Source organism: Cervus canadensis, chromosome 13 (genome assembly GCF_019320065.1).
Source record: "Cervus canadensis isolate Bull #8, Minnesota chromosome 13, ASM1932006v1, whole genome shotgun sequence".
NCBI lineage: Eukaryota > Metazoa > Chordata > Mammalia > Artiodactyla > Cervidae > Cervus > Cervus canadensis.
In genome coordinates this window covers 5,053,481-5,125,569 of record NC_057398.1, presented here as the reverse complement: position 1 = coordinate 5,125,569, position 72,089 = coordinate 5,053,481, and the positions used below count along the sequence as shown (strand labels likewise).

General features: G+C 41.8%; 2 protein-coding genes and 1 pseudogene across 10 annotated transcripts in view; 2 read left to right on the top strand and 1 right to left on the bottom strand.

The window, feature by feature from the left end:
* LOC122451950 overlaps nt 1-12,938 on the top strand; it is a 14,238-nt gene extending 1,300 nt beyond the window's left edge. Inside the window, exons 2-5 of the mRNA XM_043485140.1 lie at nt 8,563-8,714; nt 9,066-9,215; nt 9,493-9,730; nt 11,181-12,938. Of these exons, the coding sequence (XP_043341075.1) occupies nt 8,654-8,714; nt 9,066-9,215; nt 9,493-9,730; nt 11,181-11,241 (510 nt within the window). The 5' untranslated portion in view covers nt 8,563-8,653 and the 3' untranslated portion in view covers nt 11,242-12,938. The remainder of the gene's footprint in view (nt 1-8,562; nt 8,715-9,065; nt 9,216-9,492; nt 9,731-11,180) is intronic.
* A 3,971-nt stretch (nt 12,939-16,909) lies between these two features.
* Nucleotides 16,910-55,009, bottom strand: CD46 (CD46 molecule). Of its 9 annotated transcripts, none has more exons than XM_043484876.1 (14): nt 54,722-55,009; nt 51,339-51,527; nt 50,893-50,995; nt 43,162-43,247; nt 42,078-42,275; nt 33,326-33,508; nt 32,870-32,935; nt 32,706-32,750; nt 29,827-29,874; nt 28,895-28,945; nt 27,362-27,397; nt 26,495-26,558; nt 25,886-25,929; nt 16,910-19,485 (listed from the first exon to the last, which is right to left on the bottom strand). In XM_043484876.1, the coding sequence occupies exons 1-13, from the start codon at nt 54,840-54,842 to the stop codon at nt 25,920-25,922; spliced, it is 1,200 nt and encodes a 399-aa protein (XP_043340811.1). In that variant the 5' UTR covers nt 54,843-55,009; the 3' UTR covers nt 16,910-19,485; nt 25,886-25,919. The 9 variants fall into 9 exon arrangements, with proteins under 9 accessions (XP_043340811.1, XP_043340810.1, XP_043340808.1 ...); XM_043484875.1 differs by having other exon boundaries at nt 16,910-19,442; XM_043484877.1 differs by lacking the exon at nt 16,910-19,485 and adding an exon at nt 23,795-24,150.
* On the top strand, nt 46,165-46,644 carry LOC122451881 (annotated as a pseudogene).
* Nucleotides 55,010-72,089: the final 17,080 nt, after the last annotated feature.

Here is a 72,089-nt window from a genome sequence, read left to right as displayed (position 1 = left end):
GGAGATGAAGCGGGAGCCGGCCAAGTCCCTCAAGATGTGCCGGCTAGAGTCTGGCCAGCGCTGGCTGCCGGGCTGGATCCAGATGGAGACGCTGGCCGTGCTGGGGAGCCGTGGCTCCCTGTGCTCAGCGCCTACCCCGGCCTGGCTCCGGGTGCCCGCTGCCCGCGTTCACAGCCCTGCCCCTGGCTCATCGTCAGGGGGTCACCAGGGTGCAGAGGCGAGTGTTGCTCCCTGAGACCCCATTGTCTCTGGGGCCTCTGGTATTCCCCCGGATTGGGGCTTGGTGCTCCCCTGCCGACTCGCCCAGCTTTCTCCCTCATCTCGTGCGTTCCTTGCTTCCTGCTCCCCAGCTTGGCTGCTCCAGAGGTGACGTGGAACGTTGTGTCAGAAGCCGGGCTGGCAGAGCATTTGGCATCCCCCCCCCCACCCCGAGAGGGGGGCCAGGCAGAGCCGGCGCTTCTCTGTTGACCTTTGAGTCCCCGCGGTCTGGGAGCTGGGAGGCGGTGCAGGGGCCTCTCTCCAGCTGGGGTCCAGCCGAGGTTAACAGGGCTGCTGGCCCTGGAGCCGCGCTGGTGCGGCTTGGCCGGGAGGCGTGCGGAAGGGGCCCTGCCAGGGGACCTGGTTGGTCAGCACCTTCCTCTCCATCGGCTCCTGGTCTGCTCAGGACCGCGAACTGTTTCATGCACAGCTTGACTTTGTCCCCAGGCATGACTGCCCCCTGGGGCTGCAGCGGGGCTTAAGTGAGCATCTGTACTGCGTGCTGGTCACTTTGTTGGGCATTTTGTTGCTGCGCTCTTCCCCCCCCCCCCACCTCCGAAATATGTGAGAGTGCCTTTTCCACTCGCCGGCTGTCTGTGGGAGGCCCTCCTCATCTTGCGTTTCTTTTCTGGGACTTGGAGTGTCTGTCAGGAAAGTGTAGACGCGGTTTGGTTCCTTGCTAGCTCCCTCCAAAGGAGCTGCTCGTGGGCAGATGAGGCCAGAGAACGCCTCCAGCCCCCCTGGGCAGGTGCAGCCGCGTGGAGCCCCGGGCAGGGGCGGAGCAGGGGGGCGGGGATGGAGAGCCAGGCGGGGCCGGGGGTGGGGGTGGGGGAAGAGTTGTGCAGCATCTGACTGCAGGATCAAGGCTGGGGCTGGTGGGAGGAGGCTGCCTGTGGCAGCCTGAGCAGACACGTGTGCGTGGCGCCCATATTGGGGTCTGTAACGAGGCCCGAAGGCCTGAGACAGGCCTCAGAGTCCTTGGTCTTAGCATGCAGGCCAGGGAACCAGCCTTTGTTAGGCCCCCTTTTGCCTATCTGATTACATGCTCAGAACAATCCTTTTATGATTGAAGACACAGTGATTTGGTTAAGTGACTTAAGCAAGGTCACACGCCTGGTGGGTGACTGTCCTGAGATTTAAATGGGCACCTCTGAGTCCAAAACCTGCACGTTTTCTTCATGCTCTTAGGCTGAAGTCCGAGCTGAGATCCTCGGAGGATTGGCAGCCAATGTGACCCAGAGGGCAAGGCCAGATGCTCTGTGATCCCCGTGCACAGGCAGGCAGATACATTCCTTCCACAAGGTGTCTTCAGGCCTCTGCCGTATATGTGCCAAGGACAGTGCTCAGTGTGGGGTTGCTGGACTCAACAAAACTAAGTTTCTGCCCTTGGGGGGTGTATATCCTCGTGTGGGGGAGATACCGTTAATGCTAGTAAAGAGGATTTAAAAACAGAAGTATGTGGAAAAGAAGGACCTTCATCCTTATGCAGAAGCGGGATCCAGATGTTGGTCGGGGAGGGAACTGGGGAGACTGAAGGGCCTCGGCCCCCAGGGAAGCCATGTTGATTGAACCTCCGGAGAGAGCTGACACGCATTCTAACCCATCTCGTTTCCCACCAGCTGGGAAAATTCACCTGCGGCCCACAGGTGAAGCCTGCAGTGGGTCAGGAGTCAGGGTGGCCGTAGCTGTCAAACCTTTGGTCACCAGAAGACTAGGGGTTTTTTTCACCCCAATAGCCACGGCTACTCCTGACCTCCTGTCTCTCCCACCCTTACCAGGCGCCAGCTGGCATCTCCCCCGGGGCCTGGTCACCGTGCCCCTCGCTTGTCCAGGCAGCGCTGGGGGACATGCAGGGTCAGTGTTTGCCGAGTCACTAGGAGAACATGTGCCCACAGGAGGCGGAGCTCCACAGAGCTGCCCCTCTGCCAGCACGCATGGTTCCAAGAGCCTCACAATAGGGAAGGGAAGGGAGGGGAGTCCCTCGGTATCAGATGCTCGGAGGAGCTTTGTGTCCTGAGAGGTTGAGGCAGGTCGGTAGCTGGGGACGGGGGAGGGCGCGTTTCCTGTGTGCAGCGCCGGGACCCGGGGCTTGTTTACACGCTAGGAGTGCCGTGGCTGCTGGGCCGAGCTGAGGCAGGCCACGTGACCCGCCCGCTCTGGCACCACAGTCCTGGCGGCCCGGCCCACCCTGGCCGTGCAGGCTGCCACCTGCTGCCAGGGGGCCGGGGTTGCAGCGGCACCGAGTGTGGGCCTCGGTGGTGCGTGCCTGTGGGGGCTCACGGAGCCCGTAGACGAGTCAGCCGGCCTGGGGTTCTGGCTCCCTTGGTAAAAAACGTGCTCCCTCACTTCACCTCTGTGGGCCTCAGTTTCATTATCTATAAAAACGACAGGGGCTGAACCAGAATCTTCTCGGAGGTTCCTGTCAGCTCTGATACGGACGCTCCCTGGATGTTTGTGGAGGTATTTGTCTTTTTTATTAATATTATTTATCTATTTTTGGCTTTTCTGGGTCTGCGTGGCTGCGTGCAGGCTGTCTGCAGTGGCAGAGAGCGGGGGCTGCTCCTCATGCCCTGCTTGGGCTCCTCATTTCCGTGGCTTGTCCTGCCGCGGAGCACAGGCTCTAGGCCACTGGGCTTCAGGAGCTGCAGCACGTGCGCTCAGCTGCCCCGTGGGATGTGAGATCCTCCTGGACCAGAGGTCAAACCCGTGTCCCCCTGCCGCATTGGCAGGCAGATTCTTAACCACTGGATCACCAGGGAAGCCCCGTGGAGGTATTTCTTAGCCAGAGACTCGGGACCTGCGTTACTAGGAGAGGGGAGGGACCCCAGAGACTTGTCTGCGTGCAGCGATAACCATGTTGCCTGAAGGGACACTGTTGGAGTGAATTAGGGCGGGCGGGTGGAGGCACTTTTCGAAATACCCCGGAAGTAAATGCGAAACGTGAAGACCGTGAAAGTGTCTGCTGAGGACCCTCCGGGTGACCGAGGACATGGACCCCAGCTCCTGCTAAGAGCTCGTCTGGAGACGGGCCATGTGGGAACTGCTGTGGGCTGGCAGGGCTGCGGGGGGTGACCTGACATGCTATGCTCCCGGAGAAATTTGCCCTCCCTTTTTGGCCCTAAATCCTGGAGAGGACATAGGTCTGCAGGATCCCTGTGTCCTCTGTCTTCCCTGAAACTTCTCAGGGTCTGTGCCCCTGTTGCTGTCAGGAAGTTTCCCTTTATATTTAGCCTTCTTCTTTCATGTGATTGTTAAAGCCCTTCCATTTAAAAAAATAAAAAATTACAGGAGCAAAGAAAACAGAAATATCTCAGAGCCACCAGTTCCATTTTGCCTTTTTAGTCTTGAGCTCCTCCTTAAAAGACAGCAAAAATGAAATACATGTATGGCAAAGCGCAGGGTCCCAAGCCCTTCTGGACTTGTGTGCAGAGCCAGGCTGCAGCCAGGCGTGGCGGGGCCCCGGCCTCCCTGCTCCACGGTGGCCTTGGTCCCTGACGTCCATTGTGTCTCTGGGGTGCGTGGGCAGGAGCCCCGAGGCGGAGGCACATGCTGTGCAACCCGCTAGACAGAATGCAGAGTTTTAAAAATAGCTGCGTTTCTCCCAAGATGCTATCTGCTCGCCACTCTCTAGGACACTTTACCTGGGGTTCATCGCTATGAACCCAGCCTCCTGGACTCCGAGAATGGTGGTGGGAACGGGGGTTGGGGCTCGGACGCAGGCAGGAGAGGAATTGCCTGGTAAGCGTGGTCTCACCTGCCCCGTGTGAGGTTTCACGGTTCTCTTCACGTTTGCCAGCTTGTCTGACCTGTCACGCCTTGTGAGGGTGCGTGGGTGGTATGAGCCCGGTGGCTGATGACCCTGAACTGGAGAGAATCCTGCTTGTACCTCCGTAATTCGGGACACCGTGCATCCAGGTCCCCTGACTCTGGGTGTTCTAGCCAGGGGACCCATGGGGAGGGGCGGGGACGGAGGTGGGTCTTGGGCAGTTGACTTGGACATTCTAGGTCTCGGGTCTTTTGTCTTATGTATTGAAGGGGCAGGAAACCTCAGGATATCTGGGTTCTCCGTTTTTTTCAACTCTCTCGGAGCTCTCGTGAAGACTGGCGTGCACTCTGTGGCTGGGAAGCCAGCCATGCACCATGCGTTTTTGGTGAGGTTTCTTGCATTTGGAAGCTTCTGGAATATGCTGTGCTTCCGACCATTCTGACACGTCTGTACAGCACTTCATGTTTGCGCATATGGTCTGTTTCTGCCAAGTAGCGCTCTCAGAAATGAGGCCTCACGGTGGGGTCTCTGAGACTTTTTCTCCACCGGACTTGTAAGCATTGCTTATGGAGCTCTGCCTAGCTGCTCGTTACCTGTTTGCTCGCTACTTAACGTGCAGCACCTGCTGGAAGAGCCGGCTCATGTGGGATGGAAACGCTCGCTGCAGCTCTGATTGTTTGCATGATGACTGATTTGAAGAAGTAGGCCTTTCCCGTGGAGAAGGTGATCAGAGACTCCTTGGGCAGCTGTGTTTTCTAAGTACTGAGCCCAGCCCCCACCCTCCACAGGGGCTTCTGAAGCAGAGCGTGGGCTGCACGACTCCTTGGCCATGTGGCCCTCTGTGTGGTCTGCATTTGGTTAGGAAGGGGGAAGGAGTGTTTGTTTATAGCATATTTAACCAGGGTGGCTTAGGCTTTATCTGGGGGGTGTTTGAGGAAGAATTGGGGTTGGGTGGGGGGCAGCACACTTAACATGTCTGCACCATCTGTCCATGCGTATGCCCTGAATGCGGCCCTGGCTTGTAGAGAAACCCTGTGATGGGGAAGCCACCTAGGAGTTGTTTTGGTGGCTGCAGACTTCAGGGACTTGACGTGTGAACGTTTGTCATTCTGGACCCCGTCTGTCTGGAGGATGGAGCGGAGGAAGTCTGAACCAGCACAGGGAGGGGGTTTAGGCTACACTCCGGGGAGGACCACCATGGCACCCTGATGGCTCCCGAGGAGAGAGAAGGCTTCTCTATCTGAGAGGGGTAGCCTGGTGGTCCTCGGAGGGTCCTTGGGGCCTGCGTCTGTGAACGCCGGAGCAGCACAAGATGTGGGTGCTAGGATCCGGCGTGGGCTCCGCTAGTCCTTTCTGCCTCTGAGACATGCCTGAGCTCGGGATGGGGAACACGCGAACATTGTTTCCCTTTTTGGAGAGAACTTCTGGCACCGACCCTGTAGGACTGATCGTATTTGCAAATAAAAAGGGAGAAAGGCACATTTGCCCCTCATCCCTGCCGGGAGAGCGCTGAGCTGCTCTGATCCTGATTTGTATCAGCCCCGCCGCCATCCTGCCGGCTGGCTTCTCTGCACTCTAGGGATCGCTGACAGGCGTCAGAGATACATTGTGTGAGAGTGTGTGTGTGTGTGTGTGTGAGTGTATATGTGAATTGTGTGTGTGTACGAGAGAGTGAGTGTGAACTGTGTGTGTGGGAGAGAGTGTATATATGAATTTCATGTGTGTGTGTGTGTGTGAATGCGGCACGTGAGGCAGGAGGTGGAAGAGGAGCTCTCAGCGCAGGTCCACAGCTCTGGGACCCACCGGCATTGCCGGCTCTTTTAAAGGCATGGGGGTGTGTTGAAGCACACCTAACATACAATTTAGAAGTGACCAAAGTCCAAAAATCAACCAGTTCACGTCTGAATGAGGGTTGTGTTAAATAACAGAGAATCGTATATCCTTTAGTATTACTACCTTCTGCATGTTTAGCATCGAAAGACCTGACAAGTCAGGAACCTTCCACTGCCGCCGCCCCCCTGCCACCACCGTCTGTAAGCTGCTTCTTTCATGTCAGTTTTTGGTCTCCCTTCTTGTCTGTTTCCCACCCTCGCTCACTCCTTAGGCATACAGGAATATCTGTCCTTGCGTCTGTGGTATCGTTTCCTTGGGGACCTGTTCTTCCAGTGTTTCTGACATCCTAAACGGTGTTCCCTTCGTTTCACATGTGAACACGGCGCAGGCTTGCTGCAGAGGTGAGCCGTTTCTGAGACGGGGCAGCTCCCTGCCTGGTCCCGGAGGAGGTCGTCTAGACCCCTGAGGAGAGCAGATCAAGGGTACCCACGTGGGGGCCAGCTCGGGGCCCCCCGCATCAGGCTTCCTTTCTGGGGTGGGAGTTGCTCAGGCATGAATCCCCCAACCATCCTAGCTGTTGCTGCTTCTCAGCTTGAGCCCTGAGTAGCGGCCTTGAAAGTCTGAGACCCCGTTCCCCTGCTAGGTTGAGTGCAGGCAGAGAGGGTCAGAGAGGAAGTGAACATGGGCTCCTGGCCACGGGCCTCCGTCCGAGACAGGTGAGCTCTGTGTTCAGAAAGGAACTCATCTAATCTTTTGGCCCTAATGGCCCTATTTGTGTTTTTTCTCCCTCTCTCTCTTTTTTCTCCTCCCTCTCCCTCATCTCCCTCCCCCGCCTCCAGAAGAATTTAATCTGCTGGACAACAAACAATACTGTTATAAAACTTGGAAAACAAGAGGGCGAGGCCTCCCTGACAAGGGGAAGGGCATGCCGGGTAACTGCCAGGGAGCCTGCCAGGCCTGAGACGGAGCCGGGCGAGGGCCCAGTTGGCTGGGCACCTGGGCACCCGCCCGGGCCTGGCCCACCAGCCGTGCCATCCCCGGTCCAGAGGGGAAGGAACCGAAACACAAGTGGGGGCCCAGCAGCACTTGAAAAGGGGAAGTAGTCGGCGTTCCCCTCTCCGATCTGATGGGAATGCACTAGACTGTGAAACTTCCTCCTCCCTCCCCTCCCTCCTCCCCTCCGTCTTCCCTCCTCCCACTCCCTCCTCCCACCACTCTCTGTTGCAGGTCCCGGACTGGACTGGCAGACCGGGGTCCTGATAACAGAATGAGGCTGGTATAAGCAGTTTAGGCGCAGCTACCTGCTGGGCCAGCTGCAGGGGAGGCAGGAGAGGAGGGTGCTCCGGGCTGGCCCGGCACTGCAGACCTACCCTCTGTCTGCCCTCCCCCACCTAGGGAAGTGGAACCAGGTCAGGGGCGTGCCCCGGTCCACGTGCTCCGCCAGGTGTGGGCCCAGGTACCGGGTAGAGTTGCCACTGGGAGGTCCGTGGGTGCTCCACGAGCTTCCTGGAGCCCACGGGGGGGCGTGCTCCCGGGAGGATGTCCAGCTCCGGGAGAGGCCCCGCTCTCCTTGCAGGAGGAGTCGGGCAGTGCCGCAGAGGCTGGGCACGCCTGTGGACCCGTTCCCACGAACGGACACAGTGCTTCTCCCCACAGGCAGGCGTGTGGCCCTGTGAATGGGGCTCCCCGGGGGGCCCCGCGCCTCCTGTTCACTCCAGTGGCAGGGACGCTGGGCTCTGGGTGTCTCTTCCCCCAATGTCCAGGGTTAGGTTTCCCCTGAGCCTCCGAGTGCATCCTCACCGGGTCAATAAATGATGTTGGGGGGACAAGCGGGGAGTGTTGGTGGCTGCTTCTGGGGACCTGCTCTGGCGCGGAGCCGCGAACTGCGGTGGGCATCGTGCATGTGACACTGTGCGCACGCTCCCTTTCCTGCTTGTGGAAAGCGCCAGCTTCCGTGAAGGCAGTCCAGCACTGGCCCACGCCCCACCCAGGCGGAGCCACTCTCTGGGCAACAGGGAGCTGTCCTTGACCCCGTCGTCACCCCCCGCCCACTGTCTCTCGCTGCCCCCCAGGCCCCGCGGCATCCCCGGGGCGGGGTAGCCTTTTGCATCCTCCCGGCGTGGGGCCTCCATGCCCTGTCCTGAGTCCGGGAGGTGGGGAGATTTCCAGACCCAAGCCTTTGCTGGTGGTGTCGAGGAAGGGACGGAAGCCTCAGCACATAGGCCCCCGCACGCCCGCCCCAGGAGAAGCCGAAAGTGCAGGTGCTGGGCCCGCCGCAGCTAAGAAGGCAGTGATTTCTGGCCTTGTTATCTCAAGGGCGTTGTGCGTGCGCAGTGGGGAGGGGTGATGGTTAGTAGGTCCACGCGTGCCACCCCCACTCTGGGATCCAGGGCGGGCGAAGCATGGTGGCTCCCAGACGCTGAGCCCTCCTTGCGGCCCAGCCGCCCGAGGAGAGCGAGCCAGCTCCATGCCCTCGCACCTCCCGGCCCCCTGTACCTACACCTGTCGTTTTAGCTCCCTTTCCTCTGATTCGTTAACCACAAGCTAGTTGGCCACAGGCCCCACCCTGACCGCTGGAGACAGAACGTTCAGGACACTGGGCCGGGGCTGGAGCTGAGGGTGGCAGGAAGTTGGGCATGGCCTCTGTGTTCAGACAGACAGTGGTCCAGGAGTGCCTCGAGGGCAGAGCGCTCCCTGTTCTTCAGGAGGGCTTTCTCGGGGCCCCTGTCTCCCCAAGATGACTCTTCCTCACTACTGGGAGCCCCGAAACCAGCATTCCCAGCGGCAGGAAGATGGATGAGCTGGCCTCCACTTCCGGCTCTCCTCCCCCGCTCCGGCTGGAACTTGCGTCAGTCGCGTAAGTAGCTGTGACTCAGCACCCAGCGGGTCGGAGGGAGGGGGAGGCTGCCGCCTCCCAGGAACCTTCCCGGCTCTGGATCTGAGCACGCCATGGTGGCGCAGGACACGGCCGGTAGCCCTGGGTTCCTGTGTGTTCTGTGTCTCTGCTTACGGATCTCATAAACAAGGGTTCCTCTCCTTCCTGTTCTCCTCCTTTATTATATTTTTTGTGGGGGAGGGGGCACCATACTGGGCATAGGATTCTTAGGACTTTAAATGACACAGACAGCATCATTTACAGAAACGCAGTAGATACTCTCTTTGCCATCTCCAGACTGTCAAAGGCCCATGGGTTGTATTTAACCCTCAGGTGTTTGGTTCACTGTGTCTGACTCTGCGTGCCTCAGACTGACCAGCACCAGCGCACTTCACACTGCCGCTGCTTCCCTTGTTTCCTGCCTGACCCCTCCTCACGTTGGAAGGTGCAGTGACCAGTCTGCGCCTGCCCCTCTCTTTTCGGGTGAGCACCCTGAGGCCCGTTCCAGAAAAGTGCAGGCCCCCTGTTCTCAGAACCTGGGCCGAGCAGAAATTAAAGCCACTGTGTTCTGATGCGCTGTGCGGTGACCTTTCCTCCACCCTTGGGTCCCTGCCCAGGCAGAGGAGTTTTCCTAGGCATGACGGGGTGGGGAGAAAACCTCCAAATAGAACGTGGACACGGAAGTGGACTGGAGCAGCCCTGAGGCCCCCAAAGCCTCTTGGGGCTGGCACCGCCAGGGCTGATGCCCCCACTCCTCCAGGGCTGGTTCTCCCTCCTGGGCAGCCCACTGAGCCCCTGGCCACTGATGGGCTTGCCCGGGGCCGCTCGGTTGCGGTGGAAGGACCTGGAAGCTTCAGCAGACTGGGGCTTTCCCAAGCCGCCTTCCTCCAGATCCAGGAGGCCTCCGGGCTGGGTGCCAGGGAGAGCACGCCGCTTCCAGCCACCTCGGATCACCTGGCTGCGTGCAACTTGGGGACAGAACCCGCCGCTGGTTTCAGGTAAGCAAGTCGCTCCCTGCTCGACTGACTTGGAGAGAGAAGCTTGGTTCTGTCAGGAGGTCTGAGACTTCACCAGATCCTTTTTTCTGGTGGGCTTAGGAGGGCAAAAGCTTTGGATCCTAAGGTCTCCTTGCAGAGTGCTGCAGCAGCGTGTTGCTGCTGATCTCTGGTCTCCCTTTCCAGGGCACTGAGAGTGTTTCAGCTCCAGAGTTGGGAGCCCTCACTCGGGTTCACGCCCCGAGCTCCCTCGGCAACAGTTACCTGTCCGCCTCGCGTGGCCCATGCTCTGCACTCCGGGCTGACGCTGACGCTTCCCAGGGAACCGGGGAGCTGGGGATTAGTCACTCTCGTGACCCAATGACCTAAGTGTGTCCTGAAGGACCAGAGCGGGGTGGAGTGTGAGGGGAGCTTAACCAAAAGCCGGGCTAGACTGGAGCACGTTTCTGAGGACGGGGCAGCCCCGCTGAGACCTGAGGGAGGACTTGAGACCACCAGGCTTACTGTGCAGGGTCAAGGCGGGTGGTTTAGGGCTGGGAGTTATGGGATAGTAGATGCAGAAGATTCCAGAAAGAGGGAGCGGCATGTGCAGAGAGGCCTTCTGGGGTGGGGAAGAGACATTGTGGGTCACCGAAGGACTCCTGTGATGCCTTTGGGAAGGGGGTGGAGAGTGGCAGCTGGAAGTTACTAAGGAAGAAGAGTTTGGCTGCAGTAGAAAGCAGCAAAGCTGAGAATTGCCAAATGCAGATCCTCAGCTCCCTCCTTTTATATTTTATTCATATCCTGTAGTCATGACTCATGCTCAGTCTTGACCTTAAGCCTCAGCGATGACCTGATTCACACCCGACCCCACTGACCTCACCTCTGCTGTTGACCGCAGGTGCCCATACTTAGAGCCCTCCCCTGCAGGTAGTGCCAACCCCCGCCCGGCCCGGACTCCCCGGTCTGTGAGTGAGGCCTTGCAGAGCCGCACAGGTTGCAGAGGCGTCCAGCACAGATGCTGCAGGGCCCTTCATCCCCCGCGTCTTCCCCACTGCCGCAGCCGCACCATGGGGACCACCCAGGCACGGCTTGAGGGAGAGCGAAAGCAGTGTCAAAGTGCCGGGTGTGCTCCCATCTCCCCTCAGGTTTAACCCGCTGTACAGTCAGCAACACCCGCCACTGCCGAGGGTTCCCCCAGCCCTCAGTCTTGCTCATAAGGGCGAGGGCAGAGGGAAACAGTCGGCAGGCTACAGAGCAGGCAGCAGTGGGCAGAGGGGCAGGAGCGCAGACGCTGGAATCAGACCTGGGTTGGACCCAGCTCACTAGTCACGTGACTGTGGACAGGCTTCCGAACCACATTGAGGATCAGTTTCTTCTCCTGCAGAAACAGGAATAATCCCCGGTTCGCCATACTGGTGAGAACTGAAGAGCACAACTTGGTGTTCGCATTTTATTTCCTTCTCTTCCCTAGAGCAGCACGTGATGCTATTTCCAGGAGGCAGAAAAAGCAATGCTTTTATCTGGAGTCCTGAAGAATTGGTAGGGACCGTGAGAGGTAAAGACTTTATGTCTCTTCCTTCTCTCGGTTATGGAATCAGAGGAAATACAGACATACTTTCTTAGCTTCACCCATAGGAGATGGAAGTCTGATTTGAACACTGCACATCTTATTTTCTGACTGAACTTGAAAACAACACAAAACAAAACTCCATTCTTGTATTAGAGAATTGTCTACTTAATACAGTTTTAGGACACCAGTTCTGTATGTCACAGTAGAGAATAAGGTTGGTGGTTCATGGGGTCATACTTGAATGTCCTGACCGCTCATCTGTGATGGGGAAGGGGGAGCCCTTGATCTTCCTCACTCCGGTTCATGGGCGAGTCAGCCTGGCCCAGGTGAAACCCACCTGTGAGTAGTGGTTAGAGCCTCCCAGGCAGAAAGGGTGCTTGTTTCCTGATGCAGTGAGATAACATCAGAAAATGCTTTGCAGACTGTGAAATAGTTTACGAAACAGGGCAAAACTAATGTGAATGTTCACACAGTTCAATGATAACTTACACTATTTTATTTCATTATATATAATAATATGTAGGAACTGGTTATGGAATTGAATAAATTAGCCTAGAATTCATGACTTTTGTATTGCGATTGTCTATGTAACTTGTCAGCTTTGACTTTCATGTTCTTTGAGCATCACTTTGTAACTCTTCTCTGTGCCTTTCGAATGGACCGTTATGATGTGTCCCATCACAAGTATAACTGCAGTAAGACAGCTTTTGCTCAGGCAAAGATCGCATCTGCCTCCATTCTTCAGTGAGAATCCTCTTCTTCTGGAAGCTGGTTTCACATGGTGGCTTAGATTTTTCCATCTTTGTATCTAGCACCATTTGAAATCAGTGTTTTAGGAGTAAGAATTGCAGCGCAGCCAAAGGCCAACCGCAGAGGAGCTGCTGCCCTGGGACCAGCTCCCCTCCTCCTGCCACCTGAGCTGGTTCAAGAAAAGAAGAACTTGAGAAGCAAAGTTCACTCTTGAGTGTATTGGGTGGTGGAAGGGGGACAGTGCAGGGGTGGGGTGGTGTTCGGTAGAAACTCCGGGGCAGCCATCAGCAGGAACCTGTTGGTGGGGTCTTTGAGCGTGTGATCGGGCAGCTCCAGGTTGGGTACCTGATCGTAGTCGGCAGCGGGAGGGCCGTGGACCGGAAGGACTCTCTCATCGCACCAGCACTGCCCACCTGCTCCTACACGCCATGGGACATCCAGCTGCAGTGGCCGAGTAGGTGAAATCAGACTTGCCACCTGCACCGTCACCGTGTGGACCCCACTGAGCGCCGCCGGACCCATCTCTTACACAGGCTGACCGATTTCTCCTGGTGTTCAGAGTCTGTTTTTGTCTAGCACCATTTGAAATCGGTTATGATGTAGGGGGAAAAGCAGCGGCCTCGAGGTCTCATGCCAAGTCCGGTCGGCAGCAGCCTGTGGCTTCCCGGAAGATGGATGGGCAGAGAGGGGGAGGGAGGTTACAGCTTCTCCTGCTGACGTCCTTAACTACATCTGCAATACTTTATGCACAGGTAATAGATCATTTAGCAGATTTTTAGAAACAAATCATTGTAGTGTACCTAATGTCCTCAGTTTGCTAAAATGTGGTAGTGCTATAAACTCCGAATTGATTGCTATTATCTTTCTGTTCACGCATCCTGACCTTAATAAATGTTTTACTGTATTCAATTTATCATGTGTTTGTTTTTCATCGATTATTTTCCATTCGTAATTCTATGATGATAAGTGGGGTCCTGAAAAATTAATTTGCTATATGCAAATATTACCTACTTCATAAAGAGTTCAAAGTCGGTTACAGCAAACAGATATTAAAAATGTAGTCTGTTAAGACAAGAAAGAAATTCTATGAGCCAAGACATAAAATGAGAAAAAAGACGATAGATAAGTGTTGCAGACCCGAGCTGAAGGGGAAACTGACCTCAGTCCCAAATAGGCTGCAGCCCCGGAGCCTCTGCAGTCAGCGTTCCCGCAAAAACCTTTGCTTAACTGAGGCTGGACTCACATGGCCCCTAGAGGGAGGTGCGCTGATGAATTCAGCTACGTTAGGAGAGATGCAGGCGTTCTCTACTTTGGTTCTTAGTTTCTATCAACCCCTGAAGACAGAGTGAACCAGTTGTGTAAAGGTGCTCAGAGATGAGCCAGATTTGACTTCACAGGGGGTTTCTCTTGGGGAGTCTTCAGGTTGGAGGGCTGTGTCCCCTTGATTGACCTTTTTGAGCAGAAAGTGCAAGGCCAGCCCTGATCTTCCTGCAGGACTTTGATTTCACACCTGTTCTCCATACATGGTGGCACCTCAACCACCCGGGAAGCCTTTCAAGGTCCAGTTCCTGCCAGTCTCCCCCCAGCTGGCTGCCCTGCCCGGTGGGGTGGGGTGAGGTGGGTGAAGCCTCTGTTGGGAAAACTTCCCTGGGAATGGGGGGCACCTCCCACTGTAGCTGCAGGGCTATTTGGGGCTGTTGACTGGAGAATTCAGGTTCTGGTTCCCAGGATGTGGCGGGAGCAGTTAACGACCCTGGATTGCCTTATTCACCTCTGCTGAGGTAGCTACAACACAGACCTATGGGCATAAAAGCTTTGGGTCAACTGTAACAAACTGGACAGCTTCTGATTCACCTACTGTGTCCCTGGCTCCAGGCTATGTATTGCCAATAAAGCAAGTAACCCATGGATTCTGCCAGCAGGTTGCTATGATTCCAGTCTCCAAATGAGAAAGTGCCAGAAGATCTAGGTTTAACATGAAAGCAGAAAAACAATGACTTGGGACATCTTTTCTGTGAAAGTAGTTTCTGGAGTTCTCATGAATGCTTAATTTTAAACAAGTGCTCATGGCTGTGTCATAAGAAGCAAAACGAAAGCCCCTTAGTTGTAACTGAAGGGCCACTCATGGAGGATTATTTTTCTTTATTCATCTGAAGGTTGACAGCTTTTTAGCTAAAATTAGCATCCCAAGGTAGTTTGTGCTAATAAGATTGCTGAGCAGTGTTTATCTTGAAGACATCTTGAATCTGCTTTTGTGACCACTTAGAAAATCCTTTGCCAGGCATGGGTCTACGTAAGTTACCACATGTTTATGGCTTTCTGGGTTGGCTCAGTCAGTAAAGAATTTGCCTGCAATGCAGGAGACCTGGGCTTGATCCCTGGGTTGGGAAGATCCCCTGGAGAAGGAAAGGGGCAACCCATTTCAGTATTCTTGCCTGGGAAATCACCTGGACAGAGGAGCCTGGTGGGATACAGTCCATAGGGTTGCAAAGAGTCAGTCACGACTTGCGACTACACCACCACATGTTTATCATGCTCTACGGGTTTTCTCGAACCAGCAAGTGAAGAATCAGGGTGGGTAACTTTCTCAGTGGGATGCAGACTTGGATCGATTTGGTCACCTCCTGCTGGTGTGCATACCAGAGGGAAGGAAGATAGTTTATTGACCACAGACCCCTGTATTATGCTTCCCCCTATATTATGCTTTCCCCATATGTAAGCCATAAGGGACTGAGATTAGCCATTTTTAAGGGTAATTCTTTAGAAGGTAAGCAGGAAAGAGCTAGTTATTTAAAACAGAATTGAAAATGACTTCTAGGTAACCCAGCAGTGACTAAAACCTCTGAGTTTGAACCAAGCAAAGAACTTGTCAAATGCCCTCACAGTCCACAGGAGGGCAGCAGTGTGGGGATTTTAAAGTCTGCCCACTACATTCCAAGGTAAGGTTTTCTAGATGAGCCTGGAAATGATGAAAGCAATGCCGATTGGGAAATACAAACAACATCCCCACCCGACCCCACGAATTTGTGTGAAGATCAAATGGTAATTCACTCCAGTATTCTTGCCTGGAAAATTCCATGGAGAGACGTCTAGTAGGGTATACAGTCCATGGACTCGTAGAGTCGGATAGGAGTGAACAACTAACACTTTTCAGTTTTGTATCATTTCTGGAAGGCGAAGACTTTTCATTATCACCATAAAAGCTCTTCCAGTATATCTTACGACAATTAAAAGAAAATACAGCAATTCCGTGGAGGACCACTGGTTAAAAATCTGCCCGCCAGTGCAGGGTTTGATCCCTGGTCTGGTAAGAGTCCACACGTCACAGGGCAACTCAGCTAACTCGCCATAATTGCTATGACCATGTGACGAACTAATGATGCCCTTGCGCCCTAGAGCACACGCCCTGCAACGAAAGAAGCCTGCACACCGCAGCCAGAGAGCAGGCCCTGCTTTCTGCAACTAGAGAGCCCTGTGCAGCAAGAAGACCCAGCCCGGCCCAAGACAGTAGTACAGTAGTCTCAGGTTCGGTTCAGTTCAGGAGCTCAGTCGTGTCCGACTCTTTGTGACCCCATGGACCGCAGCACGCCAGGCATCCCTGTCCATCACCAACTCCTGGAGTTTACTCAAACTCATGTCCATCGAGTCGGTGATGCCATCCTACCCTCTCATCCTCTGTCCTCCCCTTCTCCTCCCACCTTCAATCTTCCCCAGCATCAGGGTGTTTTCAAATGAATCAGCTCTTCACATCAGGTGGCCAAAATGTTGGAGTTTCAGCTTAAACATCAGTCCTTCCAATGAACATTCAGGGCTGACTTCCTTTAGGATGGACTTGTTGGATCTCAGGTTACAGGTAAATAAAATTTGGCAAAATGTTCTTTGTAGCCAACCTAGTTCTCAGTGTTGGCATTACAAAGATTGCTTCCTTTCTTTTTAACCAGCTTCCTTTGATTAGCTGGGTGACAAGATCTTAATTCAAGTCTTAGTCATCTTCCGACTTAACAGACTGAATTACAAAAACACAATTTTCTCTTGCAAATATAAGCACTTACCTTTGTCGTTACAAGTTTGTATGTGCAAGTTCACATGCAGACGTGGACTGTGAGGCTGAAGAACCACTGACGCAGAGGTTCTCCCTTAGCTGTATATTAGAATCACTTGGGAAGCTTTACAGATGTCTAATGCCCAGGTACACCTCAGGTCAACAGTGTGACAGGTATCTGGGGGAGGGTGTGGGGGTGCCCAGGCATTAGTAAAAATCCCCAGGGGATTCCAGAGTGCAGCCGTGGTTCAGAAACATGCTATGCTTTCATGGTTGGGACCTGGGTTTTTACTCAGCAACACCCATGCATAAAAGTGATGCGGAAGATATGTCTTCTACCACACACATAGACGTGTGTTCCCTCAATGCCAGGAAATCATGAAGGCTGAGAGCCAGGCAGGAATCGGGAAGGGCTGCACATGAAGGGCTCTGTGAACTGGGCCTGAGTGATGCCCAGGATCAGACAGGACCAGAGGCCTTCGGGCAACAGTGAACCTGGAATACAGCAGAGAGCACAGGACGGATTGTCTGGCTGGGTTGAGAGCAGGTTATCTGAAGTGCTGCAGGCGGACAAAAGCTGGGCGTTAACTGTAGAAAGGTTTCAAGTATCATGAAATGGACTTTATGCTGTGGGTAACGAGGTGGGACTGAACACCGTGAGCGGGGGAAGCATGAGACAGGCTGCGGGGGAGAAGCCTGGACAGACTTCAGGCTGAGATTGGAGGTTAGAAGGGGTGACTGTGGGAGGGGGATGCTTCCAGAAGGTGGGCCCGATTAGAGGTGCACTCTCATTTGAGATAAAACACACTGGAAATAAATGCATCATCACATATGAGACTTCTCCATAATGACATTTTATTTTCAAAATAGATTCAAAGGTTCACTTCTCAGAAAACAAACAATACAGACATGAGACGTCTCATTCCACTGGGGATTCACTCTTGCAGTTTTAAGTTTAAATTCAAATACACTTTCCCCTCTCATTCAGACAGACATTTCTAGAGAAAAATGGTTTCTCCATGTATTTAAGTAATTGACAAGTTATTTGCAGACAGAACATAATTTATATGTACACACATATTTCAATCTTACATGTAACTATGTTACCCTGGAAAAACTAAATTTGAAGTGGAAACTATTGTGAAAGTCTATTCTGGTAAGCACAATAAACTTTGGTTGAAAACATTTCCTTGAGGTTTTAAGAAATATGTACCACAACCACCCCCTTGCTTCTGAGAAAGTGTTAGATTCTTGAAGAGTATGTGATAAAAGGGTACAGCAAAACTTCAACTCTGGATTTGTCTCAGAATTTCTAAATTTATTCTGTTCAAACTTATGTTCCAAGTGCCTTACCCAAGATTACAAAGGGAAGGACCACTTACAGAGGGCCTTACAAACATGTCCTTAGGGAGAAAAACAGTATTTACTCCTGTTCACCCTTGAGTCCTCATTCATACCTTTATAAGGAAACTCTTCTTTGGCCCAGTTTGTGCTACTAACTACGAAGTGTGAGGACCTTCCTGATGGCCCAGTGGTTGGGTTTCCGTGCTTCCACCACAGGGGGCATGGGTCTGATCTCAAGCTTGGATAGCTCTGCATGTCAAGGTATGGCCAAAAAATTTAAAAAAAAAATAATAATTTTTTTAACGTGTAAAAAAAACCTGTAAAACTGTGAGTTAGAGCAGAGTCCCTCATCTGTGGCCGCTGGTGTGAGGACAAAGAGGGCTGGGCCCTGTCCAACCTGAGTGAGCAGACCCACCTGAGCTGTTCTGTCTCTCCTCCCCTCTGCATGACCACAGCTAATCCAGAGTTGAGTTTGCTTTTTTGAAATACAGGGTTCGTTTTCACTCTGCCCTTTACAGATGAGGTGAGGAGCCCACAAAGACTTAAGATTCTGATACAACCTGAGGTTATCTGATGAATTTATTCCCTTCAAAACTGCTCACATTCTGATGACATGTGTAAAGTAAGACATATCTTTATCCAAGTGGGGAGAGAAAACGCCCTGGAGCCAGACTCTAGAGTGGACTCTGATTCTCTCAGAGAGTAGAATTCTTCAGCAGAAACAGACACAACATTGTAAAAAAACAACTATAGTACAATAATAATAATAAAGTGGAATTCTTCTTAAGGACACTGTAAGGCCACAGCGTCCCCTTTGTCCTGAGCTGGTGCTGTTGCCATGGGTGCTAAGAGTACTCTAACTTGGTACAGAAGCCGGAAACTGATGCTGAATTCTTGGTTTCTCAGACTGGCTTATTATAAATAAAAGGGGTGAAGAACAAATGCCAGACAAAAACTTAATAGCGTCTCTAAATTACCACGAGGTTACAAATTTTTAAAAATAGCATTTTAAATCTATTAAATGTAAGAGTATTTTCCAGTAAGATTCTTAGTTAAGAAACTCAAAGAATGAACCTTAAGAATTGGTAATCACCTCTGAACAAAAAAAGACTTCAAAATCACTTTCTTTGCAAATGAAATGTAAGGTCATTTTGCAATATATTTCTCTGAGTTTGGAGATCTTATAGAAAAAACAACAAAAAAAAACATTTCCCTACCTTAGCACTACCGGGAATACCATGTTGACCTGCCGCATAAATCAAGTGTTATTTAGGGAAAAACAGGCAAGATGTTCAAAACTAAATTTATACATGTTTCAAAGAAGCATTAAAGAATAGTGACTATACTTCAGCCACATTAAAATGTTCTAATGTTCCTATGGCTATCACTTAGTTTTATTTCTGACAGTTTAACAAAGCAGCAAATAATTTTTATACTTTTTTTTCCTTCAGTATTGAGACAAAATTGAGAGAGAGCATTGTGTAAGTTTAAGGCATACAGCATGATTCGATAATGTCAATAACTACAAAAGACTTTTTTCTTCCATGTGATTAGAACTACAAAAAACTTTTTTCTTCCATGTGATTATAACTTTTTAAGATCCACTCTCTTAGCAACTTGCCAATATAAATACAGTATGAGTAACTCATGGTAGCCACTGTGGTGTAATTACATTCCACTACTTTCTCACCCTATAACTGAAGGTTTGTCTTTTCTGACCACCTTTACTCAATCCCACCCCCGCCACCCCCCCCACCGCTGACATCGACAAATCTCATTTTCGAAAGCTTGTTTTTTCCGATTCCACATATAAGTGAGATCAGACAGTACACATGTCTTTCTTTATATGACTCATTACCCAGCAAAATGCCTTCAAGGTTCATCTGTATTGTCACAAATGGCAAGATTTCCTTCATTTTCATGGCTGAATGATACATGCGTTTCTGGAAACGGTTCAGTTCATCTATTCTGTTGAAGTGGCTGCTTTATCCTGATAAGTGCTGTATGTGGCGCTACATTCTGCTTTCCTATAAGGGAACAGAACAGTACGTACCGTCACATTGTGGTTCCCTACGAAGCAAGGTAAGAAAATAGCATCAGAGATGAACACAATAAGTACATACATTAATTCCAGAAGCCCATTTAGAATAGGGACAATTAAAAGAAAAAGCCAAAAAACAGAAAACTATATACTAGTAAGAGTCAATGAACTAGGAAATAAATGATTTTTAAAGTTACTCCAGTATTCAACCAGGCTCACTCTACAAACTCTTTTTTCTATTTCTGTATTGTAGTTTGGATTTCCTCCAAGACAAGAAATAGAGCAGTTGCATATACTTAGTAAATATCTCCCTATCTTAATTTAGGGCCAATGGGAGAGACTAGAGAGAAACATATTTTCCTAATATTCCAATTTAAAATCCAGCTCTGAGCCCATTATACAGAGTGAAGTAAGCCAGAAAGAAAAACACCAATACAGTATGCTAACACATATATATGGAATTTAGAAAGATGGTAATGATAACCTTATATGCAAGACAGAAAAAGAGACACAGATGTATAGAACAGACTTTTGGACTCTGTGGGAGAAGGCAAGGGTGGGATGATCTGAGAGAACAGCATCGAAACATGTATACTATCAAGGGTGAAACAGATCGCCAGTCCAGGTTGGATGCATGAGACAAGTGCTCGGGGCTGGTGCCCTGGGAAGACCCAGAGGGATGGGATGGGGAGGGAGGTTGGGGGGGGGGGCGGGGTCCAGGATGGGGAACACATGTAAATCCATGGCTGATTCATGTCAATGTATGGCAAAACCCACTACAATATTGTGAAGTAATTAGCCTCCAACTAATAAAAATAATTGGGGGGAAAAAAAAGAAAGTCTTTCTGCATGATGTGACATAGAAGGCTCAGAGCAGGCCTCAAGGGTAAACGGGCAGTTTAACAGCGTGACTCTGGGAACTGAGGCAAAAGGGGTGGAGAAAGGGACGAGGAGTGAGGCTAGAAACCAAATAAGGGCCAGGTTTCGAAAGGCCTTAGGTGGCACATGTATTAATTAAAATTATGTTCTGCTCTAAAGATCTGAAAATCACACTCTAGCAGCTTAAGGAAGTATGGAGTTAGTCTTTCTCACATACCTGACAATCTGCGGTGTCTATTTGATAAATACTTATATGATGCCTGTTTTCTAAGCCTTTTACAAATAATAACTCATCAGATGCTGATAACGGTCCTTTGTAGTGTGTATTATTTTTATCCTTATTGTACAGATGGAGAAACTAAGGCATGGAATAGTTAAGGAATTTAATAGTGCACAAGTAAGTAATAAAGTCATGTTTGAGTCCAAAAATAAAAAAACAAAATAAAATCCAGCCAGCCCTGAGATGAAACTTTTACAAAGGTAATGATTCAGAGTGTTCACGTTCAGTAATGCTTCATTTACCCCTCACTGTCAAGGAAATCACATGTTCTGGTTAGAGAGTCTCCTAAGTAAGTAAAACTCACACCACACAGTTTTTGGGTTTTTTCTTTTTTTTTTGATAACAAGGAACATCTTTCTAAACCCTGTTATTCAAATCCAGCGGTTTCCAAACAAATACAATGCAAATTACACAGGGAATTTTGAATTTTCTAGAAGCCACATTAAAAATGGGAAAAGAAAATTAATTTTCATATAGTTTACATAAGCCAACATCCATGGGTTGTACCTTTTCCCCCATGAGGTCTTTGACTCTGACGTGTACTGTGCACCCAAGCTCAATTACGGAGGATGAGCCGGTTTTGGCGTTCGCAGCAGCCACTCAGGACCACGGACTCTGGAGCTGCAGAACGCAGTTCCACTCCCGCTTAGGAAACTGACTACAACAGGCAGACTACAACCAAACGTGGGCCCGGCGGTGACTTACAGCGTGCCTGCCCCAGCAAACCCTCGGGGGGGCCCACCTCGCGGGAGAGCTAACTGTTAATCCTGGAGGCTGTGTTATTCCCCTGGCGGGAGAGGCTTCGCTGTGAACCAGCGCCGTCACAGCACGGCCCCTGTTACATGGCCGTGTCCTCAGGAGAGCACGTCAGCAGTCAGGCTCTCAAGGAACCCTCCAACGCCACTGTATTCTTCTACTTGCTGAAGGGAAAACACTTTTTTCCCCTCTAGTAGAACTCTTATTTTCTTAAATAGAGTCTTAAACAGAAATCCAATATATGAGAAGGATAAATAAGCATTTATATAAAGTTAAAGAAACAACTCATTGGATATAACAAGGTATTTAAAGATGATTAAAATGTGAAAGTGAGTTACTAATTACAGTTATATTACCTTCAGCATTCACTAAGGTAACTTCAAGTGTTTACAGACAATTTGAAGCTCACAGCCTGTCTGAAAACCACTTTCCTGGTTGGTTGTAGCCTCAAAGGACTCCTTAGAGAACTCAGCAGATATATAGGGCGGGGTAGTTGGTATGTTTTTGTCTTCCCCTCTGCCCCTGTGATCAAAGACATCGCTCTGCTTTTACTAAGAAACCGCCTGTCTTACTGGTCTTTGTGGAATCTGCTCTCAAGTTCATGACTGTCACCTAAGGTAGCGCCTTGCACTTGAGTGTGGAAATCTATCTCCTCTCTTCCTAACTATGCAGAGACATTCAGGCAGAAAAAGAACTTCCAATTCATTTCATTCAGAGACAGAGATGGAGGAGATTAAATGGCTAAAGGGAATGCATTTCATATAAAATTTGAGGATTTTTGTTGGTGCTGGTTTATTTACTTTTTTATATGCTAAAAATATACTGACTGAGGGAATCAGTTAAATGCCTTTACAGAACTAATATTTACAAGCTGAAACTAAAATTCTTTATCAAAATTACATAAAATGTAGTTTGGTTTCTGTCAAAAAAAAACTAAAAGTGAACTTCAAGTGGACCAACTATCTGATGATTTCCCATTAGACTAAAAAAGTTCCCCCAGATTTGGATTCACAGCTGCTAGAAGGTAGAGCTGAGCTGTTTCTTTAGCTTTATATAAATGCTTATTTATCCTTCTCATATATTGCACTTCTATTTAAAATTCTATTTAAGAAAATAAGTGTTCCACTACTAGAAAGAAAATAAGTGTTCCACTACTAGAAAAAAAAAGCCTATTTATTCACTTCACATGAATATAGTGATCTTTGAGGATTCATTGATAGGCCTAACTATTGAATTGCTCTCCACAATAGTCCTGAAGAAAAGGCTATATCAAATACTTGTTACAGTCTGACCAAAGGTCAAGGGGTCATTACTCTGTTGGTGCCAATGTCAAAGAAAAAGACTGTCAGTGCATATTATTTTACATTAAAACAGGGAAGGAGAAAATATAAATATCAATAATCTTGCAAAGGGGAACCAGAATTCAAATGCCCTCCTTGATGTCTACTGTCCACTTAGCTCAGCTCAGGATATCGATATCTAATGTTCATCAAATATTTTATAGAAGGACACCTCTGAAAAGAAACGCAGCAGAAAGCAGATACCTTTTAATGATAAAAGCAAACGTTTCTCTCATCTCTTCTCAGAGACAAATAAAATTTATTGTCTGTGGCTCTCACCAGTTAGGTATGTGCTGAACAGAGGAAGGGAAAAGTGTGGAATAAAATAGTGAGGTCGCACCAAAAGGAAGCAAGAGTGGCATAAAAATGGGATAAAATCGATGAGGGAGGAGAAGGGAAGTAAAGCTGACAATTAGGTGCATAAACTATGTCTCTCCTGATTCTCATTAGGAAGTTGAACCAAGAATTTGGTGCAAGAAGCAACTTTACCCTTGAAGTCTTATAGATCATACAGCAGATAAACAGATTCTAAATTTGCATACAAGCTGTTTACTTCTGAAACCACCTAGTCTCAAGTGAATAATGTAAACTCCTTTTCTCAGAATGAGAGTGTGTGAGGAGACATCGTCTGGGTCTCCAGCACCATAGCTTTCGAGGCAATACATGGGGCCTGTATTAATCCCCTGTAATACTGTCTCAGAAACTGATTTTATGACGTCCTCCATTTGATGCACCTTTTGCATCAAGGACAGTTTCTTCCTGTGGCACAACTATTTTCACCTGAGGAAAGACCTCTCTAAAGCATTATATGACCTCCCATTTTTCTAGGATGGATCTAAATTTTGTAAATATGCTCTCTCAACTAATTACAAAATCTTTGTTATTTACTAGTTCTTGCTTAAAAATTTTAAAGCCTTTGTTGAATGGTTAAGAATTTTGAGAACCAGGTAGAAAAATGTTCAAGTTAATTTGACCATTCAAGTTTTGGACCATGTCGTTACACTCACCACCACCTGAACTGGATTTACCATTCACAGTATATCCAAAAAAGCTTCAGTAAGATGCATTTAAGCACACAACTTAAAAATTATAACATTTCTCGATCAATCTTTATTAAGATAACATTAAAGTAGTTTACAATTGCACATGTAATAAATATCCTTAATGGAAAAAAAGAAAAAAGGTATTTGGTTACTATTACTAAAACACATAAATTACTTCAATAATTCTACTAAACTTAGCAAACTCTCACTTATCCCCTGATGATTTAACCTGAGCAGAGAAAAATGATACATTTATTAAAAAAAAAAATTCACCACAAATAATTGAAAACATTCATGTAAACAAAAGACATCTGGTGTTTGGAACCACATAATCAGGACATGCAAACAGGACTCGGGCAGGAGCAAAGCAGAGAGCGAAGGGCTGTGGCTCCAAGTCTGGAAAATGTGGCAGAAGAGCTGGTTAGCAAAGGACGCTGTGTGGGAAAGGGAAGGGGTGTGCAGATGGAGCCTGTCAGCTCACCTGCGACCCTATTCTGTTCTCAGGTGACAGCTAAGAAACAGAAAACTATAGCAGAATGCTTTAACCTTGTGGCCATTTTTCATAATTTAATGATCTTAAAAAAATACACACACACTACTTAGGGGATTTCCCCGGTGGTTAAGGCCCTGCTCTTTCAATGCATGGAGCTTGAGTCTGATCCTTGGTCGAGAAACTAAGATCCCCCTGGCAAACAAACTACTTATTTTCATGCTTTGGTATAAATCCTGTAGGAGGGTAACTGTGTTCCCAAATTATCGAAAATACAAGTTCATATCAAATCCATTTTGTATCAAGTTTTAACAGCAAATGTGTGTTTCTGATTTGTTTTGAGGCTTGTAGGATCTCAGCTCCCCAGCCAGGGACTGCACTCCTGCCCAAGGTAGTGAAAGCGTGAGTTCTAACCACTGGACTACCAGGCAGTTCTCATTAATAGCAATTTTTGCACCTGGTATCCTGCTTCCAGAGTTATCCCTACAAATAGAGAAGGAACTGCATATAGTTTACAGTCTTGTAAGGGAGTTTCCAAAGCAATGAAAGCAATTTGGGGGGGCGGGGGGGAGAATGGACATTAAATAGTGCAAAAAATATATCAATAATAAAAATAATTACCTTTTTACAAGAAAAGAAAACCAAAGCTAGGTATTATTTCACATTCTTTTAAAAAGGCATGCACCAAAATGAGGAGTCTTTAAACAATCCATTTGATTGTCTTGAACAGGTGAACCATTTCCCAATAAGCTTGATTGTGCTTCCTCAAAGCTGAAGAGCACGGGCACATCATTAACAGTCTACACCCTGCTTTTTCTAAGTGTCCTCCAGGCCCAGCAGCAGCCTCACTGGGGAACTCTTTAGAAATGGGATCTCAGAACTCTAATGCTACTGGTACTTTAAGCTGGGGATGTGATGCTCAGATACTTGTTTAGCTTTAAAAGACTCATTCACTGGTAGACAAGAGTTTGGTTAATATTTGTTAGGAAACTGTATTTTCGTGTAACGACGTTTTACACAAAGGCCAGTAAGGAGCAGAAAGCTATTTTGTTCTGCTTTCTTTAGAAGTTACTTCTAGTTAACAAATTTTAGACTTGTCAAATATTTCACTGATGGTGTTTCCGTGTTACACCGCCTGTGAATATGTAGTTTTAAAAATACACCACTGATAGAGAAATCAAACGTGCATATTATATGTTCTATAAGATTCAAGGTTCAAACAAAGGCACTGTGGATATTTTTAAAAGATGACCAAGAAATTAAAAAAAAAAATTAGCTCTTTATGAGTGAAGAATGTACTTTTATTACACAGTCCGAATGCAATGATTAAAATAAAAGGAATATAAATATCATAAACCCATTAATACCACTTTTAATTATTAGTTTGATTTACAAAGCAATAGGGAAAAAAATCACTAAAAATCAGAAATATCAAAGCACCTAATCTTGGTCTATGCGCCAGTTTTATTCTAAGTCTTTCACTAGATTTTAAATTACTTCATTAAAATTTAAGATGATGTTTAAAAGCTCTATTCTCTTTAGAAATTATACATTTGTACCTTTTTGCAATTTTAACTCTCTCCCTTATTTCATTTTTATAGATAAAAAGACAAAGTTCATGAAGTTCCTTATAAGTCTTACCCTCTCAGCAACTTTTAGTTTAACCCCATCAGTTTTACTTCGACCTAGTAAATTAAGAGAACATAAGAGGGAAATCAAATAATGTTGCTTTAAATTCTCCAGTTTAACTATAACAAATCTAAAAGAAAAAAAAAACAAATTTGGTATCTGAAGGAGACATCTATGTAGCTTCTCACAACTACCTACCTAAATTATATAGACAACTGACAACTTTCACTGTCAAAATTGCAGTGACTACAGCTATCAAAGTCTCCACAGGGAATCATTTTATATGTAATCTTGGCCATTAGTCCAGTCTAGGAAGTTGGGTATGCCTAGGGTAGAGAAGACCCCAAAGCGGTCCATGATTTATTTCAGCACTTACACCTCAAATCCCACAGAAATTTTTCTTACATCAGAATTAGCTGACGCGACCTGCACAGATTACTCTTACAGCAGTGGTATTAAAATCAGCTGAAGACATCTTAGCAAAGAAACGTAACTCACACAGCACACTCAAGCAGGCGCAGCTTTTAAAGGCACGTAATACAGAGCACAAACAAACACTGCACAAAAGAACGTCAACAGGGAGAAGGAGCAATAAACTAAAAAAAACATGCTGTACTTTACCCTTTCTTCCTTTGTCTGCAAAGACAGTGGTACAGGCAAAACAATAATCCAATGCCAAGAGCAACTACAAGAAATCAACAGACAAACGTCACATGACCAAGAAAAATCACTGCCAAGATCCAAAACCTAGCAGAAAAAAATGAATGCTGATCACAGGTTCCCTGGAGGCTCAGATGGTAAAGAATCCACCTGCAATGCAGGAGACCTGGGTTCCATCCCTGGGCTGGGAACATCCCCTGGAGAAGGGAATGGCAACCCACTCCAGTATTCTTGCCTGGAGAATTCCACAGACAGTGGAGCCTGGTGGGGTTGCAAAGCGTCAGACACGACTGAGTGACTAACACTTTCATTTTCACGCTTTCAGATACCCATGGCCAGAAAATGGTATCTAATTTAAGCACATATATGTTTCTATTCCATTTGGACTCTTCAGTGTCTTGTATTCTTTGAATTAAACAGTATACAGTAAGTCAGAGAAATTCCTGATTAATTTAGAAAATTACCCAAAGCATATTTGGGATGAAAACTCATATGATGAATTTGAAAACTCATATGCCAGGATTTGCCTGGCATAGCGCCAGTCTGACCACAGTTTTCACAGGGAAAATATAACAAGCCTAAAGTGCATTTTAGAAACTCACCTTTGAAACAACATATATTATTTAGAGTTTGTTAGTACGTGGACATGCAGAATAGAAAGGAATAGAGTAATACTAATACAAGGTAGTGTATTATGTAAAAAGTCAGGTTTTCCTGTTTTACTTAATTTCAAGCTAAAAAGCTATATTGAAAAACCTTAAAAAAAAAAACCACACTTCTTGAGAGCAATGTCTTGATTTCATTGGTATCAAACTTTTTGACACTTACCTACAGCAATAATAATGAGCACAATGTATCCTGTACCTAAGAAAAATGAAAACAGTTTGGGAGATAAGTAAGTATCTGGGATCTCCTAGGAGCAGCTGCATTTTAATTTCATCAGATCATCTGTAACTACAGAGAAAAAAACTACCAATCTAGTTTTAGCAAAACTGCTCGTGCTTCCAGGTTATTTGAATCATAGAACCCTTCTAATCAGATTCCACAGTTAGAACACACCTTTGTGACACTCTTAGTAAGGAACCTCACTTTTTACTGCTGTTTGCTCTGGCTACCATGTCAGGTTATTTAGTGAAGGTTAACCATTAGAATTCACTAGTTTAGAGGAAAACCATTTTTAAAATGTGAGTATCCAACTACGGTTGGTTTAGTTTGACATTCAGTTCTTTCATCACTTATGACTTTGTTAGACATTTAACATCTATCTTTCCCTCAAGTCTGTGGAATAAATCATAAAGAGTGCTCTGAACCCATGAAGAGTCTTCACAACCAAGACTTCATCGTATCCCCACAGCTGCGACCCCACTCTCTCCCCAGATGAAGACGTGGCCCTAACTCCCCAGGGAGACTCACTGAAAGTAACGCAAATGAAGAATATAAAGGGGACACCAGGGCACGTGGGTAACACCACGCACAGAAGCGCAAGCGCGCATTTCTGACCGTCCAGAGGGCTCTGGATGCACCGCCACATCTCCATTCTGGGAAATGCTGGTCAGGAGTGTCTCTGCCTCTAGACTGCCACTACTCATTACCTACAACATATAGCGTGTAACACAGCATGCAATGTCAGGCACAGCTCCGCTCTTCATTTCATAAATGTCATCGAATGTAAACATCCTGAGATGGCACTGGATTTGCCTGGCATAGCGCCAGTCTGACCACAGTTTTCACAGGGAAAATATAACAAGCCTAAAGTGCATTTTAGAAAAAGACTAACTAAACTAGTCTAGTGTAAAGAAAAGTAAGCCATTTTTCTTCATTCCCCTATCAGTAAATCTTTATATTTAACTGTCACAACTGTACTTCCATCAAGTTTTTTAACACATACTGTGTGAACGGTGTGTGCCAACATTAGTGTGCTACCCCACCCTTGTATAGAAAAACTAACCCGACTAATAGTACTTTAAGGCTTGTGTTTACAAGGTACCAACAGAAAGGAAATTCATCTACAAACAGCCATTACAAAGTAAAACTATTACCTGGAAAATAAATTTTATATATGTTAGACTACATATAGCCATATTATTAATATTTTAAAAAGCAAACTTATTATTAGGTATCCTAAGCTGAGCAGCCTCCTAAAATCTATATTATCTACATGTGTCTAAAAGTACCATTTAAAAGTGTCATGGGAGCTGAACCTTTAAAATTCCTTAAAATGTACAATTTTATAACTACAAATTGAACAATTATCACCAATTTTTAACATGTTGTTTTTCTCTAATTATAGAAAATGATAATATTTCCACATAGAAAACTAGGGCCTTATGACACAAGGTTATATCAGTAACAAAATAATACCTAAACCCTGGGCATCGTTAGGGGGTGATGCATCAGTAGGACTGGGATATCCTAGAAAAAAGGAAAAAATGCAAGTTAAAAAAAAAAAAGGAGATAAAACAATATAGCTTAAAGTCCTCTTAAGTTCACAGGTTTTGATTTTTTTCACTTTGTACAAAAACTCTTATAATTTCATTCTCCTTATATAAACTACATTAATGTTTGTCATTAAAAGTAGTATCAAAATCTTATAAATTTATATTCAATACCAAAGCATTCTACTTCTTGTCCAGTAACATTTCCTAGGACAATATTCTGTGGTACAGCAAGCAAATTTATCATTAGTGTGGTGTCAGAATAACCCTATGGATTCGATGTGATTATACTTAAAACTAAAATAGAAAAGTACACTTGTGGAGGATAAACAATATTCTACTAAAAAAGCAATGGATCACTGATATAATCAGAGAAGACATTTTTTTAAATATGTGGAGAAAACGAAAACAAGGAAACAAATCCAAAATCTATGGGATGCAGCAAAAAGCAGTTCTAAGAGGGAAGTTTACAGCAACATAAGTCCATATCAGGAAAGAAGAAAAATCTCAAATAACCTAACCTTCCACCAAACCAATCAGAAAAAGCAGCACAAAAAAGGGCCAAGTTAGTAGAAGGAAAGAAATCATGAAGATCAGAGAAGAAAGAAATGAAATAGAAATTTTCAAAAAAATAAAAAAAGATCAATGAAAGTAACAGCTGGTTTTTTGAAAAGATAAACAAAATTGATTTATCTTTAGCCACACTCATCAAGAAAAAAGTTGGCCCAAATTAACAAAATCAGAATGAGAAAAGGTACAACCCACAAACACTGAAGAAATTTCAGAAGCTACACAGATCAATTTAAAGAAGGACATGAATAACTAAGTGTAGATGAAAAAAAAGCTCAGCCACTGAACCTGGATGACTTAGTCCTGAAGTCGTGGTTGGAGAAGTGGGCTTGGAATCTGGAATGGAAAATTACATTCAATTCTCTAGCCTTATCCATATAAAATTATGGATTTAAATTTGATATTTGATTTTTTAAAAAGACTCTCAAAATGAAAAATACATGTACTCCCTAAATTTTGTAATTCTACTTCTGTAAAGTTAACCTAAACACATATTTACCCAAGTACAAAGAATGTATGCACAGGAATGTTCACTGTGCCTTTGTATATAATGGAAATCCTATATTATATAGTGGAAATCCTAGAAGTTAACTAATAATAAACCATAAAAATAATGTGCTCAGAATAAACGCATGGTTCTTTAAAAAAATACCATTCAGATAGTTTCCTGTTGTGTAAGTTGTATCCTTCTCCAGTTAGTATTTTGCCTACAGTTTTTCATATGTGCATAATCAGATCTACTTGATCACCATTATATGTTGCTAATGATCTTTTTCCTACTCTCTGAGGACAGAAAATGATTGACAGTCTCATGAGGAATTTTGATTTTTGATATTTTAAAATAATCCCCATAGTTTTATCTTCATTGTACATCTGTCCTCAGAATTCTTCTTTCAAACACTAAACTGTATTAGTGCTTTATAAATTCTTTATGAAATGCTTATGTCAACTCATTAAAAGTCTGCCCAGAATGATACTCTTCCCACCCTTCCTCTGGTCTCTTGCTTCTGCCGCAACTAAATACAAGCCAGAGATAGCAGCCCTGAACTTAGGAAAACAATTCCTTCCAACATAGCAAAATACTCATTCAAGTCTTAGGCAGAGGAGCTGATCAGGAGTCCCTGCTAGAATTCCTCCGTTTCATTACAATAAGCAAGGGCTTTGTCTGCCTTTTAGTTGTTATACCACTTACTTTCTGTTGCCAGCTCCATCCCCCTCAAAAAAACAAAAACAAAACTCCAAAACAAACAAACAAAGCCCAGTAAAGAGAAAAACAATAATTGTTACGAGTGGGGAAGTGACGGAGGTGGTAGAAATACTAGTCTCATTCTAGAGACAATAGAAATCTCCCAGTTTATAAAAAAGAACCAAGCTGGTCAGCCTGAGAAATGAAACTATAAAAAAGAACCAAGCTGGTCAGCCTGAGAAATGACAGTCCTGGACCCAGAAGACACCTTGTACGGTGTCAAGAGATCACTTTTAAAATGAATAAATTATCCAGGTTGATGACACAGAAAACATACATGCTAAAAAACAGAACTGCGGACCTTCCTCTACACTAATATTAATCTGAGTGTAATTGGAACAAGCTACCTTTTAAGAGCTTTCTAAATACCAGGGACTATGCTAAGCACTTTAAATGAATCCCATTTTAAATTTACTATCACTAAGTAAGGAAGCCAAAGAATTGAGGCTTTTGAACTGTGGTGTTGGAGAAGACTCTTGAGAGTCCCTTGGACTGCAAGGAGATCCAACCAGTCCATCCAAAAAGAAATCAGTCCTGAATATTCATTGGAAGGACTGATACTGAAGCTGTAACGCCAATATTCTGGCAACCTGATGCGAAGAACTGACTCATCGGAAAAGACCCTGATTCTGGGAAAGATTGAAGGCAGGAAGAGAAAGGGACGACAGAGGATGAGGTGGTTGGATGGCATCACCGACTCGATGAACATGAGTCTGAGTAAACTCCAGGAGCTGGTGATGGACAGGGAGACCTGGCGTGCTATGGTCCATGGGGTCGCAAAGAGTCGGACACGACTGAGCAACTGAACTGAACTGAACTGAAGTAAGGACGCTTTGAAATCATTTTACAGATAAGTAAACGCTGGGCTGGAAGAAGTACAAGCTGGAATCAAGATTGCTGGGAAAAATATCAATAACCTTAGATACACAGATGACACCACACTTATGGCAGAAAGTGAAGAGGAACTAAAAAGCCTCTTCATGAAAGTGAAAGAGGAGAGTGAAAAAGTTGGCTTAAAGCTCAACATTCAGAAAAAACTAAGATCATAGCATCTGGTCCCATCACTTCATGGGAAATAGATGGGGAAACAGTGGGAACAGTGTCAGACTTTATTTTTTGGGGCTCCAAAATCACTGCAGATGGTGATTGCAGCCATGAAATTAAAAGACGCTTACTCCTTGGAAGGAAAGTTATGACCAACCTAGATAGCATATTAAAAAGCAGAGACATTACTTTGCCAACAAAGGTCCGTCTGGTCAAGGCTATGGTTTCTCCAGTGTTCATGTATGGATGTGAGAGTTGGACTGTGAAGAAAGCTGAGTGCCGAAAAATTGATGCTTTTGAGCTGTGGTGTTGGAGAAGACTCTTGAGAGTCCCTTGGACTGCAAGGAGATCCAACCAGCCCATCCTAAAGGAAATCAGTCCTGGGTGTTCATTGGGAGGACTGATGCTGAAGCCGAAACTCCAGTACTTTGGCCACCTCGTGCAAAGAGTTGACTCATTGGAAAAGACTCTGATGCTGGGAGGGATTGGGGGCAGGAGGAGAAGGGGATGACAGGATGAGATGGCTGGATGGCATCACCAACTCGATGGACATGAGTTTGAGTAACCTCCGGGAGTTGGTGATGGACAGGGAGGCCTGGCGTGCTGTGATTCATGGGGTTGCAAAGAGTCAGACACAACTGAGCGACTGAACTGAAACTGAAACATATTTAAAGCTTTTACTTAACTTGCTATCTGCTTCTATCTGCAGATCGCAAATAATTTTAGAATCACTCAATCTAAGAACTAAAAAGGCTGTTAATATTTCATTATTAAAATTGGTAAATGAATATAAATCATTGGAATTTAAAAGATTTTGAAAAAAAAATCACAAGAAATGTAAAGGATTTTGAAATATATAATCAGGAAGTTACTAAACCTGAGACACTGGGAATTGGATGTTGGGTGCTGGGAGGAGTCGACACTGGAAAACAAAATAAAAAAAAAAATGCAGATAGGATCAAACATTTGGGAGTTACTACTGGCCTTTTCACCAGGAATTTTAAAAATTTTTGAAAAAATATATGTAGGAAGTTACTAAACCTGAGACACTGGGAACTGGAGGGTGGGTACTGGGAATTGGAGGGTGGGTGCTGGGAGGAGTCGACACTAGAAAACAAAATAATGTAGACTGAATCAAAAACTTGGACATTAATACTGTCTTTTCATTCACATGAATTATGCCTTTAATTCTTGACTTATTTAGGTAAAACTCCCTAGGCTTCAATTTACTCTGAAAGATGACTGCTATCCATTTTTACATTTAAGAATGCCTAGCAAGAGAAATTTATACACCTGTGTTATGTACATGAAATGCTAAGACCCTACAAAGACAGAAAATCGCTGCAGCAGATTTCTTGTGAATTTGAAGTCATACAACTATAGAAATGAATACAACACAGTTAAATATGAAACTATTTCTCTTCAATTATTCTTGCATCAGTGATATTTAATGTAAAATAATAAAGAACAAAAACAAAAGGAAGACAGTATTTTTACCTTTAATACACTTTGGTAGCTCAGGCTCCCAGGTACTGTTCACACCACAGACAACTGTACTGTCGCCCTGAAGGTTAAAACCCTCATTGCATTTAAATACAACCATCGCTTTGTAGTAATATTTTGGTCCAAATCCTGAGACTATCATTCCATGTTCAATGCTTGGATATACACATTTGACCACTGAAAAGTCAAGAAATTCCAGAATTAATGGAAAGCCGCTTCCACACGGGAACAGAAAAACTAGTGCAAAGTAATTCCAGAGGGAAGAAATAGGAAAGAAATGAAAAGATACTAATTGGGGTAAAAAAAAAAAAAAAAAAAAGAAAGCTTTGTGCATCTGAATTCCAAGAGATCTGGAGAAATCTAGCATTTTTTTTTTAAACCTAGAACTGACTGTCATAGTTCATTTGCTTTTCTACATTTTCTTTCCATTACTGACAAGTTTTGAGAACTGTCTGGCTACCAGATACAAACTCAGGGTAAGGTCAAAAGTAATTTTCTTCGGTTCGGGGATTGTTTTAAGATCATTCTGACACTAATTACATACCTTGCTTTTTTTAGAAAGGGAGCAAAAGCTTTTCTGAGAAGGTAACAGTTTGAGCTCAAATTTATGTTGAAAAGAAGCTAGCCATGCCAAGGTATGAAAAAGAAAGTTTTCAGGTAGCAACAGAACAAAGAAGCTGGGATGTTCAAGAAATAAAGGTCAGTGGAGTTAGGGCAGTGTTTTCCAAACATTCTGGACTGTTACCAGAGATCAAGAAACACATTTTATGCTGTCAATCAGTATATAAACCAACAGGCCTGAGATAATCTTAGAAGTAATACTCAGCCTTCACACCAGTGTGCTGTGGCATTTCCCATTCTATTCCACTCACAAAAAGTACTCATCCTGACTCTCTTAGTTGACTTTAGTATCCACTAATGGGTTTGGCAGAATTGGGGGGAAAAAAATCAAGAAAACACTTGCCTGAGTAGTGAGTTCAAGAGAACATCTTATGAGATTAAATCTGAATGACAGATAAGGGGCAGATAATATACAGCCTTTTAAACCAGAAGAGTGCGCTTTCTCCCTTTCTTTGGGTCTGAATTTCCATCAGGTATCATTTCTCTTCAGCCAGAAGAACTTCCTTATCAATTCTTATAATCCAGGTTGTTAAAGTTGCTCAGTTGAGTCCGACTCTTTACGACCCCATGGTCTATACAGTCCATGGAATTCCCCAGGCCAGAATACTGGAGTAAGTAGCCTTTCCCTCCTCCAGGATAATCCAGGCTGACTAATGACAAATTCTTCACACAGCATTCTACATGAACTGTTTTTGTTTGTCTGTCTGTTTTTCTTTCAGCATATTAGCAGAAATTGTCCTCTTGTTTCAATAGCTCCATAAGAAAAGTCGGCTGTCACTCTTACCTTGGGCGAGGAGAAGAAGGATACAAGGTTTCTGGTCTGTGTCTCCCTCTCATTGGCTGCTGCTGCTTTTGTTTCTCCTAGTTCTAACATGCTGTGCTTAGCTTAATTGGGGGTTTCTTCGAAAATTTTAAAAATTTATTCTGCTAAGGGCAGTGAATTTCCCAGACATGTGGGGTTGTTGTTTGGGATCAAATTTACATAATTTTTGGCCAGTATTTACTGAAATGATTTCCTGCGTTGTTCTCTCTTCTGAAACTCCAATTAGATGTATGTTCGACTGTTTGCTTTTCCTCCCAGAGGTTTCTGTCTCTATCTCTTGTTTTAATCTTTCTTTCCAAACCATGCTAGATTTCTACTGCCCTGTCTTCAGGTTCCCTGATTTTTTTCACTGTTGGGCCAATATGCTTCTAATTGCACCTAATGATTTCCTTGTCAGTTAGGTTTAGTAGATACAAAGAGCATACAGTAAATCTCACCCTTAAGGTGTACAACTGTATCAGTTTTCATCAATCAAAATAATCATGTAATTACCAACACAATAACAAAAATTCCATTATCTCCAAATACTTCATGTCACTTTGTATCAACCCTCCAGTTCTCACACCTTCCCCACCCAGCCCACCACTCATCTGCTTCCTGCCTGATAGTGTTACTTTCCCAGAATATCCTAATGGAATCACAGCCTCTGAGTATGGCTATTTTACTTAGCGTAATGCATTGGAGATTCTTTTGTTGCATGATTCAGGAACTCATTTAGAGTATTATTCCATTTGCATGGATACAGATTAGGCTGTTCGTCCATTACCAGCTGAAGGACGTGAGTTAATTCCAGTGTGGAATGATTATGACTAACGCTGCTTTGAATATTCTCATGCAGGTTTCTATATAAACATACATCTTTTTACTTACATTGCTGAGGTGTATGTTAAGTGTATATTTAACCTTATAAGGGATTGCCTAACTGTCTTCCAAAATATTCATGTCACTCTGTATTCTTACCAGCAATGTATTAAGCATTCCTAGTGCTTATATTCTTGCCTATTAATCATATTGTTAGTCTTTAGTTTTTGGGTTTTTTGTTCAGCTATTCTAATAGCTGTTTACTGACATCTCATTGTAGTTTTAAATTCCATTCTGTAGTTTACTATGAACTGAGCAACTTTCCATGTATTCTTGGATCCACACATCTTTGGTGCAATAGGTCTATTCATGTTACCCATTTTAAAAACCTGGGTTGTTCTCCGTGTTTTGAGAGTTATTTATATATTGTAGATTCACGTCCATTAGCCGATGTGTGCTTTGCAAATGTTTCCTACCAGTTTATGACTCATTTTATTCCTTCTTTTAATAGTGTATTGGAAGTAGAAATTTCAAATTTTAATAAACCCAGTATATTAACATTTCTTCTTTAAAGAATCATGGTTTTAGAGCTGTATTTAAAAAATCTTTAACTAAGGCTCAAATATTTTCTACTGCTAAAGCAAAAATCTTTTGGTTTTAGATTTCACATTTAAGTTTTGGTTCACTGTGAGTAGATATTTGCAAATGGTGCTAACACAGTGTTGAGGGTTTTTTCCCCCAAACGTTGTATTTTCCTGTTCCACGCTCTGCATGGCTGTCCTTTCACCAATACCACACTGTCTTGATTATAGTCCTCATAGTAGTGTTTATCAGAAGTCTTGACAACAGGTAGAATGAGATGACTTTTTTTTTTCTTCCAAATTTCTACTGACATTTCTAGCTTTTATTTTTCTAAATAAATTTTACAATCTTTTTGTCAAGTTCTGCTGGGATTTCATGGGATTGTGCTGAATTTATAGATCAATCATAGAGGATTGACATCTTTATTATATTGTATTTTCTAACCCATAATCACTGAATTTTCTCTATTTATTCGACTTTTGTTTGATTTCTTAGATTTATTTTTACCATTTAAATATTTCACATTGTTGTTAGATTTACACACCAGTATTTTGGGTTTTCAAGTTGGTGTAAATAGTACTTGAAAAATTTCAATTTCTACTGGTTTTTTACTAGTATATAGATGTACAGTTGATATTTGCATGCTGATCCTGCTAAAACTTCAGTCTTTCAGGTTTTCTACAAAACAATCCTGTTGTAAGTGAATAAAGTCTATTTTATTTCTTACTCTTCAATATGTATGGCTTGTTCTACTATCTAAGAACTCCAATACAAGGCTGAGTAGAGTTCTAACATAAGACATTTTTGTCTTGTTCCTATCTTAGATAAACATAACCACTCTTTTACTATTATAGTATTAACTGGGGAATTTTTATAGGTGCCTTTTGTCAGCTTCAGGCAGTTCCCTTATATTCCTCATTTGCTGAGCTTTATAATGAAAAGATAATGAATTTTGTCATATGTACTTTTTTCTCTGCATCTATTAAGGTGGTCATTTTTTTTTCTTTCCTTCAGTTTCTTCATATGGTAAACTGCACTGATTTTTAAATGTGAATCATTCATGCATTCATAGAATAAATTTCACTTGATTATGATGTACTCTTGTTTTTTTTAAAAGGATTTGATTTACTAATATTTTGTTTAAAAGTTTTAGTTCTATGCCCACTTTGTATACTGTATAACACTTTTCTTGCAGTGCTTCTGTCTGGTTTTGGTATCAGAGCAACACTGTTCTCATGAAATAAGAAGTACTCCCATCTCTTTAATTTTCTTGAAGACTTTGTATAGGGCTGCTACTATTTATTCCTTAAATGTTTGGTATGATAATACCCTAGCAAGGACATGGGGCCTGCACTACACTTCATGAGGTTTTGGAAAAATATTTATTGAATACAGTTGATCTGCTATATTGTGTTAGTTTCAGGTGTATGGCATAGTGATTTGTTTTCTGTTTGCTTGTTTTTTTTCCCCCAGATTATATTCCATATATTATTATTACAGATTTTACTACAGATATTGGATATAATTCCCTGTGGGTGCATGCTCAGTTGCTCAGTCGTGTCTGACTCTTTGTGACCCCATGGACTGGAGCCCACCAGTGTCCTTTCCCCATGGGATTATTCCAGACAAGCAAACTGGAGAAGGCTGCCATTTCCTCCTTCGGGGATCTTGCCACCCCCGTCTCCGGTGTCTCCAGCACTGGCGGATGGACTCTTTACCACTGCGCCACCAGCGAAACTCCAGGTAATTTCCTGCACTATACGGTAAAATACTAGATGCTTATTTTAGGTGTAGTAGTTTGCATCTGTTAATCCTATGCTCCTGATTTGTTGTCCCTACCTAATCCCTTTGGTTAACTATAAATTTATCTACTTCATCTGTTTTTGTTTTGTATGTAGTATCATTCGTAATTTCTTTTTTATTCCACAATCAAGTGATATCATATAGTATTTGTCTGTCTGTGTCTGACTTAATTCTCTAAGCACAATATTCACTAAATCCATCCATGTTGCTAAATACTTGTTGCTTATTTATTTCAGGTATAGCAGCTTGTATCTGTCAATCATCCCATGCTTCTAATTTGCTGCCCCCTTCCCTCTTCCCACTGGTAACTATAAGTCTGTCTTCTACATCTGAGTCTGTTTCTGTTTTATATGTAGAATCATTTGTATAATTTTTTTGATTCCACATTCAAGTAATATCATATAATAATTTTTTGGTCTCATTTATTTCACTAAGTATGATAATCTCTAAGTCCATCCATGTTGCTGAAATGTAAGTATTTTATTCTTTTTAAAAAACCAAGTAATATGCCAATATAGGACACACAAAAACAGAAAACATTTTAATCCAATCACCTGCTAATGGGCACTTGAGTTATTTCTGTCTTGGCTATTGTGTAAACAGTGATGCTATGAACACTGGAGTAAATGTACCTTTTTGGATTAGAGACCAGTTTTTTCACATGTATACCCAGGAGTGGGTCTGCAGATCATAGTTCTATCTTTAGGTTTTTAAGGAACCTCCAGACTGCTTTCTTTACTAGTTGTACCACTTTACATTCCCGCCAACAGTTTAGGAGGGTTCCCTTTTCTCCACACTCCCCATAACATTTATTATTTATAGACTTTTTGATAATAGGCACTCTTAAGAGTGTGTTTTTGACACTCTCACCTGTGTTTTTGATTGCATTTCTCTAATAATTTATGATGTTGAGCATCTTTTCATGTACATGTAGGCCACCTGTATGTCTCTTGGAGAAATGCTGATTCAGGTGTGCCCATTTTTTAATTATGTTGTTTGTTTTTTCAATATTGACTTACATGAGGTGTTTGTGTATTCTGGATATTAACCTCTTGTCATTTGCATCATTTGCAAATATGTTCTCTCATTCCATAGGTTGTCTTCTGGTTTTGTTTATGGTTTCCCATGTTATGTTAAAGCTTTTAAATTTGATTATGTGCCATTTATTTTTCCCTTTTTTTTTTTCTGCCTTGGCGAACTGACTTGAAGAAAATATTGCTATAATTCTGTCAGTGTTTTATGGTGTCATGTCTTACATTTAGGTTGTTACACCATTTGAGTTTGTTCTGTATGTGCAATTTATTTGTGTATATGGTTCTATCTAACTTCACTGTATTACATGTAGTTGTCCAGCTTCTGAAGCACCACTTGTTGAAGAGACTGTCTTTTCCCCATTGTATATTCTTGCCTTCTTTGTCATAGGTTAATTGATCATAGGTGTATAGATTTATTTCTGGGTTCTCCATTCTGGTCATTGATCTGTGTGTGTGTTTTTGTGCCAAGTATCACACTGATTTGATTACCATAGCTTTGCAGTACAACCTGAAATTAAGGAAAAGATATACCTAGGGCTTTGTTCTTTTTCTCAGGATTGCTTTGGCAATCCTGGGTCTTTTCCATATAAATTTTAGGATTATCTGTTCTAGTTCTATGAAAAATGTCATAGGTATTTTGAGAACCATTGTATTAAATCTGTAGATTGCTTTGGGTAATATGGTCATTTCAGCAATATTAATTCTTCCAATCCAAGATCCAAGAGCACAGGATATTTCCCCATTTCTTTAAAAATTGTTCAGATTCCTTTACTGATATTTATAGTTTTCAGTATACAGGTCTTCCACTTCCTTGGTTAAGTCAATTTTAGGTGCTTTTTATTTATTTTGGATACAATTTTAAATAGAATTTTTTTTTTTTTAAACTTAGTCTGACATTTCATTATTTGGGTAAAGAAACACAACAGATTTCTCCATGTTCATCTTGTATCCTCCTACCTTGCTGAATTCATATATTAAGTTCTTCCAGTAGCTTTTATGACCAACCTAGACAGCGTATGTAAAAGCAGAGACATTATTGCTGACAAAGGTCCATCTAGTCAAAGTTATGGTTTTTCCAGTAGTCATGTATGGATGTGAGAGTTGGACTATAAAGTAAGCTGAGCACCAAAGAATTGATGCTTTTGAACTGTGGTGTTGGAGAAGACTTGAAAATCCCGTGGACTGCAAGAAGATCAAGATCAATCCTGAAGGAAATTAGTCCTGAATATTCATTGGAAGGACTGGTGCTGAAGCTGAAACTCTATACTTTGGCCACCTGATGCAAAGAACTGATTCACTAGAAAAGACTCTGCTGCTGGGAAAGGCTGAAGGCAGGAGGAGAAGGGGACAACAGAGGATAAGACGGTTGGAAGGCATCACCGACTTGATGGACATGAGCTTGAGCAAGCTCCAGGAGATGGTGATGGACAGGGAAGCTTGGCATGCTGCGGTCCATGGGATCACAAAGAGTTGGACACGACTGAGCAACTGAACTAGAGCTCTTATAAAGACTTTAGCTTTCTCTATGTAGAGTATGATGTCATCTGTAAATAGTGACAGTTTTACTTATTCCTTCCTATTTTGGATAAATTTATTTCTTTTTCTTTTCTGACTGCTGTGAACTATAGGACTTCCAATACTATGTTGAACAGAAATGGTGAGAGTGGACATCCTTGTCTTGCTCCTGAATTTCAGGAAGGCTTTCAGCTTTTCACCTTTGAGTATTACGTTGTCTGTGGGCTTGTTGTAAATGACCTTTATTATGTTGAGATATGCTCCTGCTATACTCAACTTGGTGAGTTTTTATCATGAATGGACATTTGACTCATTTGACAAAATTTCCTTCTGCACAAAGATGATTCAACATAAGCAAGTCAGTCAATGTGATATACCATAATAACAAAAGACAAAATCTGCATGAGAGAAAGGTTTAAGCTGTTATGTTTAAAGCTGTTTGTTTTATTCCTTTATTGTCATTTAAATGTCTACAGTATATTTCGTGACATCTCTTTCACTTTTGATACTAATACGATACAGTAATCTGTATCTTCTGTTTTCTGTCAAACTGCATACTGATCTTCTACAAGAAGCAGGTGTTGATTTCTTGACTGTCTCTATATTCTCTTTTCAATTTCATTGCTTTTTTCTCTGTCTTCATTATTTGCTAGTTTTGGTTTATTTGCTCTTTTTCAGTTTCTTATGGTGGAAGTTTAGGTTACTGATTTGAGACTTTTCTCATTTTCTAATATAAGTACTTCATACTTTAACTATCCTTCAAAGCAATGTTTCTGTTGTATCCAACAAGTTCTGATATTTTGTGTCTTATTTTCACTATGTTTAAAGAAATTCTAATTTCCTTTGTTATTTTGTCTTTGATTTATTAATTGTAAGTGTCTTGCATAATTTTCAAATATTTGGGGATATTCTAGATTATGTTTTGATTTATACATTCACCCCATTGTTGATCAGATAATGTACTCCAAATGATTTCAATTCTTCAAGATTTGTAAAAATTTTCTTATTGCCTAGAATATGGTAATAAGAATGGTCCCTCTTCACTTGAGAAATATTTTGGTATTATTCAGTGGATCCTTTCTTTCAAGAGTAAAAATCCCTCCAGTGTCTCCCTGCTTTTTGATCATGCTTTAACACCTTAAATATTCTTTTTAAAAAAGATTTCCCCAAGCATTTATCAATCATATCTATGAGACAGTTTACATCTCTTACAATTTACACTACCATTTCCTGCAGCCACACTGTCATACTTCTTGTAATACGAGACAACAGTTAAGAAAAAGCGTGTTGAATTTTTGATGCTTTCATGGAAACAGTCTTAACGCATGCAAATACATAGTAGTTTGCAATGTATCAACTGGAATGCCAAGAACCTGCCAGGTGAGAGGTTGGAAACTCTACAACGAGAAGTAGTTTTTATTTGGTTTGACTGATATTAAATCAAACTAGAAACCAACTTAACAGAAGACTCAAGCACATACGACTGTTTTTACTTATAGGTAAAACTATTTACAAAGTTTCTACAGTATTTACAAATTAAGAAGGAAATAAATAGAAATATTATTACCTTTACACTGAGGAGGTTGACTACTCCATTCATCATTTCCAATACAAGTAAGCCTGCTCTCTCCAATAAGTGAATATTCATCTGGTCCATCTGAAGGATTACAACTATAAGTTACTACTTCATTGTATTCAAATGTGTCCTTGTCGCTATTGGTGTATTTTCCATTTTGAATTGCTTCAGGTGGTTTACACTTAATCCCTTAAAAAGAAAAAAAAAGAGAACATGAAAGTCTAAAGGGAAGCGTAAAGGATTAAACAGCATTAGTAAAGTCCTGTGAATTGCCTTCAATAAATTCATTACCATATGATTGCTATATGCTAGTTGTGAATCCACTATCCATTTAGAAGGAGCTTTTTATGAGAAAATATATTATCCTAAACTCAAGCTATTAATCTACAAATGAATTTCTAGAATAAAACTCATTTTCTTAAAATCATGAAATACCTACATGAGATACATATATTTACCTGTAAGGCCAAACTAAGTTTTGTTCTCATCATAAGTGATGCTGACAATTTAAAGATATAATATGATCATGATTAAAAACAGAACTCAGTGCTAGTTGAGAAATGCTTCATAATTTGTAAATGTATCTGTTTGCTAAGTCAGTTCTTCACATTAATACTAATTATTACTGTCATTTTCACTTTCATCCTTACAAGTGTATTGTGAAATTTTCCAGAGTCTATAAATTGTGTGATTTTTCAAGTGACTAAATCCTGATGCTTTCCTTAAAGCCAAACATTGAAGAAATTTGCAAAAATGTAAAACAAAACCATTAGCTAGAATGTTTTTATTTTTTCATTAAATATGTGTTATATACTAATAGGTACACATTTATTCTTCTTGAAAATGAATTAATAAATAATTGTTTTGAAAACTTTTCAGGATTAATTCAATATAATAGAATTGACTTAGCATAACTCATAAGATTATATGGATTATGTCTATACACATTGTTATGACACTAGACATACCCATATAAACAAAAGCTCACTGGTGTCTATGTTAGTCTGAAAGTATAAAGGAGTCCTGAGGCCAAAAGTTTGAGAATTGCTGCTCTACATTCTGACAACATACTTACTTTCACATGTTGGAGGATTATCACTCCAGTTCACACCATCTGCAGAAAGCTCACAATAAGAAATACTTGGCCCAGCTAAGTAGTAACTAAATGAGAAAAGAAAAGTTACTATATTCTTTAGTAGTTACAAGGTGAAAATAATAATGAAAACAATTTTACATGGCTGTTTTTCTGCACTAGAGTAATTGGAGAGAGAAGTTCCTTAAACAAAGTATAATGGAAATGCTTACTTAATCTGCAACTTAATCAAATAAAAGTTTCTGCATCTGAATGAATACACATTGGCCCACAGCAAAATGTCTGAATTACTCTGTCATGCTGCCTGGCATCTTTGCCATATCTGACAAATGCATCACACATTCACGTCTACGCTTTTGCTCACACCTTTCTGCTCCGTAAGAACTAACAGAGAGAAGGCCCTAGAGCTTGGATTTTGCCCACCCCAGCGCCCGCAGGCTACTTATAACCTGCTCCAGCGGCACATGCACAGATGCCTGCCTGGATTCAAGTTCCAGCCCCAAGATCGACTTGTTACCTGGGCTTGGGAAAGTCCATTAAAGTGCTCTTGTTCAGTTTCCTCATATATGAAAAGTATAGTGCACACCTCACGAGACTGTTTTAAGGACTGTGTGCGTTAGCATCGGGCACAGTGAGTACCAGCTAACTTTCAGTTCTTATTAATAGTCTTTAGAGCAGTAATATTCAACATACAGGCATACCTCATTTCACTGCTGTTCACTTTATTGCGTTTTCAACAAACTGAAGGTGTCTGGCAACCCTGCCCCGAAAAATCTACTTGTGTTCATGTTTCCAACAGCGCTTGCTCACTTCATGTCTCTGTGTCACATTTCGGTAAATCTCACAGATTCTCACTTTATTACCATTATTATGTCTCTTATGGTGACCTATGATTTCTGTCTTTCTTGTGACTACTATGATTCTCTGGGGCTCAGATTACGGTTAACACTTTTTGGTAACATCGTATGCTGAAAGTAAGACATGTACATTTTTTCAGACATGATGCTATTGTGCAATTAACAGACTATAATACAGTGTAAACACATGTAAAAACACTCAGTTGATCTGCTTTACTGCAGTGACCTGGAAGTGAACCTGCGGTTACCTCCAAGGTATGCCTGTATCTTTCTAGTAGTAAAATGGTTTAGGAACACTACTCAATGAAATCTTCTCTGATCATTTAAATTCATACTACACTCTTCTCCAGGACTCTCATGGTAAAGATCACGAAAATAATCTATTTGGTGCTTTTCATTTACTATTTTGTTTTGACACCTCTCTATATATTGTGTTTCTCAAGAAGGCTACAACTTCCTTGAGTCTCCTGGTACCTAACAGCCTCTTTCTTTCTATTCACTGGGTCTCCCACTATTTTTACTTGATCAAGTTAAAAAATACCCAGTGTATCTGCCTGTACCCACTTCCAGATGATTGTTCCCCAAGGGTTAGTGCACTGATTCCAGATTATAACGCGTTAAGTAAAGGACTCTGGGATGATGGGAAAACAGGTGGCAACGGGAATCTGTCTCCCCACCTTGACAACAGATTCACTGATAGAATCTGCCTGACTTCCACTGTTTTGGAAATCTGGAATCTCTTCATGGCTTGCACTTCGGAGGAGAAGACTTGGATAGGTAAGTTAACTTAATTCCGGTCAGTCTGAGCTCTCAGCACAGTGGCAGCTCCCGCCCCCCACCTCAGCAGCCATCTGTTCACACACAGCTGGAGCAGCTTATACGCGGCCTGCGGGAGCTGGGGCGGGCCAAGAGGGCCTGCCCTCCCCTCCAAGGAGCAGGGATTTATGCTCTTATCACTGCTGCTTCCGATCCCAGAGGTGCAAAAAAGAGACGGGCAGCCACTGTCGTCACACCTCCCCCAGCTTTTTCAAGCTCCTTCAACACTGGCCAAACGATTTCCAAGAGATTTGAAATCCAGCACCGCTTGCTCCCTCTTTCACTTTTTTTTCCCCACTAGCAGAAGTATGAGTGAAAGTGGCTCAGTCGTGTCCGACTCTTTGCGACCCCGTGGACTGTATACAGTCCATGGGATTCTCCAGGCACAAATACTGGAGTGGGTAGCCTTTCCCTTCTCTAGGGGATCTTCCCAACCCAGGTCTCCAGCATTGCAGGCAGATTCTTTACCAGCTGAGCCACAAGGGAAGCCCAAGAATCCTGGAGTGGGTAGCCTACCCCTTCTCCTGCAGATGTTCCTGACCCAGGAATCAAACCGGGGTCTGTTGCATTGCAGGCAAATTTTTTACCAACTGAGCTATCAGGGAAGCCAATAGCAGAAGCTGGACATTAAATACTGCTGCTGCTAAATCGCTTTAGTCATGTCTGACTCTGTGTGACCCCATAGACGGCAGCCCATCAGGCTCCCCCATCCCTGGGATTCTCCAGGCAAGAATACTGGAGTGGGTTGCCATTTCCTTCTCCAATGCATGAAAGTGAAAAGTGAAAGTGAAGTCGCTCAGTTGTGTCCGACTCTTCGAGACCCCGTGGACTGCAGCCTACCAGGCTCCTCTGTCCATGGGATTTTCCAGGTAAGAGTACTGGAGTGGGTTGCCATTGCCTTCTCCGGTACATTAAATACTAGGATATTCCAAATATCCTAAATACAAGATGTATTTAGGAGATACAAAAATGTATCTCAGGTACATTAAATACTAGGATAATTGCCATGTGGAAAAAAAAATTAGAAAACGACTGTGCATGCCCAGAGAAAGGCTCAGAAAAGACCTGAATCAGCACTGAGACACCATACAATAATCAAAAAACAAAATCAAAATAAAAGAGGGGCCAAATCTGATTTTTCAGAGTTACCACACTGTTAGATTTCATATACTGATTCCACAAAAAAGTCACATGGCATACGAAGAAACAGAAAAAGAACATATGGCTCATATAATGGAAAGACAAATTAGGTGGGTGCCGGTTCTGCCACCCCACTTTTTGTCAACAAAGCGGTCAGAGAGCAGACCTGCAGATGTAGATCTCTGTGAAGACCCTGATGGACAAGACCATCACTCCTGAGGTCAAGCCGAGTGTCACCAGGAAGAAGGTTAAAGTCAAAATCAAAACACAGGGCATCCTGCCTCACCAACAGAGTTTGACTTTTGCAGAAAAGTAGCTGAGTGGCCAAGCTTTCTCAGACTATAACATCCAGAAGGAATGCACCCTGTCCCTGGTGCGTCACACGTGGGGTGGCATCATCAAACCTTTCCTCTGCCAGCTTTCCCGCAAGTACTGCTGTCACAAAACGATCTGCTGCAAGCGCTGCGCTCACCCGCACACCCGTGCTGTCACCTGCCACAAGAAGCGAGGCCACACCAACAACCTGGGCCCCAAGAAGACCAGTCAAATACACCCTTTTCACTGGCTCATCTCTGCCCCACAGGGCGGCCCCCTACCTTGGCCCCGTGGACCTGGAGCCTCAGTGAAACTGGGAAGAAATAACAGTTGTTAAGATGGACAAAGAACTAAAGGAAGAAATGTAGAAAGTATAGAGAACAATATGTGAACCCAGTGGAAATATCAATTAGAGTCAGAAAACCTAAAGAGAATCCAAAAGTAAATTCGTAAGTTGCAAATTACATTAATGGAAAAGAAAAAGTCACTAGAAGAATTGAAGGCGTATTTGAGAGGAAAGAATTAGTAGAACTGATATAGGGCAACAGAAATTACTGACTCTGAGAAAGAAAAAAGATTGAAGAAAAGAGGATAAAGCCTAAGGAATCTGCGGGACACCAATAAGGAGACCAGCATATATACTACGGGACTCTCAGAAAAGGGACAGAGAGAATTCTTATAGAAATAACAGCTGAGGACTTCCCAAATTCCATAAAAGACAGGAATATAAATATGTCAAAAGCTCAAAATTCTAAGTAAGATGAATACAAACAGACCTGCACAAAGCCATCATAATCAAACTTTCAAAAAACAGAGACAAAGAATACTGAATACTGCAAGAGACAAGAGAAACATCGTATGTCAAGCATCGTAAATAAGATTATCAGCAGCTTTGTCATTAGAAATTCAGAGTCCAGAAGAAAGTTATTGATATAACTAACAACAACAAAAAACTCAACCAAAACCCCCCATCCAGCAAAACTGAGCATCAAAAATGAGGAAAAATTTAAGACATTCCCAGAATTAAAAATTTAAGAAGTATGTGAGTACTATACACTCAAGAAGAAATGTGAAGGGAGTACTAAAAAGGGAATGAAGGGTCTCAAAATCTTATGTATTAAAAAAAAAAAAACTCAGCAAAGGTAAATATAAAAGCAATTATAAAAGCTAGCATTACTGAAACAGTGGTTAGCAACTACAAATTTTGCTTTCTATGTGATTTAAAAGACTAAATTACAAAATAAATAAATAGATTATTAAAGTAGAAGCTAGTATTACAATTATTTGTATAGACAGCAGTATGATATCAACAACCAAAAAGGGCAAGTATGGGGCAGTAAAGGACTGATATTGTAATTTATCAAATTTAAGTTGGTATAAATTCAACCTGGAGTGTTGTAACTATACAATGTTTTTTTGTTTTGCTTTGTTTTGGTCATGCTGTGAATCTTACTGGATTCACTGCTTGGATCTTAGCTCCCCACTCAGGGATCGAACCTGTGCCCCCTGCAGTGGGGTGAAGATTCCGAACCCCTGGACTACCAGGGAATTTCCATGTAACAATACAGCCATAGGATATACATAAAAGGAAATGAGACAGGAATTTAAATATTTCACTACAAAAATCAACTACACAAAAAAGAAGACTAATGTAGGAAATGAGGGACTAGGAAAGAAAGCTATAAAGCATATAGAAAATAGCACAATAATAGAAATAGGTCCCTCCTTGCTCCAACCAAATCCTGTCTATAAGAGACTCACTTGACAACAGAAGACATAAATGGAGTGAAAATGAAAGGCTGGAAAAAGATATCAGTAGCCAAAACACAGTTGAGTAGCTATACTAAAATCTCACAAAATAGACTTTAAATTTAAAAAAAAGGTTACAAGAGACAAAGAAGGAAATTTTATATTAACAAGGGTTTAATACTGCAAGAAGATATAACAGTTATAAACATTTATGCACCTAATGAGAGGCCATCAAAACATATGAAGCAAGAAATGACAGAACTGAAGGGGCAAATAAACATTCCTACATAATAAGCATTTCTCCAATATTAGTTGGAGACTATAATACCTCACTCACAATAATGGACAGAACAACTACACAGAAGATAAGGAGGACCTTACTAAGAAAACAACCTGACCTCACAGATATATACAAAGCATTCTAGCCAACAAAAACAGACTATCCAGTCTTTCCAACAGCACATGGGATATTTTCCAGGATAGACCATATGCTAGGCTATAAATAAGGAAACAATGTTATTCAAAAATAATTATTTAACAAATAATACTGTTTATTTTATGCTACAAATTAATTTTAAGTAATAGATTTTAAAAGGTAGATATTATACAAAGTATATTCTTTGACCACACTAGGAAGAAGTTAAAAATCATTACCAAAAGAAAAACTGAAAATTCATGAAATTGTGAAAATTAAACAGTATGTTTTAAGTCAACCAATGGTTCAAAGCAGAAATCAGAGTGATTAAAACATACCTTGACAAATGGAAGTTAAAATATAACATATCAAAACTTACGGGATTTAATGCCAAAGGGGAAATTTACACCTATAAATGTTTACATTAAGAAATGATACCTCTGAAAGTTCAAACTAAGTTTACAAGTGAAGAACCAGAAAAAGAAATAAATCCAAGGCTAACAGAAGGAAGTAAATAATAAAGATTTATTATGGTTTAGTTGCCATATTAGAACAGAGATAAACAAACAAAAAAAGAGCAAAACAATAGAGAAAAATCAAAGAAACCAAAAGTAGGTTCTTCAAAAAATGCAAGAGTTGAAAAACCTTTAAATAGACTGCAGAGTTGAAAAACCTTTAAATAGACTAATAGTGATTAGACTCAAATTACTAAGTCAGAAATAAAAAATACTATAAGAGTACCATGAACAATTTTATGCACTAGATAAAACAGACAAACTCCTGGAAACACAAAACCTACCAGGACTCAACCACCCAAACAGATAATCTGAATAAACCTTAACTAGTAAGGAGACGGGAGAAGGAAATGGCAACCCACTCCAGTATTTCCTGCCTGGAGAATCCCGTGGACAGAGCAGCCTGGGGGGCTGCTGTCCATGGGGTCGCACAGAGTCAGACACGACTGAAGCGACTTAGCACGCATGCATGCATTGGAGAAGGAAGTGGCAGCCCACTCCAGTGTTCTTGCCTGGAGAATCCCAGGGACAGAGGAGCCCAGTGGGCTGCCGTCTATGGGGTCGCACAGAGTCGGACACGACGGAAGCGACTCAGCAGCAGCAGCAGCAGTAAGCAGACAGACTCAGTAACGAAAAATCTCTCAATTAAAAAACAATTCTGGATCTAATGGTTTCACTGGTGAATCTACCATACATTTAAAGAAGTAACACCAATCTTTCCCAAACTTTTCCAAAAAGCTAAAGAGAAGGGAAGTCTGAGCTCATTCTATGAGATGAACATTACCATGATAGCAAAATTTGAAAAAGACACAATGAAAGTTAGATCAACAGCCTTTAAAAACACCAATGCAAGCAACCTCAACACAATACTACTAAACAACTCAACAGCATTTTAAAAGGATTAAACATCATAAGCAAGTGAGAGTTATCCCAAGAATGCAAGAGATGGCTCAACACATTAAAAAATCAATCATTGTAATAAGCTGTATCAAAAGAATGACAGAAAAAAAGCACATGATCACCTCAACTGAGGCAGAAAAAAAACTTGACAAAATTTGATCAGAACAGGCATGGACAACTAGTTTTACCACTTTTATTCAACATGGTACTGGAAATTCTAGCTAGAGCAATTAAGCAAGGAAATATATATATATTTCTACTACATAGAAAACCCTAAAGATTATGCATGCACACATAAACATAAATACAAAAATGTGGGACCTAATAAACTCAGTAAAGTACCAGGATACATAGACAGTAATAAAAAACCAGTTGCATTTCCAGAGATATCACATTTATCTTTTAAATCCACAGTTTTAAAAAATGCTCAGTATCCTTAATATATACTATTAAGAGAGCCCTGCAGAACAAAGGCTGTTATTAAATACTCAGTACCTCTTTGAGATGCTTCACTCCTTTGTAGCAGTTTCAACAATAAGTTTTCCAACTAAAAGATTCTGATGAAGATTACTGTCTAAGCTAGCCAGGTCAACTTTGGTCTAGTAACATCTTACAGATTACTTCGATATAAGAACAACTATAGTTGGCTAATCCACTTCTCAGTTCTATAAACCCTATTTCGAATCTCAGAATTGGACATTTTATTGACAAATAGAGTGCACCGTGTTGTCAAGGCAACAGTCACCATGATTTTCCAATGTTTATGATAGGTTTATTAATACATATGCTAAATTTTATACCATTTCACTTTCCTTCAATTTAAATTTCTATTAGTTACTCATCTTTTCAATCTTCATAAAAAGCCCAGGGTTATTTGACTACTGTATGACTTACATATATAAAGCAAAATGAAATCAACTGTATGGCAATGCTTAAGAAGAGAGGCAAAATGAAAATGGACTTAGTCACACATAACCTTATTTTCTCTAAGGAGCAGCCTACTTACCCCTTATTACAAACATAGTGAGCCTGGGAACCAAACTCAGTACTTCCATTTACAAAGACAACTTGGCCATTTATGGGATCACCTAGGGAAGGACACCGTCTTCCTAAAAGCAAAAGATCAAACTTGTTTTACACCCATTTCAAAATAGATCTGAATCAAATTCAAAATTCTATATGGCTTGTTTAAACTCATGGGAATATTATTACTTTTATTATTATTTTCTTGTTTTAACTATTATAATGCCACATAAAATTCATAATTACCCAGGCAACCAATTGTGACGAAAACGAGTCCCTGGAGATTTTTCAAAGCCTGAATGCATGGCTATCTAAAAACCTACATTCACATGAGAAGATGATCATTTCAGTAGTAAAATACTCTAAAATGTGTGAAAATCTCTACAGCAATAAAAAGTTTTTTGAATTAAAAAAAAATTGTTTACTTACTTTTACAGCCCTCCTGGAGAGACGACCATGTATTATCATTCTGACAAATAACAGAGAGGACTTGACCAGGAGTTATTTGCTGGAAACCCAGACGACATTCATACAGTACTTCATCCCCAGGTTTATAACTGGATCCAATGGCACCCTTGCGCTTCATAGTGACAAACTCTGGTGGGTCACCACAGGCATCTAGGAATAGAGAGAATAAGAGCATAAAAATAAATCATTTTATCTTATTCACCAGACAGGGACTGTGGCCTGGCAACAGATAGGTAGTACAGAACAAATGGAAAAGTTCTTAGCAGGATTTTATATGTGCCTTGCTTACTTTAAATAACAACCTCTGAGCTTCTGGCCTGTTGGAGAATAAGATGAATTTTAATTCAGCAGGAAATGGAAGAGACAGCATCAATGTGCTTGGTTCTGAAATGTAAATGTGTTTATAGGTCCATATCCTTCTCCAGTTCTTTTTAAACTCATCATTTCAAAACTCACCTCTCTTCTAAGAAGTCTCCTATAGTACTATGCTCAGATTATTATTCCAGAGTTTGAAACACAAACATATTAGGCTGTTTTCTCTAACAAGACAAGGGCCCAGAGGGCAGGAATCATATGTCTTCTTTTTCTACTAAACTGTATACTCAGTTGTAACTTAAGACATGCTGTGGTAAGAGGTTAATATAAAATACACATTGAGGGATTAATAAATCAAAATAAATAGGGACCAAAGTATTTCAAAATACTTCATTTGTTTTCTATTAGTGAATTGAACATTTTTTAAGTGATATATATAGACACCGTGTAAATATCAAAATATAATATTTGGATAGTATTACATGAAAAAAACTTGCTTTCTTGGATATTAAATATAATTTCATTTTCCTTCACAGATCAATTCCTCAGAAGCTCCCTAAGGTAGCTGGGTTGTTCATCCAATATATCCTGACATAAAGCTACTATCCTGATACGCTTTTAGAGTTTTTTACTTCTGGGGTTTTTGCGGGGAATGTTGGGGGAAAATTTTTTCTCCCTAGAATAATGTCATTTCTATTCAGCAAGTCCTCTTCCTTTTAAGTACCTGAGCACTTGACAACCTAACAGACCTGTTAGAAAAGTTATATAAAATAATGTGATGGAGACACATCAAGTCCTAAAGGGCTAAAGGAATGCAAAGGCCTCGCTTAAAAGGAAAACAGAGACAGACCTATTTTGATCCCTGAGGAACATTTACTTACTTACTTCCTGGATCTAGGTCTTACTTCAGACTGAGAGAACTCTAAACAAGTGAAATATCACCCTTCTTTCCCATCACATTCTAGATTCTAAACTTCTCAATACTCGTCCAACATTTCACTTATAACACGTCTTATATTATGTCAAGTTAATTGTTTCAACATTTATCAAATGTTTTCAACATTTCTACTTTGCTGATCATGATACATGAATTTTCCTCAATTAACTGCCCATAACAAACCAAAATCAAAGTCACAGGTATTAACATAAAATTTACTGAATACTCTGAGGCACACATTCTATTTTTTATAACAGAAAAGAATATGGGCTAGAAATGTTACATAATTCTGTTTTAGATAAAAACACATATCATCATTCAAGAATATCCTGGAAGCACCAAGAAAGAACTCAAGTGACCATGCATAAGATTAAATTATATATGCGCTCTTTGCTTTATGCATTCAATTTCAGTAACTATCTTGAAAGCATAAAAAGAAGGGAGAAATATCTGATATGACTCTCACATACAGTGCTGTTTATGAAAAAACATTTGTCAATTGGTTTTTTTAATCCATTCAACTAACTTCAAGTATCTCTTCCCATAACATGTATCATGAAAACAACGCTTTCAACAATACACAGTTTAGAACGTCTGCTTTGGCAATCAGTGGATTATAATCTTCATACACTATAATGACTGAGTTCAATATCATATTTGTTTTATAATCAGATTTCCTCTCTTTCTCAGAATACTGAATTCTTTTTCCTATAAAGATTTACAAACACTGCAGCATCAAAAAATAGTATCTTGACTCAGTTTTTCCTAGAGAATTTACAATATGAACATTACCAGGCTGCAATGCTATACTTTGCCTGATGAGTTACAGTCCAAAAGAGCTGGACAACGCTGAGTACCACACACAATGCAATACTTTAACAGGTGCCATTATATAATTCAACAGGCTGCATTCAGAAAATGCTCCAGTTTTCCAGACGAGTTTCAGAAAGGTGAAATCAGTCTCTACTATGGATCAAGAGAACTGCCCACCTCCGTACACTTACAAAAGTTGTGCAAGCACTCCCTACTTGCTTGCCAAAGTCATAAAAGTAACTGAGTCAAGCACAGGCCCACATCCGTGCCCAGGTGGCACCTTTGGATAATCACAGCCTCTGATCAAAACTAGAACTTCAGTTAAACCTGAAGACTCTTTCCCTTTTCTCTGTCTACACAACCTATTTTTAACCGTTCCTTTGCTTCCTCAAAAAGGAGGCTTTAACATCTATACCTATCCATTTTATTTCTCACATTCTACTCATTTCTAGACCTTAAAAAAAAAAACCATCTACCAGGTTCAACCAAATAGCCAGCCTCCTTCTAGGTAAATTCAGCCTCATCCTCTGTCCCTCAGTAATTCGCGTTAACCTCCTGTACCATCTGGAGCTACTGATCATTCTCTTAGCTCCCTCATGCCTGAAAAAGCTCTCTTTCCTTGCTACTTATATATACTGGGTACCAAGTTGCCTGTTAACCTGAATTACAAAAAGCGCCCTTTTCCCCTCTAAAACCTTCTAACCCTATCCAGGGCCTGCTCTCAGCAGAGACAACGAGCACCACATGGGCTCCGCAGGCCCCCGCTTTAAAGGCAGGAAGCTTTCCTGTTGCGCATTCGGCCCAGCTGGACTGGCCACTTTTTCAAAGCACACACCTGGGCACACCTGGCCCGGGCTACCCTAATCCTAGAAAGGCCCCGCGGGTCACGAGGCACCCCCCTCCCCCCGGAAAAAAAACACAGGGCAAACTCTCCCCAGAGAAACAGCAGCAGCCTAGCAACAACCCCGGACACCGTCACCACCCTGCAGGTCGGCTCTCGCCTTACCGACTGCATCAGTCCCGGAACCACTCTGGAAGCTTCGGCGGGGGTTCCAACCCGGCCCCAGGTAAACCCCCCAGCCACACCACCCAGGAAAGCCGTCTCCGTGGTGCCCACTCCCCGGCACACCTTCCACCCCACCCCTGACGATCGCGGGGGGGGCCCGGCCCCGCGCCTGCGGCCCGAGCCACGAAGGCTCCCAGCAGCGTCCAGCCGGTCCGCCCCCGCGCCCCCCGGGCCCGCTCTGGTCCCCCTCCCCCGACAGGGCGCACACGCTACCGGAGGACGTGGGCAGCAGGAGGAACAGCGCCAGAAGATGCACCCCGACGAAGCGCCCAGAAGAAGCCAGTCTTTCGGGGCGGCGGGGCGGCGCCTTGCGCGCTGCGCAAGACGCCCTCATTTTCGGGGAGACCAGCGGGACACCCGAGACAGCTCCGCAGAGACCTCGCTGAGTCCAGTTCCCAGCGATACAAGACTCGGACACAGCAGCTGCGCGGGCGGCCGGAGCCCCCGGGCGCGCCCAGGGCGGAAGTGACACGGGAGAAGCGGGCGGGGCGGATGGGCCGGCGGCCCCCTCCCACAGGCCTGCAGGGAGGGGCGTGGTCTTCCCCCGCCCATGCGCGGGAAGTGCTGCGCGTCCCGCGGGGACCCGGACGGCCTCTAGCTCCGCCCCCGACTGCCTCTAGCTCCGCCCTCTTGCGGACCTACCCGGAAGCCGCTGCGGCTTGCGGGAAACAGCTGGTTCCCCCGGGCTGGGCGTTGTTAAAAGGGACTGTTAACGCCCTGTGCAGGAAGGGTGGGACGGAAACTCGAGGTGGCGTTGTCATCGGTGATGGTTTTCCGGAAGGCTGGATTAAAGAATAAAGGGCAGAGACCTAAAAATAGAACCCTAGAGCTCGGGCAGGGGGAGCAGACATCCCCTCAAGACCCCATTTTGGCCCTGGGATCCAGTGTCAGGACACCTCTGCCCTTGCTCAGACTTTGGCTTGAGTCAGTGTCAACTATAAACTATCAGAGAGCCCTGCTGACTACTGAACAGCAAAGGCATTTGCCACCTGCCTCTAGGGAGATTGAACCCCATGCTGCTGGAAATGTTGACCTTCAGCAACCCCTGAGGGTGTCCAGGGTGGAGTGAGGCTCTCTGTCCTCCAGGGAATCTGGTGGGACAGGGCTTTGGATAGTTGGATGTTTTTAGGAACAGATTTTATGATCTCAGTCCTTGCATCTCCTCATAGCTAGAGAAGCACTAAATCCCTTCATGGTGACATCAGATCCTCATGACTAACAAATACCTTTTTGCTTGTTTTTGTTTTTTTTTTTTTAAGGGGTGATGGGTATATTCATTATCTTTATTGTGATGGGGGAGTGTCAAAACTTACCAAATTATGCATTTTTCATTAGTTTTGCAATTTATGTATTTTTAAATTTACTTATTTTAATTGGACGCTAATTACTTTACAATATTGTATTGGTTTTGCCATACATTGACATGAATCCGCCACGGGTGTACATGTGTTCCCCATCCTGAACCCTGCTCCCACCTCCCTCCCCACCCCATCCCTCTGGGTCACCCCAGTGCACCAGCCCCGAGCACCCCGTATCATGCATCAAACCTGGGCTGGCGATCTATTTCACATATGATAATATACATGTTTCAGTGCTATTCTCTCAAATGATCCCACCCTCACCTTCTCCCACAGAGTCCAAAAGTCTGTTCTTTGCGTCTGTGTGTCTTTTGCTGTCTTGCATAGGGTCATCGTTACCATCTTTCTAAATCCCATATATATATATATGCGTTAGCATACTGTATTGGTGTTTTTCTTTCTGGCTTACTTCACTCTGTATAATAGACTCCAGTTTCATCCACCTCATTAGAACTGATTCAAATGTATTCTTTTTAATGGCTGAGTAATATTCCATTGTGTATATGTACCACAGCTTTCTTATCCATTTGTCTGCTGATGGACATCTAGGTTGCTTCCATGTCCTGGCTATTATAAACAGTGCTGCGATGAACATTGGGGTACATGTGTCTCTTTAAAATGACTGCTCCATGGCATTGAGCTCCCCTTTCACCAGAACTTTATATATTGACTTTCCCCCACTGCCCTTTGGAGCAGTCTCTCAGAGCTGAGGTGTTGCCTCCCAGGCTGCAGTCCTTGTGTTGCCCCAAATTAAACTTAACTCATGACTCTCAAGTTGTACATCTTTTTTTAGTCGACATCAGTGATAATTTGGGACAATAAATGAGATTTCCATGGCTGAATGTCTGCTACTGAAAGTTTCTCCTGGCCTGGTAGATATCAAAAATCACGAAAGGTTTGGCCATTGCTCTTCCAACTGCTAAAGTTAGTTTAGTTCAGTTGCTCAGTCGTGTCCGACCCTTTGCTACCCCATGGACTGCAGCTTGCCAAAAGTTAATTAGTCTCCCCTATTATTCCCAGGAGAGGACCCTGGGAAGCTAAATTATTAAATAACACCGGGCCGTTAGCATACGGGGCCTCAACTCTATGGCCTTGCCTTTGAACAACTAAATGTTTTATTGAAGATGAAATACACATGCATGAAAAAGACAAGGATAAAGGGTGCCTTAAGTGCCATATTTCCAGACGCAATGAATGTCATTAGAGTTGGGATGGGTAGGAATTAATGAGTGACAACTTCTCTGATGAACCAATCTCTTAATGCTGGAAAATGAAGAATGAGTAAAATTTATTTGTAGAGTTGAGAGTAAACCAGTATGTCTAGTAATAGGAAAGAAAAGTAACGTGACCGGTATTAAACGGCAGACAAAGGAGTTGACATTTTCTTGGTAATAGTTGGTAAAGGATAAAAATGTCAACCAATGTGTAAACATTGCAGGCCAGGGGAACCAGTACCCTCAAACTTTTAGTTTTTAACATCACTTTTGCTTGGTTTAAAATTTTAAATGGACATGACTTTGAAACCACTAGTTCCATTTAGAGTTTATCCCAAGGAAATCATCAGAGTTGTGAACAAAGAGGTATAATTTTGGATAAACTCTTAAATATTTGGCAGAAGTATAAGATTTTTTTGATAGGTATCTTTTTGAAAAGAAATTTTGTACAGCAAGAAGTGTAAAAAAGTGGGAAACTATGTCATATTCATAAGTTGAAAAAGCAAACTCCAAATCAGTGTGTGCTTTTTGGCATTCCTTTTATTAAAATAGTATATTGACACACTTTTAAAAGAGTTTACTTGAAAATAAATAAAAATCAACAGTTGATAGGCTTATGTATATTTCATTTTGTGTGTGTGTTTTAATTTTCTGCATTGACCCTTTATTACATTTGGAATCAGGTAAAAAAAATTTTTTTTTAATCCAACCTGTATATCAACTATTCTTTTGTTCACAGAATGGTGGAAATAGAACCTGTATCACATATGGTTAATGTATGAGGATGGTAAGGAAAGAAAGCTCTTCATGTAAACCTCAAATGTATCTTCTGTAATTATAGAACTTTGTATATATTTTAAACAATTTTATATCTGAGATGTATTAAAGATTTTCTCGGCTCAGCAAACTTTGGAATTTCTGCTTCCTCCCAGATCAGCACAACTTTTGGATTTTTGGCAGAGCATACCAGATACTAATTGTGAAGGTGGTGTATAAAATGAACACCTTAGTATCTTGGGTTATAAAATCCAGACACTTCATGATGACAATTAAAGTAGGTATAATTAAGGAGACAGGGAATAGGAAACTCAATGTTTCTTATAGTTGTAAAACAGTGATACAACAGAAATGTCTTGTGGCTCCGTGTTGGCACTTAAGAAAACAGATCTACTCACTGTTCTCTGCAGGTACCAGTATGTAATGTCACATGTCAGTTATAGCTGAGTAAAATTGAAAAACACTTCCAATCTATTTCTAGTTTTAGAAGTAAATTCTTTTCTCATGAGAAAATTTAAAAGGAGAAAAATATGACTACTGTTTGGTTTCCTAGTTACATGTGCTATATTAGATCCAAGAATTGGGTTTTGCTGGAATTTTGTTTCAGTCAGTGATATTTCTGGGGTTCATCAAGTCATTCTTAATATAAATGAAGCGTTTTACATAGATTTCTTAACTTATTTTGGTTTGACTCAAGGGATGCTCCATTTGAAAGGTTTTTGAGCCTTGTTCCCTATTTTTCTGAGCAAGCTCCATGGGGCAGAGATCGTTTTCTTGCTGTATCTCCAGTGTTGAGACAGTTCTAGACCTATACTAGGTGCTTAACAAATATGCATTAAATACTGAATGAAATAAATGGATGTTGCTGTCAAGTGCTTATAACATATTACTGCTGGTTCTCCCCTAGTGAGGATTTACCAAATGCTGGAAAAATTCTGAGAAATTTTGATTTTAATAATGTTAGGCACTGGGAACAAAGCAGGATTTGTCTCTGAAAGGAATGAGCTACATGTCTACACAGAAAACTTTCCTGAATCAGGAATGGCAAGCTGACTTCTGAAGTGGATCCACTGTTTAACACTTAGCCTTGAAGAGATCATTTTAGTGACAGAGTTCAGAGGCAGAGTATTGACTGTGAACTTCCTAAGGTTCTGAGAGGCATAGGACTTCAGAGTCAGGCTTTGAGTGAAGTAGGGGATTAAATACTAGCGGTTCCTCCAAATCCCCCAAAGACTTTGTCAAACGGCCAACAAGAAAATGAGGAGAGAATGGAGAGTATGTCGTTCGTAGACCAGGTTTTGAGCTCTGTAGTAGCTCTCCTGCAAGCTTTAGGAATGGTGGTAAGATGGAAGGAGGTGTCTGGGGATGCCAGTACATAAAACAAAGTTAGATATCCTTTTCCTCCTAAATTGGTTTATTTACATTTTGTTGTTCAGAGGTGACGTAGCAATATGAAGGGGCCTGTAAATGCTCTCGGAAGAGGCTTTCCCCTCTTTTTTTTCTTTTTTGTTTTTGGTGTTCAGTCACTAAGTCCTGTCCTTTTCTCTTTGTGAGCCCATGGACTGCAGCATGCCAGGCTCCCCTGTCCTTCACTATCTGCCGGAGTTGGCTCAGATTCATGTCCATTGACTAAAAAGATATACAACAGGAGAGCTGTGAGTTAAATTTTATTTGGGGCAAAATGAAAACTTCAGCCCGGGAGACAGTACCTCAGATAGCTCTGAGAGCCTTCTCCAAAGAGGCAGTGGGAGGTCAGTGTAAGATTTTGGTGAAGGGAGAGTTCAATGAAATGAAACACTTACGTTCAAAAGGTTTTCTGCTAGTCACAAGGAGCTGATGTCACCATGAAGGGATTTAGTAATTTTCTAGCCATGAAGAGATACAAGGATTGGGGTCATGAAATCAGTTCCTGAAAATATCTAACTACCAAAAGAAATGTTCCCCCAGTTTCCTGGAGTACAGGGTGCCTCACCCTCCAGCCTGAATTCCCCTCAGGGAGTCTTGGAGGTCTGCAGCTGCAGCACAGAGGGTTCAGTCTCTGCAGAGGCAGATGGAAATGCTCTTGTTTTTGTTCAGCCGCTGGCAAATGCTCTTGGCAAGTGCCGATTTGTAGTTGACAGAGTGAGTGATACTACCTAACCAGCTCATCCTCTGATGCACTCTTCTCATTCTGCCTTCCATCTTTCCAGTGAGTTGGCTCTTTCCATCAGGTGGCCAAAGTACTGGAGCTTCAGCTTCAGCGTCACTCCTTTCAATGACTATTCAGGGTTGATTTTCTTCAGGATTGTCTGCTTTGATCTCCTTGCAGTCCAAGGGACTCTCAAGGGTCTTCTCCAGCACCACAGTTCAAAAGCATCAATTCTTTGGTGTTCAGCCTTCTTCATGGTCCAACTCTCACATCTGTATGTGACTGCAGGAAAAACCATAGCTTTGACTGTATGGACCTCTGTCAGAAAAGTGATATCTCTGTTTTTAATAGGCTGTCTAGGTTTGTCATAAGTTTACTTTCAAGGAGCAAGCATCTTTTAATTTCATGGCTGCAGTCACTATCTGCAGTGATTTTGGAGCCCATTTGGAGCCCACAAAAATGAAGTCCATCACTGTTTCCATTTTTTCCCCATGTATTTGCCATGAAGTGATGGAACCAGTTGCCATCATCTTAGTTTTTTGAATGTTGAGTTTTAAGCCAGCTTTTTCACTCTCCTCTTTCACTCTCAACAAAGGCTCTTTAGTTCCTTTTCACTTTCTGCCGTTAGCATGGTATCATCTGATATCTGAGGTTATCGATGTTTCTTCCAGCAATCTTGATTCCAGCTTGTGATAATATCCAGCCTGGCATTTTGGATAAGGAAGTCTGCATATAAGTTAAATATAGTTCAGTTGGTAAAGAATCCACCTGCAATGTAGGAGACCCCAGTTCGATTCCTGGGTTGGGAAGATCCCCTGGAGAAGGGAAAGGCTACCAACTCCAGTATTCTGGCCTGGAGAATTTCCTGGATTGTGTAGCCCATGGGGTCACAAAGAGTTGGACGCGCCTGAGCACCTTTCACTTTCACCTTCAAACAGGGTGACTGTATACAGCCTTGTCGTTCTCCTTTCCCAACTTTGAACCAGTATATTTTTCCTTTTCTGGTTCTAACTGTTGCTTCTTTACCCACACACAGGTTTTTCAGGACACAGGTAAAGTGGTCTTGTAGATTCCCATTTCTTTAAGAATATTCCACAGTTTGTTGTGATCCACAGAGTCACAGACTTTAGTCAATGAAAGAGAAGTAGATGTTTTTCTGGAATTCCTTTACTTTCTCTGTGATCAAATGGATGTTGACAATTTGATCTCTGGTTCCTCTGCCTTTTCTAAACCCAGCTTGTACATTTGGAAATCCTTGATTCACATACTGCTGAAGCATAACTTGAAAGATTTTGAGCATTACGCCACTAGCATGTGAAATAAGTGCAATTGTGTGGTAGTGTGAATGTCCTTTGACATTCCCCTTCTTTGGGATTGGAATGAAAACTAACCTTTTTCCAGTCCTGTGGTCACTGCTGCCTTTTCCAAATTTGCTGACATACTGAGTGCAGCACTTTAACAGCATCATCTTTTAGGATTTTAAATAGCTCAGCTGGAATTCCATCACCTCCACTAGCTTTGTTCATAGAAATGCTTCCTAAGGCCCCCTTGACTTCACACTCCATGATATCTGGCTGTAGGTGAGTGACCACACCATCGTGGTTACACAGATCATTAAGACCTTTTTTGTATAGTTCTTTGTATCTGTGAAAACTTAAGAGAGAACAATAACTAACCACCATTAAATGTGAAGTAGCTCTTCGTGAGTCCACGGACTGCAGCCGCCAGGCCCCTCTGCCCGTGGGGATCCTCCCGGCAGGAGCACTGGAGCGGGGCACCGCCGCCGTTCTGATACTGGTCCTGGGACCTCAGCCCCCTCTGCTCGGCCCTCGTAGGCACCTGCCAGTCACTTGACCTTCTTACCTCTCTGTGACCTCACGATACTGTGGCTCCTTCACTGCCGAGCCACACCCAACACAGGGATCCAGAACCCAGCCAGGCACAGAGCGGAGGGCATTTCTCAGGAGGACCACGACCTCACTGTGTTTCCTCTTGGCTTTTGAAAGCTTCACACTGTAAATATTACAAGTAGGATTGCAAAGATAAAATCTTCTATTCCTTCCTCGTTATAGTGGTGGAGACAGTACATTTAAACATCATAGACTTAAACTAACTTACAACTCACACTTAACTGTACAAAAAGTCAAGCAAAACAAAACAAAATTAGAATGCTAACTTAGGAATAGCTTTCTAAACCAGTTGTTCCAGTCCCTGCTTTTCAGATGAAAAATGTAAGGCCAGGGTTGAAAAGAATTGCTCAATAATGCAAGTTAGGCTATATAATATTTTAGAAATTGTTAATATATACAGTATTTCCCAGAGATAGCTGATATAATAGTAAAAAATCTCACAGATTCCTGCAGTTACAAAGTCTCAGGTATCAGATATTTGTTAATCTAATTGTTCACCGACCTATTCCATCATGAGGGGGAAAAAACCAGAACTTTTTTCTTGTGATAGAGACTTTTCATTCTAAGAAAGTTGTATTTCCATACATTTAATTTCTAGGTCCTTTATATGTTACTTCTTCAGAAACCCAAGAATGAATAGAGATTATTAAAGTTTCAACTAAGAACCACTGAGCATCTTTTCATGTATTCATGGACTACTTGCCTTTCTTTTTTGAGTTACCTGCTTGCATGTCATTTACCCATAATTTAGGAGGTTGGAGGAGGACTGGTATTTGAATAATTAATTCCTTAAAGAAGCCAGTTATCCTTTGTTTGCAATATAGTTTCCTTTTTTTTTGGTCACAGTTTGTCAGTTGACTTTGCTTATGCTAGTTTTTTTTTCTAGATTGCATAATTTCAAACTGAAATTCAAGTTGGTGTCCAGTTCACTCTTTATATTTATCAAGGTAAATATGGCAGAATATATTCTAAAAGTAACTATTAAAACCCAGAATTATACAGAAGTTAGCAGTAGTCATACATGGATCTATTGTTAAATATTCAGAAATATCCTGACATTTTCTAGAGGTCATTAGCAAGTCTCATAATATCACACCATATAAATTTTAGATTTAGAAAAATGTGGACCAGGTGAGACTCTAGGGCCTCTTATTTAGAAAGTATCAAAACATGTTTGCTAATTTGATGAATTCTTAAGTCACGCTTTCTTAATTTAGTTTCTTCTGAATCCTTTAAAAGTAAGCTAGCTAATTTTATAATAAAAATTATTCTTTTATTTAAATATTCATGGTTTTTATATAGAATGTAATACAAAGTACTTTTGAGCTAGAGTTTCAGAAATATTAACTTCCTCATTTTCTTTCAGATATTTCTTTGACTCGCCTCTCTGTAATCATTTAATGCCTTTTTACTAAACAGAAATTAATTTTTTCCTAGAGAAAGTGAAAACTGGCACAGCATAAACCTTACTCAGATCTATCTATATGGATTGGGTTCTCCTCTATAAAAGAAAAAGAAAGTATTTAACAAGAAAGATACCTGTGTTTATAAAGAAATATATCTGAAGAAAGATGAGCAGAAAATGAATTAAAATATGAACAGTGGTTATCACTAGGTAATATATTTATAGGTAACTAATCAGATTTTCATATCTTCCTCCTGCATTTTCCAAATTCTCTTCCATGAGCCCATTCCATGTTATAAATATTTAAATATAAGAAAGAAAAGTGACAAGCATGTAAACAGAAATCCTCAGTGACATCTCCTTTCTCTAAGTAACTGAGACTGCTTATACATCCAGAGCGTAGTTTTCCCCTGACTAGATAATGTGTGCTTTCAACAGGAGAGAGGAGCGGGAGGAGTGGCCGGAGACCAGACTGAGAGGAGGAAGCTTCAGGACGTGCTGGGAGGGCTTCCGCAGCCTCAGGATCCCGTGTGTGGACCTCTGTGTGCTCGGTCACTGCTAAGGTTTTAGGAATCGCAGGTCTTCTTCTGTTGAGAATAACTGGCTCCTTGTCAGTGTTTTCTTTCGAGAAGTTCTCAACTGTATAGTGCTTTGTCAAGGAAGGGCACCGAAATCCCAAGCCCCTTTATTTAGATGACAGCATGGTTGACAACTGACCTACCCCAGAATTCACATGCTGATAATCATGATGTGAGCATCATAAATAATAAGTTCAAAGGAAGTGTTTGTTGCCCTCTGTGGTTGCTATGTTGGGAACAAGAAAGTATTGCATAATACTGAGGAGATAAGTGAGAGGAAAGAGTAACTTGACCTTTCCTCTTGCTTCTTTTGTCAAAGCAAAGTGTCCTCCAAGTTGAGTAACTAAAAAGAGCCTCATTCTAGAACACATCCAGGTCCCTATTAACACAAAATATATTTTCTTGTCTCTTTCTCTGGATGATGGTTTTGTTAGAGGAAATAAACAGAACTGGTAGTTCGCAGGAGGGTCAGCTTCAGAGAGCATGTCCTCCTTTCCCGCTCACAGTCAGGACTGAAAGAAGTTATTGTATAATCCAAGATATCAGAATGCTCTCTTGGCCGTGCTGGTACCTGGCTCTGGTTTTGTAAGGCCAGGAACATTGTCCTTCCACCAACAGACACCCATGATGAGGCCTGTCAGTTTATCTGGCATCCCCAGTTACTACTGGTTGCTCATCATTGTCCTGCTTCATAAGACTTTCCAGCCTCATGAGTTACCTGCATCATCACTGAATATTCTCATGGCCTTCAAACACAGCTGTGTCTTTGCAGTCTGCTTCTTCAATGTATTGCCGTCTCTGTCCCTGCACCTGGCCTGGGTGCATAGGTGTTAAGCTTGGTAGAGACTCTGACTTCATGTCTATGATACGTTACCACAAATAGTTAACCTTGCTCCTTTGGAAGACTGTGACCAAGACTGAAAGCTTAAAAGGAAACATTTTGAGAAAATTTTTATTAAAAGTAGTCAACATGAAAAAAAAAAAAAAGTAGTCAACATGCACAATTTGAGATGTACCTTGGTATAAAAGAATGTTTTCAAAATGTTGAGGATAAGTGAAATTTTGGTAAGTTCATTTTCAAATGCTTACTGTATACTTCTTGTTTGACTAAGTCTATATTCAGAAATGTGGAGACAATTAAAAAAGTGATCCTTACACATAAGTTAATTTAGTATGGGAAAGGAAATACATAAGCACAAAGTTTGGTACATTATAGTTAACTACTGAGTAAAGAATGAATCACGAGCAAGCAAATGAATGTAATACCATTGCTAGGTAAAAAAGACATGAAATACCAAATACTATGAGATGTGTTCAGATAAATTTTAGGGGAAATGATGAGGGAATGTTTTTCATTCAGTGAAAAAAATATACAGTCAATATAATCTCAAGTTATAACCTTGCAAATGTAAAATATAAAAGAAGCCTAAAAATACTAACTACTGCTTGGAGGCTCTTATAGGCAATTTTAATATTCTTCATATTTTTCTGTATTTACATGCTTTTGATAATGAGTGTATATTACTTTTACAGAAAATAGGTTATTTTAAAATGGTGTAGAAAGTAAGTGCTTTGAGTTCCAAAGAAAGACATCACTTTGCACTGGAGTTGTTTGGGAGAGTAAGTGAATTCTGAGCTGGTTATGCAATTTAGATATAAGAAAGATGAAACATGTTTTAGACAGGCAACCTGGCAGGAATGAGACCAAATCCAATGATGTTTTTAGATCGCTTATGGAATGTTTTTTTCATTGAACACTTGAAAATACAATATTGCTTCTGGGTCTGCTCTGTTTACATTTGGTGACAACATGGCTGCCTATGGAACAGTTTTGCACAACTTTTCCATCCTAGCATCTCAAAATCAAGAATCCCTTAGAAGAGATGGAGTAGCCCTCATAGTCAACAAGAGTCCAAAATGCAGTATTTGGGTGCAATCTCAAAAATGACAGAATGATCTCTGTTTATTTCCAAGGCAAACTATTCAATATCACAGTAATCCACATCTATGCCCCAACCAGTAATGCTGAAGAAGCAGAAGTTGAAGACTTCAATGAAGTCTGCGGAGACCTACAGGACCTTCTAGAACTAACACCCAAAAAAGATGTCATTTTCATTATAGGAGACTGGAATGCAAAAGTAGGAAGTCAAGAGATACCTGGAGTAACAGGCAAATTTGGCCTTGGAGTACAAAATGAAGCAGGGCAAAGGCTAACAGAGTTTTGTCAAGAGAACACACTGGTCATAGCAAACACCCTCTTCCAGCAACACAAAAGTGTCAGGGAATGCCTGGGAAACAAAAATAGGCCTAAGGAAAAACCTTAAGTTAACTCTTATCATGTCCTTGGGATACACAGCCCACTCTATCTAGGACTCCAGCCATTAACAAATTGGTGGAGCTGAAAATAAATAAATAAAACAAAAGGATATTTTAAATTTCAAATGGAGAACTATGCCTATGTATCTAAAATTATCTATGTCTCAATGTATGTCTTTGTTTTTAGATAGTGTGGAATTAATGAGCTCTATTTAGATTCAGCTTTACATGAACTGAAGGGTATTCAATGTTGGGTATAATGTTTATTTAAATGTGAATGTGATTTAAATATAATTATTTGTTAATCTAGTTGGGACATGTCTTGAGTCATTAACATTATATAATACTTTTATTATGCCTTGGTTTAAAGTAAACTAAGTTTGTCAACAAAAGGGTAACTCTTTATATATGTATATATACACAAATATATAGATGAGATAAAAACTTTTAGATAAGCTCTATTAGAAATAATTGTATTTTTGATAGAATGATCTATTATCTATAATCTGGAGCCATCTCTTGGGATTGGAGTGACTTAGGTTTCTAGAGTTGTGCTGAACTAAGTAGTAGAAGTTTCTGAATGGCTGGGTCATGTCCAAATGAAGTAAGATTTTGAAACGTTAATTGCTGAACATTGGCTTACTCTTAAAAGGGGTTTTTCTTGCAGAAGAGCTGAAGAGATTTTGAGCTGTTAATGAATATAAATATATATTTATATATGAATGGATATATATATAATATAATATGATTTGAGAAATATGTTCAACGGTCTATAAAATGCTAACATACAAGACATTTCATGGTTGCTATAGAAAAGTAAAATATATGCTTTTAATAGAAAGATATAAGAAATGGCAAATAAAATGATGAATACAAAAATATTTTTTTTAATTGTTGAAACATTTATTATAGAATAAAGTGGTATTTACATGAACTTTACTAGACTAGTTTTTCATTGTCGTTCTAGCTACAGCAAATGTTCTTTCTCCAAATTAAACCAAATTGGAAACGAGAAAAATTCTAGGAAAACAATATTTAATAGAATTAACTTTGGTCAGCAGATACATTCAGGCTGCAAATATATTAGAAAATGCAGTTGAAATGCTTGGGTGGATCACAATGAAAACCACAAAGTATAGTATGTTTATTTAAAATAAACATTGGATTTGTTTATTATGCTATCATACTTTGTTTTGGCCTTTTAACTTTTAAAGATATTTACTGCTAGAATTTTAAAAAGGCTTATGACAAATGAAAGAAAATTTTATGGCAAATTGATGTAACTCATTGTCCTGAACTTTCTTCCTCTTCCTTCTTACATGTCTCGATCAATACAAATTCTTCTTTTCTAGGGGCAACACCTCTCTAAGGTAAGACTACACAACATGTTATAACTCACCTATCAACTTACTTCACAATAATGAGAACACCTAATTCTATAAAAACAGACAATGACTCTGCCTATATTTCTAAGCAGTTCAAACAATTTTTACATTCATTCTCTATTAAACAGATTGCAGACATTCCTTATAGTCCACAAAGACATGATTGGACAAACACATTACACACTGTAGCTGCAAATAAAAAATTAAATAAGAGAAAATACACAGGAACACTTTTGTCTTCCTTGTCCAGAGCAAACTTTACTAGATTCTGATGTAGTGTAGTCTTTAAGCCTATAACTATTGTTGGTGTGACTTTATTTCTGTTCCCAATCTGTAAGATTCTTAAAGCAGGGCAAAAACGGAAAAAAAAAAAAAAAAAAAAAAGACACCATTTCCCGAATGGATTATTTGTTCCTAAGAATATCAGAAATGTGGAATGTTTGCCTTCTTTTCAGGTCTGTCTTGGAAGTGTAATCATCCTCTTTAACACACTGAACAGTGAGATTCAACAGTTGCTAAGCTGCATTTCTTTTTCAAGGACAAGGTCAAATATATTTGGATGTGAGCAACATTTCTTTTATCAAGTTGTTCTGCATCACGTTTTCAATAATTTCACTTAGGAAAAAATATTTGAATGGTTACTCCTAATCCTTTGCCCCAAATAACACAAACCACAGCCAAATACTAGTCCCAAACAGATTTCTGAATGATTTTTTTTCTTTTAGACTGAAATATTTCCTAAGAATGTTTTCATCGTTATTGCTTTCCTCTCTTTTTATAACTGTTGTTAATATAGCCTTATTTGTTTTATAGTTTTTAAACTTACCACAAAGAGATGTTTTGACAAAAGCAAAAAACAAACAAACAAAAAAAGAAGTTTTGAAACATTATAGGACACTTCCTTTCCTTTGCCCATTTGATATCAAGACGGGTTAACTAATCAATAGAAATCTAAGAAACTAATCTTACAGGAAAAGGATATGCTTCTATTTCTCCAGATGGATCCAACGAGCTCACATGACTTCCTCTTCAGAAGATTCAACCAAGGGGGCCCCCAGCATTCAGACTAGAGATGAAACAGCAAAAAACCCAGGAAGAAAGAATTCCAATATAAGCCATGGCGACATTAAAAATTTCCAAAAAACGCCGCACTCGACGTCATCAACCTTATGATCTCCCTATTTGGGGACAGATAAAAACCCTTGCTAACTAAACTGAAAACCTGATTTCTCAACAGGGAATGCCTCGGAATCCTAAAAATATTTTTCTTCGCTATGCTTGCTTTGCTTGCTTTTGCTTCCCCCGCTCAGGCTGACCTATTGATCACACTTACTGGGCTTATATACCTAACCCCCCTTTTTTATTGTAGGTTGTAAAATGGACAGATATAAGACCAACCATATCCACTAATGAGTCAACACATATGCCTCCTCCTTAGAACTTGGAGGGGCCCTCTCATCCTGAAGAAAAAGAAAAACTAATTAATATCGTTCTAGGTTATGAAGTCCTTCCTTTATGTATGGGCCCCAGGATTATGTATAAACGTTAGTCGACAAACTTGGGCTTTCGTCCTGCCTCCAGAAAAGGATTTTCGGACACTACTTGGATTATTTACTGCCCTTTCTTTGTCAGTAAACCATGTTTATACTACTGAAACTTTAGGGAAAGAATTAGGGAAAGAACAAAGAACAGCATGCCAAGGGTTTACTAATAAGAACTTTAAATATATTCCTGATCATTGGGACAAATGTCAGGCCAAACCAAGAAAATTAATGTTTATAGCTAATCATACAATTGTCAATTGGGGAACCCATAGTATGTGGTTATTGAACTGCTCAGATGATATTAACAATACTATGTATGATTATATTACTCAAGTAACATGGAAGGTTACTAATACTACAATGGAACATTACCATGACAGAGGACTTCTTGGCTAGCTTGATGATGGAATGGCCCCCACCTCGTCCTCGAATCATCTTTGATAAACAGATTGGGCCTAAACAATGGGACATCTGGAAATTTGCTGCAAACACCGAAGAACTTAGGACTTGGACCAGACATTCCACAGGGACCAATCATAGCTATAACAATTATTTCTTTTGCTATAATCAATCATATTTTATACAAGCCTGTGTTCCATTTCCTTTTGTTACAGCTATAGGAAACTTACAATTCAATAAGACTATACGTTCTGTAACTTGCATAAATTGCAGATTATGTACTTGTCTTAACTCCTCTATTTCCTTAAGATATGATTCTCTCTTAATTCTTCGATCTCGACGTAGTCTATGGTTACCAATAAATCTCCAACGGCCCTGGGAAGAAGGTCCCATGGCTGGACTTGCTTCCTGGTTGCTTACTAAATTGCTCTAGCGATGTAAACGATTCATTGGATGGCTGATTTTTGGCATTATAAGATTAATAACTATTTGCACCATTGCTGTCATCACTAGCGTTACTTTACCAACCTCAATTCAAACACATAATTTTATCCAAAATTGGACTAAAGATGCCCATACTATATGGCCCACTCAGACTCAGATAGATGAGGAAATTCAAGAAGAAACACAGGAACTGAAAACAGCCATCGAATGGGTTGGAGATCAATTAACAGATGTACAAAAACAGGTGATGCTAAAATGTGACTGGAATTCTACTCAATTTTGTGTTACTCCTGTTCATTTTAATAATAGTGCCTACAACTGGGAACAAATCAAGTTTCATTTACAAAACATACGTGATAATACCTCTCTGAATGTACAATTATTACAAAAAGAAATATGTAAAACTTTTTCTAATAATCTGTCTGCCCTCTTCCACTAGTATGGGAACTTTAGCTATACAATTGGCTAATCAATTATCTGGGCTAGACCCACATAGATGGTTTCAAAGCCTTACTCATAGCATTGGGTCTAGAACTATAATTTTGGTGATTGTCTTAACAATTATATTTGTTGTCTACTGTTGCCTTCATGCAAAGACTGTCAAAACTAAACAAACTCTGATGGTCAGAACTCTTCTTACAAATATTATAAATAAATAAGGGGGAATTGTCAGGGAATGTTTGACGGGAGGATTCCTACGTGCTGTCTCTCATGAGTCCTTTGTCCCTCTTCAAGTGGAACAGCACGCTGCTCCCAGGGACTGAGGTCATTATGTGAGGCAAGCATGAGTCTCCTTTAGTAAACATTCTCCTTAGGACAAAACAGCTTAATCTCCTTCCCCTTACTTGAGATATGGATGTGTCCTGACCTTGTGACTAACGTTACCCCTTGGTCCCTTGGTAACGGTTGCTGTACGTTTGGTTTTCTGATCTCTATCATTCCCGAAAGAAGTTTCTTGTACTGCAGCCTATATATACTCATAGAAAAATCATTAAAGCACCTTTGCTCCATCAGAGCTTAGGTCCCCGGGTCTTTTTTGTCTCTCTCTCTCTCTCTTTCTCTCTCTCTCTTTCTCTCTTTCATTTTCTTATCGTCGACTCCGCACCACAAGGTTCCGGTCCATTAAAGGACCCCAACACAAAAGAAGACTCTACACACAGATGGTCAATACAGAAATCAGATTGATTATATTCTTTGCAGCCAAAGATGGAGAAGCTCTACACAGTCAGCAAAAACAAGACCAGGAACCGACTGTGACTCAGATCATGAACTCCTTTTTGCAAAATTCAGACTTATATTGAAGAAAATAGGGAAAACCACTAGACCATTCAGGTATGACCTAAATGAAATTGCTTATGATTATACAGTGGAAGTGAGAAATAGATTCAAGGGATCATATCTGATAGACAAGAGTGCCCGAAGAACTATGGACAGAGGTTCATAACATCGTACAGGAGGCAGGGATCAAGACCATCCCCAGGAAAAAGAAATGCAAAAAAGGCAAAATGGCCATCTGAGGAGGCCTTACAAATAGCTGAGAAAAGAAGAGAAGTGAAAGGTAAAGGAGAAAAGGAAAGATATACCCATGTGAATGCAGAGTTCCAAAGAATAGCAAGGAGAGATAAGAAAGCCTTCCTTAGTGATCAGTGCAAAGAAATAGAGGGAAACAATGAAATGGGAAAGACTAGAGATCTCTTCAAGAAAATTAGAGATACGAAGGGAACATTTCATGCAAAGATGGGCAAAATAAAGGACAGAAATGGTATGGACCTAACAGAGGTAGAAGATATTAAGAAGAGGTGGCAAGAATACACAGAGGAAATATGCAAAAAAGATCTTTATGACCCAGATAACCACAATGGTGTGATCACTCACCTAGAGCCAGACGTCCTAGAATGCAGTCAAGTGGGCCTTAGGAAGCATTACTACGAACAAAGCTAGTGGAGGTGATGGAATTCCAGTTGAGCTATTTCAAATCCTAAAAGATGATGCTGTGAAAGTGCTGCACTCAATATGCCAGCAAATTTGGAAAACTCAGGAGTGGCCACAGGACTGGAAAAGTCAGTTTTAATTCAAATTCCAAAGAAAGGCAATGCCAAAGAATCTTCAAACTACTGCACAAT

What these genes read in the sequence shown, in the direction of transcription:
- CD46 (XM_043484872.1), bottom strand. Translation starts at nt 54,842, where the DNA reads ATGAGGGCGTCTTGCGCAGCGCGCAAGGCGCCGCCCCGCCGCCCCGAA. An exon ending in GCTCATTATTATTGCTGTAG is followed by an intron (nt 26,559 to 27,361) that starts GTAAGTGTCAAA and finishes GATTTCTTGTAG; the next exon opens with TTGCTCTTGGCATTGGATTA. An exon ending in TGCAGACAAAGGAAGAAAGG is followed by an intron (nt 19,443 to 26,494) that starts GTAAAGTACAGC and finishes GTTCCCTTATAG; the next exon opens with GAAAGCAGAATGTAGCGCCA.